At 40.9% G+C, this 62946-nt stretch overlaps 1 protein-coding gene across 1 annotated transcript; it reads right to left on the bottom strand.

Moving 5' to 3' along the window:
* Positions 1 to 12988: 12988 nt before the first annotated feature.
* On the bottom strand, positions 12989 to 32071 carry LOC148505869 (extracellular calcium-sensing receptor-like). Its single transcript, XM_088447594.1, has 6 exons — positions 32034 to 32071; positions 31585 to 31876; positions 21018 to 21851; positions 18789 to 19016; positions 17439 to 17562; positions 12989 to 13890 (listed from the first exon to the last, which is right to left on the bottom strand). The coding sequence occupies exons 1-6, from the start codon at positions 32069 to 32071 to the stop codon at positions 12989 to 12991; spliced, it is 2418 nt and encodes an 805-aa protein (XP_088303720.1).
* Between the last annotated feature and the right edge of the window lie 30875 nt (positions 32072 to 62946).

The following is a 62946-nucleotide window of genomic DNA, read 5'->3' as shown; positions in this document are numbered from 1 at the left end:
CTTTAACAAACCAAACAGTTCAGCGCCAGGGTCTGCCACACGACTGTGGCTGAAATGATTGGTTCGTTTGGGCCCCCCACAAAACAAGCTGGCAATTAATCTGTCCCTGCACAAACTAGCTCTACGGAGGCAAGATGTCATCCTCATCCTCCTCATCCACCGATTCCTCACCCTCTTCAGTGTTGTGTACATCCTAATCCTTGCAGAGTATTAATTCGTCCCCGCTGGAATCCACAACCACAGGTCCCTCTGTACGTTCTGGAGGCTGGTCTCCCTGGAAGAGTTGATAATTCATTTTATGAACATCATCTTCTCCACCTTTTGTGGAAGCAACCTCCTACGCCTTTCGCTGACAAGGTTCCCGGCTGCACTAAACACTCTTTCGGAGTACACACTGGAGGGGGGCAACTCAGGTAAAATAGAGCCAGTTTGTACAGGGACCTCCAAATTGCTTCTTTTTCCTGCCAGTACAGGTCTGACATGCCATGCTGTCACCGATGTAATACTTTAACAGACAGATGCACGCTTGTCGCTGCCGCTTTAAGGATGCAGGTGCGGCTACAGCCCACACATTTCACAAAGACAGAAAAAAGAAGAAGAGTTTTTTTATTGTTTGTGGAGCGCACTTTGAGGGTTACACCACCCTTTAACAGACAGATGCATGCTTGTCGCTGCTGCTTTGAGGATGCAAGAGCGGCTACAGCCCACACATTTCACAAAGACAGAAAAAAAAAGAAGAATTTTTTTATTGTTTGTGGAGCGCACTTTGAGGGTTACACCACACTTTAACAGACAAATGCACGCTTGTCGCTGCTGCTTTGAGGATGCAGGGGGAATCTAGACGGGATTTGGAACCGGGGACACACTACCTCCATCAATTGTCTAAATCCGACTGCACTAATGGCGGATACCGGACGCACGTCTAACACCAACATAGCAGTCAAGGCCTCAGTTATACATTTTGCTTCAGGATGACTGCTGTCGTACTTCATCCTCATCGCTAGGGACTGTTGGAGGGTCAATTGTTTAGTAAAAGTAGTGGTGTTCCTACTTCCTCTCTGGGATGATGAACAACTCCCAGCAGCAGCAACAGCACTAGGAGGAAGTGGTTCTTGATCTTTCCCTATTTTATTTTTATCGGAGAAAGTTTGGTCCTCCATTTATGTTATATTGATATATACGTGCGGCTAAGGCGCACACAAACACAGAAAATATTTTTTTATTTTTGCTGGTGAGTAGTGCACTTTGTGGGTTACACCACCCTTTAAGAAATGAGCCAGCTGGCTCTTTACTTATGGGACACAGGTGCACGCTTGGCGCTGCTCCTTTGTTGATGCACGTGCAGCCACAGTGCACACAATTCACAAACACAGAAAATATTTTTTTATTTTGTTTGGAGTGTACTTTGGGGGTTACAGCACCCTTTAACGGTCAAGCCAGCCGGCCCTTTACTTATGACACAGGCGCACGCTTGGCACTACTTTGTTGATGCACGTGAGGCTACTGCGCACACAATTTACAAACACAGAAATTATTTTTTTATTTGGTTTGGAGTGTCCTTTGGGGGTTACAGCACCCTTTAACGGTCAAGCCAGCCGGCCCTTTACTTATGACACAGGCGCACACTTGGCACTACTTTGTTGATGCACGTGCGGCTACTGCGCACACAATTCACAAACACAGAAAATATTTTTTTATTTGGTTTGGAGTGTACTTTGGGGGTTACAGCACCCTTTAACTTTCAAGCCAGCCGGCACTTTACTTATGACACAGGCGCACGCTTGGCACTACTTTGTTGATGCACGTGCGGCTACTGCGCACACAATTCACAAACACAGAAAAAATATATATTTTTTTAGCACTTGGGGGGAGCACCCCTGACGGACAGAGCACCCCCTGGACAACACTACAGCACCCCTTTAGGACTGGGACACTGCACAGGACTTTGGAGTGGACACAGCCCCTAAGCACAACACAGTCCAGCCAGCCCCTATGGACTTTGAAATAGTGGGCACAGCCCCTATGGACAACAGCAGCCCAGCACAACACAGCCAGCCCCTATGGACTTTGAAGTAGTGGACACAGCACCTATGGACAACAGCAGCACAGCACGGCACAGCACAACACTACTCTGCACTACACTACACTACACTACACAGCCCAACCTGCCCTAACTCCCACCCTCCCTCTTCACTGTCCACAGCCGAGTGAGAAAATGGCACCGACGCGGGTACCTTAAATAGGATCCAAAACCCGCGAGACCCGGAAGGCGGGATGATGACGTTTTGCCTCGATTTCAGATCCGAGTCAGGCGGGAAAAGTCGAGCCTGACTCGGATCGGCCTCGGATAGGGGGGGCTCGGGGGGGTTCGGATTTCAGAAATCCGAACCCGCTCACCCCTAATGTAATACAACTATACTTTCATGAAGTGTGTGTATTGTGTTTATTTAAACATTTCTTTACAGGTGAACTACAGGTACCAGCGGGCCCTTAATGCCCTGCATGCTGGTACTTGTGGTTCTACAAGCACCAGCATGCAGGGGAGGCTTGCTGGGACCACCTGTTGTACTGTAAAGACAATGCTTACACTTATCTTTTTTTATACTACACTTACACTATCAACCCTCCACTCACCACCCTTGGGTGGTGGGGATAGTCCCGGTCTATCAGCCTGGGGTGCCCTGGAGAGGAGAATGCCCTTATTGGGGTGTCCCCAACTCCCCAGAGATCCCAGGCCTGGGCTGACTAGCAGTCAGGAATAATGTTTTGGCTGGGGAACCCAATGATAGGATTTCCCTGGCTGTGATATTACCCCCCATCCCTGCTAGAAAGGGTCTGATGCTGGTTGTTGAAGTTGCAGGGGAACCCTACGCATGTTTTCCTTTGTATTTCCAGAACCAGGACTGGATATAAGCCTAGTGTTGGTTGCGCTACATACATGGGAACCCTGCAACCAGGACTGGCTATGAAAAGTCCAGGGCTGGTTGTGTATTTAGGGGAGGACACCATGTCATTTTTTTTAACAGTAACTCTCTACAAGCTTGTTACAATAAGATACATCCAGGCATCTCACTGATCTATGCATGTATCTGTGTGAAAATGAACTGCTCATGCTGAAAAATGAAAGCATGAAGCAGGTCTATTCATTTGGGGCTTAGAAGTTCATTTTGGAGTGGGATTTGCTGTTCGATTTGGACATGAACATGCAAAATTGAACAGCAAATCCCTTCTTAAACTGAAACAAGATTGAATTTGAGTTGAAAATTGAAAGCAAAATATAATCTTAGTAAATTTGAGAATTGCTAAGGGATTTTGCTGTTTAAATTCTATTCGATCTCAGGAGATTTCAGAGATTCATAAAAGAAATTCACCTTTAATCAAACTTTAGTAAATGTACCCCCTAGTATGCCATGTATTATTGAAATGAAATTATTCTAATGATTTAAAGATTCCTGGGTAAAACTTTGCAAGTTAAGATATTAATTATAATCTGTTAGTAAAGAATAATAAATATAACATTTGATTCAGACATATGAGATTAAAACAAGCAGCAAAGGTACAAACAAAAAAAGGAAAGGAAAGAAAACCTCTCCTAACACCTGTGTATTCAAAGAATGAACATCGAGCTGCGGCTGCATTGTTAAGCATAGCTGTACATGCTCTGGAAGGAATCGGTATCATTTACCGCCGGACGCATGGAATCCTGACACCAGCATCCTGGCAGCAGTGGAAATCCCGATTGTCCCTAAGGTAAGTACAACTAACCTAATTCTACCCCCTAACCCTAAACCTCCCTTAGGGTTGCCTAACCCTAACCTCCCCCCCAGTACCTAACCCTAATCTCCCCTCTCACTGCCTAACCCTAACCACGCCCCAGTGGGTGCCTAACCCTAACCCCCCCTTCCCCTAGCCCAACCCTAACCTCCCGGGGGTGTGCCTAACCCTAAGTCCCATCCGGGAGCCCTAAACCTAACCCCCCCATGGCTATCCGCACTCGGCGCCCGGCGTCCCTTCGATCGGGATGCTGGGCGTCGGTCTCCCGGCATATATGTCTAATGACAGGCATCGGCATATCGACGCCTGTCTTTAGACCCTTGCCGGGATATGACAGTTGGAAAGCCGGCTGTCGGGATTAGGTCCACCAGCTTCCCGACTGCATACCCTCTGGAAGCATGCCATCAGGTATAGCTGGATATGATTACAGAGCAAAATTAAATTAGAGAGCAGAATGCTATAATAAAAAGATCCAGAAACACTGAGGCAACAATTCAAAACATATGTCATAAATACTGTAAACACAAAACAAAAGTGTTGGGGGAGTAAGCGTGTGCCCTCAGCAACAATCCGCACATTGATTGTACAACAGTATTGAGGGAATTTGCAGAGTCTTGTGGTGGATTCTTCAGATAATAAGGTTAAATTCACAGAGGGAGTTGATGGGGAAACTTTGCCTATTGTGATACAGCATAGATCTAAGGATGTGACAGTAACTGAACAGGGAGTGAGTTTTACTGGCTCCAAAGGGACAAATTCATCAGCTGCTGCTGCACATAAATGGACAGAGGAGCAGCAGTCATATACAGTTACTGAGTTACAGAGTTTAGGTTGTCATTTCAGACAGAAATCAGGAGAGCCCCTCCTTGAATGGTTGTTATGTTTATGAGAGGAGGGGGCAGACCGTGTGATTTTGGATAGAAAGGAAGCTCCCCAGATGGGGGCGCTGTGCAGGGTTGTAACTAGGGCAGTGCGACATGTGCCACCACACAGGGCACCGCAGGGCAGGAGGTGCTGTTCGGGCTTGTCAATTTTTTGTTTATAATCATTCTCATTTGTAGCTTCCTCTTCTTTTATCCCTGTCATCTCCTGACTGACCCTATCTCTTCCCTGGCTGACTCCCCCTCCATCTGGCCAAATCCTCAAGCATATACTTGCTGCATATGCAGTACCAATAGCACTCCTTCTATACCTTTAGCTGGTAATCTACACTCCAGGCTCCATTACCTGGGATAGATGCCAGTTAACCCCTACTGTTCTCACTGAAGGTTATAAGCATAACTCCATGATCTGTCATGGATTGGTCTCCAGGGACCTGGAGATGATCATCCCACAACTGCAATTAACAGACTATCACTACATTGATGATATCATGCTGTCAGGACCATCCATAGAGGTAATGTGAGAAGATCTATGATGGCTGGTGCAAAACATGGAGAACAGAGGCTGGGCCATAAACAAAGACAAGATGCAGGGCCCAGCCCAAAGCATCAAGGGAATGATCTGGACTGGCCCTTAAAGAACCATTCCACAGCCGGAGATGGAAGCAATTGCACAAATGAAGATCCAACATCTACGAAAGAAGCACAGAAAGTGCTTGGAACTTTAGGATACTGGAGATCATTTGTATTACACTTGGGTCTTATTCTAAGGCCTATCTACAATGTTACCAGGAAGAAGATGGAGTTTGTCTGGACATCTGAGCAAGAAGATGCTTCCAGGCGCATAATGCTATGGGCCCAGTTCAGGTTAACCAGCCTTTCTAATTGCATGTGACAGTCACAGACCATGGCATGTCATGGGGCCTATGGCAGAAGAGCGCAAACAGCGGTGAGAAGAATAGTCCAATAGGTTTCAGGGCAAAACAATTTGCACCTGTCCACACTAGGTACTCACCATTGGAGAAGAACCTTCTGGCAGGCTACACTGCCCTGCAGCACGTGAAGAGCACAACAAAGCAACAACCAGTTACTGTTTGAAATGATTTGGCGGTGGCAGGTGCGACAAGAAGGAGTAGGGGCCCACACAGCCTTGGCTTAGAAGCAAACCCTACAGAAGTGGCAGTGGTACCTGTCTGAGAGGGGAGGAGTATCCAGTCAAGACCCTTGACAAGTGGCCACTCAAATTGTGGGATTAGTACATTTTGAAAGCACAGAAACTGAATTACCACCCCTTCAGATTGGAGGAGGTTATGTGCAAATTGCTGAGCCCTATAGTCAACTGTCACAAGAGCAGCAGAAATATGCCAGGTTTACAGATGGTTAAACTACTCTGACATCACACGGGCATTGTTGGGCTGCAGCAGCATATCAGCCTATTACAAAAGAACTGTTGCCTGAGAATGGTGAAGGTGGATCAAGTCAATATGCAGAATTGCGAGCTCTCCTGATGGTATTGGAAGAAATCAAAGGTCCTCTCATTATCTACACAGATAGCTTAGCTGTATTCCAAGGCCTAACCAGTTTGATGCCAACCTGGAAACAGAACAACTGGAAAGTTCATGACAAAGTGATCTGGGGAGGCACTGCTCTGTGGAATTAAATCTGGAATCAGTGCAACAGAAGGAATTGGTATGAAATACCGCCGGCAGCGCCTGGCTGACAAAAGCAGAGTTCCCGGCAGCGGAAGCCCGACAGCGCTGGAAATTCCGATCGTCGCTATGGTAAGTATAAACTAACCTAACCCCTTAACCCTAACCCTCCTTAGGGGTGCCTAACCCTAACCTCCCCCCCAAGTGCCTAACCCTAATCCCCCCTCTAAGTGCCTAACCCCCCCTTCCCCGCTGCCTAAACCTAAGTCCCCCGAGGGGGTGCCTAACCCAAGTCCCCCCCGGGGGTGCCTAACCCTAACCCTCCCTCCCCCTAGCCTAACCCTAACCCTCCCGGGGGGGTGCCTAACCCTAAGTCCCCCCCGGGTACCCTAAAGCTAACCCTCCCCCCCCCGCGGCTGTCCGCTCGTGGCGCCCGGCATCCCTTTGATTGGGATACCGGGCGCCTGTCTCCCAGCATCGGGGAAATGACAGGCGTCTAGATATAGACGCTCTGCATTTCACCCTCGCTGGGATATGACAGTTGGGAAGCCAGCTGTCGGTATTAAGGCAGCCGGTTTCCTGATTGTATACCCAACAGAAAGCCTGTGTTGGTGGGCCTTGTCAGTGCTCACACTGGACTAGAAGGCAATGATGTTGCAGATGCTCTGGTTCAAGTCAAAGCTGTGGCTCTCACTCCAGAGGAAAAAACAGACAAGAAAAAGTGAGAGATAATGGAGCAAGGTTTAGGACAGAGATATGTGTTGCTGGAAGGTGATACTAATCCTGTCTATTTTCCAGATTGTACCCCAAGATGACATAAATGGCATTTTCTAATCTATTGGGTCTTCGACCAGACTGAAGCTTGTGGACAGCGATAGCAGTTATATCCAGTGCAGTAGTGGGAATTATGTTCCTGATCTGGTATCTGCATCCTCCTGTATTCCATGAGGAAAGAAGAAGTTATAATGAGCCATGGACAAACTAATTTGTACAACTACATTACAGGGCAGCAGAACAGTTAAAGATTACAGCTTGTTGGATTTGCACACATGCTCCCTTATTTGCTGGATCCAGTAATTGGGTTGGAGTGCCACTGAACAGAACTGAGTTCCTGAGTCTAAAGCATTCAGCTGTCTCAGGGTTCAGCACCACATTTACTGGTCAATCTGTACCTTTAATATAGACAACTTTAAGTGATGCACCTTAATTTTGTATTGAATCATCACCTTTGTTTAGAAATTTGACATTACATGTTGAGAACAACAGGATAACACTCAACCCTTCAGCCCTGATCAGATTGTTCCCATACAGTAGTAAATTTCCCATATGGTGAATAGGAAGTTATATCAGATACAGGACGGAGGGGGCCAATTGGTCAGTACTGCCAGTGAATAGAACTGTAGCGATACCCCAGACATGATGCATATAACACCTGATCCAGAGAAGAGCAGAGATCTTTTGGCCAATGTATACACTGTGGTGTCAAACATTCCATATATTGTTCCAGATGATGTGTATTACCTGAGTGGGAGAAATACCTACAAATGGTTGCCCTATGGGGGATTTGGTAATTGTACATTGGGACATTTGATACCCACCACATTCTTTACAGATGGGAATCAAGTTGATACCAAACAGATTTCACATAATTTGTTAACCAGGAGAGCAGTGCGGCCTTTATGTGATGTGCCTTGGGTGAACAGATGTTGCATTAAGAAAGCATTTTATAATTTATAATTGATTTGGCAACCCTATTGGATAACATCACTGAAATATAAGATGAAACATTTTACTTAATGCTCAAAGAAATGCAAATGTTAAAGCGGGAATTACAGGCCCATCGTTTCATTCTCGATGACCTCACTGCAAAAGAAGGAGATATGTGTATGTACGTCGACCACCATGTTTTGGTTTTGGATCTGTATCTCCTTCAAAGTTTTGGATCTGGATTTGGTTTTGCAGACCACCCTTAAGTGTTTTGGTTTTGCCTTTGGATCTGGATTTTTTAAATAAAAAATAGATAAAAAGTTTTAAAAACAGCTAAACTCATGTCATTTATGCAAACCAAAACCCAAAATTCAGATTTCAAATCTGAATTCCAAACAGCAAAAAAGATCAGAGCCTCGACCCGGATTTACCCGGATCTCCTCAGGAGATTAGAACCGCAACTCTGATTTACCCGGATTCACGAAATTCGGGTGGATTCGGATTTCTGGAGAACCGAACTGCACATCTCTAGTGTATGGTAATGGGCGCTGCCTGCTGCAATTATATAAATCAGACTTATGTTATTAATGAAGCTATAGAAGATCATTTAACTAAAGTCCAAATTTTGAAAGATAATTTTGCTAAACAACAGGACAGCTGGTTAGGGTGGTTCAACCCTGCAAACTGGTTTTCAGGTATAGGGGGTTGGTTTACTGGTTTGCTCAGGGACATAGCTAGGGTAGTGCGGCCGGTGCCATCACACAGGGCACCACAGGTCAGGGGGCGCTGTTTGGGCCTGTCAAATTTCTATTTATTATCATTCTTCCTTGTAGCTTCCTCTTATTTCATCCCCAGCATCTCCTGGCCTCTCCTATCTCTTCCCTGGCCCTTCCCCATGAACCCATGGCCCTTTTTTGGGTGCATTATGTCCCTTTGAAAAATGAGGGGGGCGCCAATGCTCTTTCTGGCACAGGGCACCAAAAAGTCTTGTTATGGCTCTGGGTTTACTGCACATGCTTATCTATGGTCATAATATGCATGTACAGTATTTTGGGTTCAAGGTACAATTTTTTTGTTCAGGGAAATGTTGTAACACACTGAACTCGGCTAAACTGCTGCCAATTAAGAGGAGAGACTCATATGTGAACATGATATACATGTCTTCCACACCAAGGATGGACTGTAATGGGAGAGCAAATTGTTACTGACAGCCATGTTTATTCAATGTCTTTATGTGTGTGTCAGGCATTATGTGGTGTATCAGGCATGAAATGGTACAGGAATGTGGAAACTAGACCCGCCATAAATCCTCAAGGCGTTGTCTATAGCTATGTATGCATGCATTAGGTTTTACAGAGTTCTTTTCAGTAGTTAAGCAATAGAATAGTTTGAGATAGGTTTATACCCATATTAGTAAGTTTTGGCTGGGCATGACAAGCAGGATACTATATAAGTTTAAGATAAAGGAGATTCCAGCAGTCTTTGTCTGGACCTGATCTGCAGTTGGTGACCAGGAATTGTTGTCTTTGAAATCCAGCTCCATTTATGAGGATTGAAAAAGCCGCTGGCGTGCGGTGAAATGCGTTGAGGAAACGGAGCTTTTCATCTTGTGACTACCGCCATCACCAGCTTAACTATCACTACACCCTCACTGTGAAACCCATCTACAGCAGCCGGCTCACCGCGTGACCCGCGCGGCTCTTTGGGAGCAGGAGACCAGGGAGTTGCGGACGGGGAGACTCATGGAGAGAGATGCTCGCTGCCTGTGCCGGGAGGAATCTTCACCTTATCACACACTGTGCGGCGTGTGACGTGCTGGAGTGGTATCACACTACAAGGCTAGTGAGTGCTGTGGATCACTGATCTGATCATATGCCCACTGGTTGGCATTCTCAGTGACTTCCTTATTCAAATAGTCGGAAATTTGGGGTCACCCAGCGCTTACCTTACATGTGCCATTATCTTTATTCAGTGCCATCATTATTGCCCCCAGTGGCCTTACCCTCATTTAAGGATCATCGGTTTACCCATGTAGGAATTGTATTTTAGCCTTATTGGATTTATGTGCATGGAACTGTCACAGCTGGTTTAACCTGATTTAGGCTGGATTACACTAGTGGATTAATGAGCATTATTGTTTCTATTGTGGTTCAATTGTTGTTTCTTCGCTCCCGGGAGTTATACATATTGCTTTTATTGTATCAGTCATGTTTTTTATACATTAAAGAGATTTCATTTTCATCCCTTGCTGTATGTTTCAGCGCCACCCACACTTTCTTTTTTTTCCTATATATTGTTTGAGGTGTGGCAAAACCTCTAGATGGTGTGCAGCAGTACAAATTAGCGGGGCACCGAGGGCCTGATTCAGACCCGGTCGCAAGTGCTGTGCACTCGCAACTGGGTCGATGGTGGCCAACTGGGCATGCACACAACGGAGCCGGCTCCGTCGTATGCATGCACGAGACCTGGATAGCGACGGGCACTCCGTCGCTCCGGGTCTCGCAACAAAGGGGGCGAGCTGTCGATGTTGAGTGACAGCTCGCCCCCTTTGGTGGGCGGGCCGGGGGAGTGGCTGCCAAAACGGAGGCGTTCCCATGTGTGAACACCTCCGTTTGGGTGCGGCCCCACTGACATCACGAGTGATGTCAGTGGGAGAGATTTCGGCTCTGTTAGAGCCGAAATCTCTCTGGGGCTTGCGGCCACGAGACCCTACCACATGGGTCTAGTCACAAGCCCGATGGTCGCGATGGTCTTGACCATCGCGACCATCTTCCTGCTCGCTCGCTATAGACCGGCCCTGATTCAGAGCGAGCGCTCTGTCAGAGCGTCCGGCTCTGAATCAGGGCCAGAGTGCAATCTTCACCTTTACTGGCACTTAGACTATTTATTGTTTCCATTTATGGGGATTGAGGCTCCTTGATCAAGTGTCTAACCATTTATATCCCGAAGCTACATAACCTATTATTTTCATATGTTGTTATTTTGTAATAAATAACATTTTTCTAAGATATTGGTTTGTGTGGCTGATTAACTCTTTGTATCCAAGACCCTTATTTTGTTCCACCGAGAACAGCATGTAAATCCCTACTAAAATTACCAGGAAAGATAACTACAGTAACTATTTGTATTAGTGATCCAAAGCAGTGGAAGCCATCCAAATTTAGTTATATGACTAAGCTCTTGCAGATCACCAAAAACTATATGGACTGGGTTAATTTGATTACAAAAAACTAAATTATGATTAGCAACACATTAATAAGATGTACAGTATGTTACTGGGAAAAAAAACAGAAAACAAATAGAAAACACTAAAGAATTGTCTAGTTTTAATAATACTTGCCAATTGTTACTAAGGTCCTGATTCAGAGTTAAACGCTATGCGGATAATTGCGCAGTTGAACGTTACAATGGGTTACTGATGGCGTTCATAGTGAGTATTTGTACACAAGCGGCGGATTAAAGATGCGGTCGGTGAGCGTGTTTGCGCAAGACAGTGGCTGCTGCACTAGCATATATTCTCGGTACCACTGCATACATAGACGCAGCCACGATGGGTTTAGCTATGTCACCACTACAGATGTGTTGTACACCTAGCGTCTATATGCCATATGGCACAAATGCCCTGCACGGCTGAGACACTCCGAGTGGAGAAATGTACCATAAATTTCTAAAAACTTAGTGTGTCATTCACTAGCGCAGATAAAATCCATCATAGTGTACTATATATAATGGGCTGCATCTTTAACTGCACAGGAATATGTTTTACATGCGTTCAAAACTGCAGATGAAGCACAATAGAACTTGCATGAGATAAAGTACCGAACACTCGCATTGGATCCCTTTCTACACAGGCTCAGACTCAGTCGCTCACAGATGTACAAATGTCGCACATCGAATTGATCAGTGTAATCTACCATTGTAGTTTATTCACTTCCAGTTGTTTTATTTATCTAAACATGATCTACTGTACAATTTAAATGAGAAAGATGCTGAGTGCGGCCATGTCACCTGGGACCTGGCATCGCTGAGAGGGCTGTTTGGCATAACTGAAGCCACAGAGTAGGAGGACACATCTGTGTAATGACACTTCTGGCTGTTGTGTATCAATGGCTTCTGGCATCATTGTATCGTGCTCTTATAGCTCACAGTGTCGGTTGCTAAGCGACTACAGGGAGCATCACATCTTTGTTCTGTTTCATGCACAGTAGGAATTGCTCAAGGTGGTGCTGCTCGATAGTTAGGAACCAAGTTATGGCTGCATTTCCATACCTAATCCTAGGGATTCTCTGGGCTCCATTAGGCTTCCTCTCTTGCATACATGAGCTGTTGATATATTTGTGTAAACCGGAGTGCTAAACCTGCTTGTTAGAATGTATCACCCTGCTGTAACCCAAACCATGTATTGGACCATTATTATCTACTTCAGGCCGCTAACTGCCTTTGACCTCGGTCTCTTTACTGTAATAATCTTTTGACCACTGCCTACTTTTGATCTCAGCTAGTTAACTGGTCATTGTCAGGACCACTGCCTATTTTTCACCTCAATCAGTTTAATGAACTCTGTTTCTGACCACTGCTTATGTTGACTTCCATGTATTAGTAGATTTTTCATTATGTTTGTACTATATCTGTACTTAGACTTTATCCAACAAACTTCCGGAGCTGCCTCACTATCTTTCATCTCCTATAATAAACAGTTTATATGACTACTACAAAATATCTAGGATAATAAGCTCCTACTACTCTGTGCTTGAATTTCTGAGGACATCCAAGTGTCTGTGAGCATAAAGTCCTCTGGAAAAAAGATGATTTGCTGTTGGAGAGGGACTCTTCATGTCTGGTTCTAGTGGTCCCAACATGTACTGTTCTAACATTATATTGTAATAGTAAATAAACTATGATAATTTTACACGATGCATGTTGCTCTGTACAGGGTTACATATTTATTAAGCTTTAGTCTGTTTACAGTTGTTGATCTTAATCTTTTACTTTCATTATGAGAAGTTGACAGTTTTGGTCTGGTCTGAACACTAAAATAAAGCATTTAGGAAGAAACATACAGATCACCAGAGCCCAACTGGATGCCAGGATGGCAAATATCTCCATGGCCACAGTGTATTTTCCCTGAGCACTGAGGGAGGCTGGGATAAAGGAGACCCAGACACTGAGGAAGGCCAACATGCTGAAAGTGATAAACTGGGCCTCATTAAACCTATCTGGAAGATTTCGAGCCAGGAAAGCTACAATGAAACTAATAGTGGCCAGAAGAAACAGATAACCAAGCATGGTCCAGAATGCAATGGGTGATCCCTCATTACACTCCACAATGATGAGCTCAGGGTTAGTTATAGTGTTATATTGTGAGAAAGGAGAAGATAAAGACAACCAAGTGATGCACAAGATGAATTGTAACAGGAAGCAGTTAATAATAATCATGTAGGACACTTGGGGGCGCATCCATTTCCTCAGATTGCTGCCTGGTCTAGTGGCCATAAAAGCAAACACCACCATGATAGTCTTAGCCAATATGCTCGATACACACAAAGTGAAGGCCAGGCCAAATAGTACCTGACGCAGGAGACATTTCTGGTGGTCGGGGTAACCTATAAATACTAAAGAGCACAAGAAGCAGAGACACAGGGACATCAGTAGAAGACAGCTTAGAGAGTAATTACTGGCTCTCACTATAGGAGTTTCTTTGTGCAGGATGAAAAGGCTCAATATCAGAGCAGGAATAATTGAGGATATTACACTGACTGCAGCTAAAGTTCCTCCCAGTGCATCTTCATAAGAAAGAAACTCCATTGATTTTGGGAGACATCTGGATTTCTCAGGATTTGGCCATTGATCCCAAGGACACCGTAAGCAGTTAATTGAATCTGCAATATAGAAAACAAACCTGTGGTTCAGGTCATCAATGTGTTGCGTGATGTTGAAAAGAAATAGTGAGACTAAATGTTTATACAATTAATGTTTTACACATACTGAAAGTCTTATTATTTTATACTGTTTCAAAACACAAATGTACATACTGTAGATGATTTTCATCAAGCAAGTTGACCTAGAGTTTGTTTAATTGAATTAATAAACCCATGGAGGCTAGACATCTCTCTTAGGGGTGTTGCAAAATTTTTATCCTCTCTATCACATTTTCACTCCTTTCACACAATGTTATGTCATACATATATCTAGTTATCAAGACACATTCAAACTATTGTATTTTGAGATGTTCTCGCCTTAATAATCTTCTAAAAACAGTGGTGAAAGTAAGCTTTGAATCAATAAATTAAAATCAACTGATTCTAAATGAATAAAACAGTAGAGCTCACAGTTGCGTTCAGGAGTATTAGGAAGCAGCATATCCAACCAGTTGTTTTAGATAATTTGTAAGTGGAGCTAGAGAATGTGTTAAAAATGTTATGCATAATTATTTCAAATTACTTATCTGGGTATCTCCACACTTGGACTTTGGTGAAAAAACCCTACAGTAGCAACCCCATGTTTGTGAAGGATGGGGGCAGCAGGAATGAGTAGGGAGACTTGCAAATGTTTATGGATGTATATCGGAGAGTGGTTTTACCTATGGCATTGTTGTTTGGTATTGGGTCAGTATTTATTTTCAGCAGAGCTCTTTTTAGTGGGTGATCGATACTGATGGACCCTTTTTGGATGGAGTTGCCAACTGTCTGAGAAATTTCCAAGACACAGATTTCAAAGAAGGCTCAAGGACTAAATACTGATAATGATCAAGGAACAATCACTGATATGTGTCATCAAAATTATAGTTTGTTAAACATTTCCTGAAATGGAAAATTTAGGTCAATATTGAGTCATACTACAAGACATACTACAGCACTACAAAGCAGATTGTTTGTGAACTTATCACTTTCTTATCACTTTTCACTTTGTCTACTAACACTGCTTAGTAAATAGACCCCAAAGTCATCTATTTGTACTCCTGAAACAAGATTAAGAAGTCTCCTAAAACGTCCTGATGAAGTGGGCTGTGGACCACAAAACGCGCCATTTATTTATATCGTTTGTAACTCTTAACACTATTATGAAAAATGGTCTGCTCCAATATCCGAGCAATAAATGAAAATGCAATTATTTCAGTACTGAATTATTTATATCCAGAAAGACTCTTACTATACCTATTTTTCTATTACCTAATAAGTTATGTTCTATATATATATTAATGGCACTAAAAGGCTATTTCAACTGGTGTGCACAACATTATAGATGGAAATGCTGTTACTAATTATCAGACTAGGGGGCCTATTCATCATCGAAGGCCTTATGGCCTCCGATGATGAAGTATTGGACTCGCTGTGAGGGATACTTAAGTATTCAACTAGCAGTGGGTGAAAAGTGACACCGGATCAATTCATCATTGCTCCGGTGAGTAGACAACTGTTCCGAAAAGGAGTTGTTTTTGCAGTTAGTATCACAGCTACAGAAGTAGCTGCATTACTAACCTGCTCCCCGTTGTCCTGGCTATGCATGCATGACCTCGGTGGCAGAAGGATCAGCTTGGATCCCTCTTCGCATCCCCGGAAATCCTTACCATAGGAAGGAGCGGGGTTCCGAGAACAAGCACTAGCGCTTGTTCTCTACAGCAAACTCCGAAAACTTTCAGTTTTCAGAGTTTGCTGAATACCAAGGGAGTCCTATCGGACCTCTCATGAAGAATAGCCGGGTAACTTAAATATGTGGAAACTAGTGTTTCCACATGGTTACCGGGCAATTTATCATTTGATAAATAGGCCCCTAGAAGTGATGGTGCTAGTTATCAGACTGGAACGGATGGTGTCAGTTATCGGACAGGAACGGATGGTGTCAGTTATTGGACTGGCATGGATGGTGCTAGTTATCAGACAGGAACGGATGGTGTCAGTTATTGGACTGGCACGGATGGTGCTAGTTATCAGACTGGAACGGATGGTGCTAGTTATTGAACTGGAAAGGATGGTGCTAGTTATTGGACTGGAACGAATGATGCTAGGTATCTGTCTGGAACCGATGGTAACAGGTATTGTACAACAGGAACACTGGGATATAACCAGAGTGCAGGAGTCAGCAGTGCAGCAACAAGATGGTAAACTGCGCTTAGAGTCTCTGGAGAATAATAATAATCTGCAGGAGCTCACTGGGAAGCACACAGCTAGACTGTGGACAACATTGCACTGGCAAGTGCTGTGTGCTAGTTATCATACTGGAACCAATGGAAATGGTTATCGGACTGGAACCAATGGTGCTAGTTATCAGACTGGAACCAAAGGTAAGAGGTATTGGACTGAAAATAATGGTAACAGGTATCAGACTGGAACCAATGGTAAGAGGTATCGGACTGGAACATATGGTAAAATGTATCAGACTGCAATCGATGGTAACAAGTATTGGACTGGAACTGATGGTAAAAGATAATGGACTGCAAGATCACCAGGATGGAACTGGATTGCAGAATCACCGGTGTATAATATATCCAGAGTGCAGGAGCCAGCAGTGCAGCTAGATGGTAAACTGCACTTAAAGTCTCTGGAGAATAAAAATAATCTTCAGGAGCTCACTGCGAAACACACAGCTAGGCTGTGGAAAACATTGCACTGGTGTGTGCTGTGTGCAGGGAGAGTCCTTATATACCTTTGGCTTGTCAGGGATTGGCTGCAGGCATCATGTGACTGCATACTGATCTCCTGTTGGAGGATGGACAGTCACCTGATTCAGACTGTCATGGCCACACCCACCAACCAGTACTGGAGGAAATGCTGCATGTGGAAGCCAGGGAGACTGCAAAAGATGAGAAGAAGCCACAGCTGGGGAAGTCTGACACAGAACTAGATCATGGAGTGAGGTGACAGGTGAGTAACCTAGTGGCAGCAGAAACTGGGACGTTTTGTGAGAAGTCTCAGGTGAGATCTGGTTGCAAAACAATCACTGAAGCAAAGTCAATAAAAAAAAATAACAATAAAATAAAAAAAACTATGATTTACTAGTATATCTTGCAAGACAAATTCTTATGTTGGGCACATACTAGGTTGACAGGTCGGCTATTTGGCTGACCCACCGACCTACAGATGTGTCCACATACACGTTTCCTAAAATCTAGCCATATAGCCCAAATTGGCATGCAAAGGAATTGATATGAATTATTTTGCAGGAAAAAAAAATGTTGGCATCCATCCAATCGCTACTCATGGTGGAGCATCTTAGACGTGCTAAACATCTCATGGCATATCACACAAAAAAGGAAAGGTGCCAATTGGTAAGTGCATATAAACTTATCAATCATCCGCCCAATGTGTCGGGCCTGGTGTCAGAACTGGGCGGGCATTTAAATGTACTTAAATATACTTAAATATTTTATTACATAGATTAGAGAGTTTCAGTCCCTTTAACTGCTGTGATCAGAAAGCGATGGACTCACCTGTCTGGTTGGATATTTCTCCTGGTAGACACAGGACACAATCATAGCAGCAGACCGGATGTCCTGTACGAGCTGCCTTCCTGGAACCTGGAGGACAACTCTCACTGCAGACTGATTGTGGGACCTGGGCATACAGTGATATTGTACAGTATTTAAATGTATATTTTGTGAATGACCTTTTAAACATATGAAATTGTTTTATAGGGTAAGCTTGTTGGGTATGATGAACATTGGTTACTTAATAATAAATAACAGTAATACTCTAACCATACTAGTTACAATTATGTGCTATCTTAAGCTTGAAATGTTTAATAACTTTTCATAGCTGTATGAATTTAATTAAATTGTTGTGTAGTTTAGGAGCATCTATCACACTATTCGCAACCTAAGGACAGGGCAATAACATATAAGAGAGAGGTGGTCATATATTCTGGACCGAAGAGTTTCAGTTTTGGAATTCTTTAAAAAATTTATAAAACAGCTAAAATCATGTAATGTGGATGTTATATTGTATCTATATTATATTAAAATTAATAACATTCATTTCCAGTCAATGATGACCAAATTCGGCACCTGAAATCAGGAGGGAGGGAATTACATGCAATCAAAAACACGCAAGATCAGTTTTCAGATCCGAGATCCAACTTGCAGGAAGACCCGAGCCAGTTCTACTCGTAAACCCAAAACATGATCTAAGTTCTATTCGGAACCCCAAAGTTTAAGTGTGTTCATTTTTGGAACAATACGATATCTACTGTTGGGTAAAAGTGCTACACATTATTTTAGTGCACTCTCTCATGAGGATTTAGAGTTAGGAATACAATAATCCACAAAACTGGCTGTGATTATTTGTTGATTGACTTCTGTGCTCTGGTCTGTATTAAATGAATGCACAGATATGTTATAATAACATTCAAAAAGGGGGTGGCCACCTTACTTCCTTAATTAGGAGCATTTAATTCCATTAATACTGATTAATCACTGATGTGCTTCTCTGGTGTCCTAACATGTATAAACCCCAATTGTTGCCATATTGGGGAGTACTTTATCTTCACTTCACAAAGTACTGAGTGCTCATAGCTAAGGAGGAGACCTCAGCATCATTCTAATTTGTGTTTACTTTAAATGCAGGGTAAAAAATGATTTAGTCAGTGTTACTGTTTAACAAAATGTTGACCTTAAGGACTGGAACCTATTTGAATTTTTGTTGTTGACTATCAAGGAAGACAGATGCATTAATGTACTGATTAGCTGTTTTATTTAGGTGCTTTCATTACCGTTGACATAGAAGATAAACATATGAAGAAGTATACAGCTGTACAGGAACCGGAGTTACATCTGTAGTCTCACCTGCTGATCCCCCATAGGCCACAGCAACAGACTTGAGTTGATGGTCAGAGCTTCATCAGGAAGTGCTGTAGAATTATAACTGCCAATCTTAATGTGCATTACAGTCCCCTCTGGACTAAGCTGCCAGTTCACAACACTATAGACTGCAGGTGGGTCTCCATTCTTATCAAAGTAAATGTCTTTGCCACCACTTAGTGTGAGCCTGACTTTCCTGATGTAGTGTATGAGCTGTGAGGAGAGGCAGAAGAAGGGTATCATTTGTTGACACAAGCAAGATAATAAATTATATTGATTTAATGTTAATAAAAAGAAGGCAAGTTATAACAAATAAAATAATTACCATTAGTAATGTATTAGAGATGTGCACTGATCCTTGTGTTTTGGTTTTGGTTTTGAATCTGGATCTCCCCTGGTTTTTGATCTGGATGGGTTTTGCCAAAACCTCACCTACGTGTTTTGTTTTTCGGTTTTGGTTTTGGATCTGGATTTTTTTCTTAAAAAATCATAAAAACAGCTAAAATCACATAAAATGGGCCTTTTTTTTGTTCCTACAGTATTATTAACCTCAATAACATTTATTTCCACTTGTTTCCAGTCAATTTTGACAACCTCACAGCTCACAATAATGATTTTTTTCATCTAGCTTAGGGCCAAACGGTTGCATCCAGCTAGCTGGCTCAAAACTGAGTAATAAATATAGTTGAGGACTGTGGAAAGATGAGGATTGAAGAATTGATAATTGGTGCAGCCCCTGCCTGAATAATTAATAATTGGTGCAGCCACTGGCTGAAAAAATTAATTAATAATTGGTGCAGCCCCTGGCTGAAGAATTGATAATTGGTGCAACCCCTGGCTGAAGAATTGATAATTGGTGCAGCCTCTGGGTGAAGAATTGATAATTGGTGGTGTAGCCACTGGCTGAAGAATTGATAGTTGATAGTTATTTATTGATGCAGCCTCCGGGCTGAGTAATAGTGGAATACAGAGCTGTGAAAAGGAAGGAACCAGTCCTGCAACAGCCTTGAGGACTGGAACTCTTGGCAAGTTGCGGCCATTACAGCCTTGAGGGCTGGTGATGAGTGATGACAGGTGGCCTTTGGGCCATGAAGCAGGATGCGGCCTATGGGCTGTGTAGCTATATTGCACCATGTTCTGTCTGGTTCTTTTTTATACCAACCATTGAGGATTTTATTGAAGAAGGAGTGTATTTGGAGAAAGATCTATGTCCTTAAAAGAGATTGAGAACCATATTCAGTGATTAAGGAACTTTTTTCTTTGATGTACATTATTTGCACCATCTGAGTAGAAGTTGTTATATGGTCATGTGATTATTTTGAGGATCTGTGAAGAGTTCTCTATTCCCTTCAGGGGCTGCATTATACATTTTTTGTGCTGTCATTATTATTGTTCATTGCTATATAGCCAGGTGTGGCTGACACGCACACAAAAAATTGTTTATTTATTTTCTGGGCAGCAGCCCCTCAACAGACAGGAGCACAGCACCCCTGTGCAGCTACACCGATGACAGTGACAGCCAGGTGTGGCTGACACACACACAAAAAAATATTTTTTTTTATTTTTGGCCAGCAGCCCCTTGACAGACAGCAGCACAGCACCCCTGCACTGATGACAAGTGTGGCTAAGCTAACACTAATTTTTTTTATTTTTTTCACACTGGGGGTGGGTGAAGAGCACCCCTGAAGGACAGAGCACCCCCTGGACAACACAGCACTACAGCCGGCCAGCCCCTATGGACAGGACAAGTACAACATCCAGGCCCTATGGACAGGACAACAACAGCTAAGGACCCCAAACAGTTAGAATCCATGTTTTTGTTTCAAGTAACACTTATTCACTGATCTCATTGTATTTGTGATATTACTATTATTATTATTATTATTATTATTATTATTATTATTATTATTATTATATACCTAGCAGGGCTAAACATCCACCCCAGCACAATTGCCCCATCTCAATATGTAATAACAAAGCCAAAAGTTGTTTCCTGATTTCTTTATTAAAATAAATTTAAACACCAGAAAAATATCTGTATGAACATTACTGTGTGTAGAGTACAGTGAAATGAATTCAGTTGTTACTCATGTGAAGATGCTACATTTTATACAAAACAAAATCAGCAGACTAACATAAATAATACATATGGACATATGGTATTTATATAAAATAGAATTATAGTTTACTTCAAAATCATAAACAGTATATTACCTGCCATGGTTTGAAATTCCAACTGTCTGCGCAGGTCCCATTAGAAAATGGCCCTTCACCCGCCTTGCAGCTTTTCAGATCATCCAAAGCTTTAGCCAAAACCATCACAGATGAATAAGTAAAATAGGACAATTTTAAGCTGGTGATGTAGTTGGAGCTATTCCTGACATCATCTAACCTCTCTTCCCCTGTGCATTCTTTTACTGGGTTATGGGTTAAGGAACCAGTAAGGTTTGTCCCATAAATAAATTTGCAGCTAAAAACTTTCTCCCAATATAAGTTCTCCCAGGTCTCCTCCATAGACTGAGAAGGACGTATCTTACTGAGGAACTGACTTAGTCCTGGGACCACATAATTATCAAAAACTAAACCAAGAGTGCCAGAAAAAATTTGAAAATAATTTCTAATTGATAATAACGTGGACTTGATCCAACCGGCATTTCCAATAAACATCCTCCCTGTGATGTTCTGTTTCAGCATTTCATTTGCAACAGGCAGTAAATAAAAATCAGCAGAGAATACAACGACCACCTTAGCTGTTGACTCCTTAATAACCTTCACTATATGTGGAGCGTTGCGATCTGGTTGTCCCAGACGAATGTATTCGGTAAAAGCTACGCATGCTCCAGCCCTGATTATCTCTTGCTTAATTGGCTGAATTCCCTGAAGACCATAATCATTGTCTGTAGCCACAAGACCAATCCAGGTCCAACCAAAACTCAAAACAAGCTGAGCCAGTCCTATAGCCTGGAATTTATCACTTGAAATAGTCCTGAAGAAAGATGGAAACATTTCCTGGTTACTCAATAGAGAAGCACTTGAATATGGACTGATCTGAAAGTAAAGAAATTCATAATATGAAATTAATCCTATGACAATATGACAGCAGCATTTAAAGTTGCATATACTGCATATATATATATATATATATATATATATATATATTTATATGGGATATGTTCTGAATCCCGACAGTGGGGTTTCCGGAAGTCAGAATGCTAACGCTGGAATCCTGACACGCATCAGAATCCTGACAGCCTCATCCCAACCACCAGGATCCTGAAGGTAAATTCTGGGGTTATGGGGTGGGTTAGGCTGAGTGGTTAGTGATAGGCACTATGGTGAGTGGTTAGGGTTAGGCTCTAAGGGGGGAGAGTTAGGTTTGGTGTGTGGGGAGAGGAAGGTTAGATTTAGGCATTAGGGGGGAGGTTAGGTTTAGGCATCGGGGAGGGAGGGTTAGGTTTAAGGGTAGGGTTAGGAGTTAGATTAGGGTTGATTACCTAGAGGCATTGGGATTGTAACCTGGTCAGTATATATATTTCTAAGGAAGTTGGTAACAATGAAATGCATTGGCTGGTTCCTGGCTGCTATCACTGAGATGTTACCAGAAATCCCAAACTGGTCGGTAGCTCATTTTTGCTGGTTGTGCATAGTTCCAACCCTCATGATTTGGGTGATTTTATGTGATATGCGCATTTATATTTTATTTGTGTATTAGATTTTAATAACATTATTCTTATATTAATCATGAAATACTATACTATGGTATTTTCTGGTGTTTTTGGTGATGAGATCTAATTTCAAATATACAAAATTAATATGTTTATTTATCATCTAGCCCATCATCTAAGTGACAGTGAAGGAGAACATTTCAAGTTATTGGCATATGCTTACAGGTTGGTAGTTACTTAGTAGATTTGAGGAAGGAGGTTAGCTCACACATTGACTCCAAACCAGAGAAGGTTTTATTGAAGATAACAGGATACAGATGATAGAAGATAAACAGCAGTGAATATGATAAGATATCAATCTCTTGGGCTAAGTACTGTACAGCCAAATAGCACTGTAAAGGTGGGTACACACCTAGCAGATATATCTGCAGATCGAGTAATCTGCAGATAAATCAGTGGATGATGGTCATTCATATACACTGAACGACCATCATCTTCAAGTCCATCTCTCCCCAATGAATGCATGTGTACGTACAATCAGCTGATTACCCGTATGCACTTGCCAAAGGATGGATATGTCTGCAGATAAATCTGTCCATCGACTGCGCAGCAGAGCCGATGCGATATGTCCATGAACTACATCATCCACAGACATATTGCTGGTACACACTGGCCGATGGGCACCAGATATATTGGCCGATCAATTGATAGACCAATATATCTGTCAGCGTGTACCCAGCTTGACGCTCCAATAACACAATGGTAGGCATGGGCACATGCAGACCCCTTTTAACGTACTAAGTAATCAAGTCTTATACATGGTCTCTAGACAGCCTGACCTTTAAGTTTGGTAAATTGCATCCAATCAGACATGTGATGTTATTGAGATTGATGAGTCATGCAAACCCAGTTAAGAGACATTTAACTACCTGTCAACACCCCCTCTCATTTATATATATATATATATATATATATATATATCTTGTTATGAGTTCTAAATACCTAAATCTTAATAAAAGCATCAAGCAATAATCAAAACAAGCAGCACATTTTGTTATTATTATTGTCCCTTTCTTATTGTGCAAGGTACACTTGCCTTCTGCAAAGTTAATATTGTAGTTTATCTTCTCAAGGATACTGATAGTGGTTAAGTAAGTTCCAAGGTCTGATACAATTAAAACTTATTCAATATACAGTATGTGACTACAGATTTGCCTTCAATTTTTAGATTTACTGTAATTGTCCTGACTTTAGATGATGACTTTGGCCCTCACTCAGCAGCCAATGTTCTGCAGATTATCTGATGCTGCTCATTGGACAATGCAGCTCAGATAAGTTATGCAGCAGGTGTGATGCCTCCTGTGCATTACCACATCTGCACAGATGGAATTGCAAAGCTGCTTGCAAGAAAAACCCCAAAATCGTGAAACTTAAATATATCTATATAATAATGTTGAAAACATTAGCATAAAATTATAATATCGTTATATTAGTGATTACATCTAATAATGTGAACTCCAATTTCAGTCAATAAAATATTATAACTTTTGTATTAACATAATAAAAATTAAAAAATTAAAAATAAATTTTGCCATTACATTATTAAATAAAAATCCATATTCACCATATGTGTCCTTATATCACACTGAATTGGGAAGATATGTATAGCTACATAATTGAAACCACCAAAATTAAAACCACATAGATCCAATTCATATGCTAAAATATGATTATTGTATATAGTTACTATATTAATCCAAATACATTGTTACTGTCAAAATGTTTTTATCTTTTTTGTCAAATTAACTCTTATAAGAAGGTCCATAAATGTTCTCTCCAAAGGAGTGAACATCTGATCTTACAGAAATGCAGCATAGCTATTCCCTTCATTCAACCCTTTAGGGAAGATACAATACAAAAAAATAATAATTTTTGTCTCCCACTTAAGGAGTTCCTGATCAAGATCACCACCTCTGATTCCTAAATTGATCTTCCTCATACCATAGGCCTTCAGTCCATGTGGATTTCCCTCATGGCACTTCAGGAAATGCCTGGCCACAGAGGTTAAGGGTTTGAATTTCATTTGATCTAGTCTCGAATTTCTGATGGTACCTGCATGCTCTAATTCTAGTTTTATGGGGTCTGCTGGTTTTACCTACATAACTCTTGCCACATGGGCATTCCAGATGATACACCACTCCAATGGTATTGCAATCTATATAATCTGTTATAAACCAGTTCTTGCCATACTTATCAGAAAATTGTTCTTTCCGTATCATATATTGGCAAGACTTGCAATGGCCACATTTATAGGATCCCTTTTTGTTATACTTCAGAGTTTTGGCAGATGTTAAATGGCTATGTACCAGCTGATCTTTTAAATTACGTTACCTCCTCCAACTCGTTTGGTGAATATGGATTTTTATTTAATAATGTAATGGCAAAAAAAAATGTAAGTTTTTTTTTTATTATGTTAATAAATAGTTATAATATTTTATTGACCAAAATTGGAGTTCACATTATTAGATGTAAACACTAATATAATGATATTATAATTTTATGCTAATGTTTTCAACATTATTATATAGATATATTTAAGTTTCACGATTTTGGGGTTTTTCTTGTGGCTTTTCAGTGGGTGTTTTTTTTAGGTTTTTTTGATTGTATTATGTTTTTATATGGTATTATAACATATTTAGTATACACATTTCTTCTATACATCTATTTTATCTTAATTTTTATTATGTTTTCTTTATTATAGCTAATGTAATTGTATTCACTAGTAAAGGTCAATCACGCATATATTAACACAGGAGTTCACGACTCACATTTATCAGTTTGTTTTTTTCACTTATTATGAAGTATATGGCAAAAAACATTTTTGGGTTTTTGTTGGCACATATTTCTTTGTAATTAATTGAAGTAATATTAATATTATTTATTGGGTTCTCTTTTTTATAATGGGAAGCAATAATTGTATATATTAAATTTTATAAATAACCTTAAGTGATTATATTTGCTATTGTGTTTATCATTCATTATTTCTTCATTTTATTTACATATTCACACTGAACACATGATTGTACACAATTTTAGGAATTAATATGTAGGAATATTACAGTAGATCAATATATTAGTTAATGTCATATTAATAAATTTTCTTTATATTTTATTAAAAGTCATTTATGTTTTGATGTTTTACTTTGTGATTTTTGTATAATGAATTTGTTTATTTAATAACATAATCAGGGATAATATTGAGTTTCTATAATAAGGAGTAGATATGATTTATTGAATTAGATGACATGAATTTAATAATCAACATTCTGTGTCTGTCATAATATAGGTATTACGATTCGAATAAATATGTCAAAATAATGCTTTGGTGAATATCGGGTACTTTGCATGTGTGAAACGAATAATGGATATTATAATCCTATTATTAGGATATTGCTTTGTTCACAGTAATATTTAAGATACATGAATCTGAGTAAGGATCTCTGATTGGCTAATTTTGAAGGGATCACCTATGTCAGAGAATAACCGGGAACAGTTGGAACGGCTGGCAACTAGGAACTGTGATAGAATTGGTCAGTTGCAGCATGTGACCCGGGAACGAAGATTGATTGGTCTTTTTGTAGAATATAAGGCTGTGGAAGGGGACATTCTGGTCAGCCTTGAGAAAGCAAATCTATAGCGAAATGCGCGTTGGCAGCTGTCCCACTGTGGATACCAAATATACAAATAATGCAATGTGATTAAATCCAGTGTTAATATGAATTGTTTGTCTAGAACATGCTGATAAAAGTGATGACTCATTGTAGTAATATACTAATAGTAAAGACAGCACAATTGGGGAGTAGTTGACGGCAGTTACAGTTATACGGACAAACTGCAGCTAATGTTAGTTAGCAGCGGCAAACTTTAATTTGTATCAAATCTGCTACACTGTCAGTTTTACTAGGCAGACTGTGAAACAATACAAATGATATACCAAGTGTGTGAGGAGCTCCGTTGTATTATGTGAACCCCCCTAATAGGCAGAGACTGTTCACTGTAGTAACATATTAAGAATTAAATCACTCAGCAAAATAAGGGGGTGAATGCAGAGATTGATACATTATAAAGCTGCTGCTGACACAATTTAGTAATGGCAATCTAACATCATTACACGATCTGTTACACTGTAATTTTTGGTGACAGCCTGTGAATTAGCAGTATAATGAAATAAGACCAAGTGTGAATTGTTTTGTCTGATTGCACGGACATATTATGTTTATGCTCATTATACCTGGACATAAGTTACTTGGGCTTTTTTTGATAAAGGAATTGGTGTCAATGCACACTGATATAGGATATAACCGCAGATAATCTAGCGGCCGCTAATAATGAGCTTTAAGGATCCTGTAACAGCGTCATTTACAAGTTGCAAATTGTGTATCCACGTACCCTTTACATACTGTTCAATAGAGAATTCCAAATATATGAGGAATCTGTATTCACATCTTTCATCACTAGTAAAGAGTTAAACAATAGGTATTCTAGGCGCTCGACACGCCAGTGATAGGACCGATACTGATTAATACATTGTAGTTGCACTTATAATTACATTAAGACAACGGTGATTATGCACTCCTTATAGGCTTACTACTAATGACATTTGTTCCCATATGATTAGAGAGAGAACCAATATTTGAGGGTGTTACATACTATCATTAGATATTCCCTACTTGTAGTGCATTTATCATTCTGTACATAACACTGCCGCAACAATATTGACATTGGAATATATTGAATACATTTATCCTAACATAAGAAGTATACAGTGGGACTTCCATTTTATTTTTTGTCACACTTTTTTTATTTTTATATTTTTTATGTGTCATCACTTTTGTATGTATGTGTTTTCGTGATTGGTTTTTATATTTCGCTCTACAACTACGGTACTTTTAATACAAATTAATGCAAGTTAATTTTTATTTTTAGGTTGTGCGCCATATAAGACAACCCCTAGTCTCTCTTCTTGTATTATAGCAATTGTTTGGTTGTCGTAAGGCAGAACCCCCTATACTTAATACTAATACACTAGCATGGTAATATTTGGGGTCATTCTTTGCATATATATAGTAATTGTGACTGGTGCAGTAATCGCTTTTTTCTTTTCTTTTCTTTTCTTCTGTGAATGAATATGTTCTACAGCTAAGCCAGTGGTTTCATGGCTCTATCCACCTCTACCATATATGGGTTGTTTCCTGGATCAATTGTCACCTTCCACAGCTTCTCACACTTTAACTGCATTTCTACAGTGAATTTACAAGTACAGTAGTTTTCCGAGGTTTTTATATTTATGGAGCTCATGCTTGCATTTGGAGAATCCTTTTTTACCTTCAATAAAAAGTTATAATCATGTTGAACCAGGACCAGCTCAACACAGCCCTGTGCTGGTTCTTAATATACAGGGGCCCCCTATGCATTTTGGCCCCTGTATTTTTAGAACCAGAACAGGCTTTATAAAGCCTGGGGCTGGTTATGCTTTTGGGGAGGGGGTGCACGTTTTTTTTTTTTTAACACACACAGAAGCCTCACGGATCACACTGATCTGTGATGGCTTCTCTAAAACTCGCACCTTTTAATGCTACTCGCATTAAAAGGTGTCAGTTTACATAGTCCTAAACTCAAATGCAGTAGCTTCGAGCTGAAAAGTTCGCAGGCTATTGAATTTGCGAGTTTCAGTACAAACTCGCACTTTTTAAAAGTGCGAGAAAGTGCGAGTTTGTACTGTTACTAAAACTGACTACCTATGATATTTGACCCATAGTGTTTACTCTAGCTCCGACAGCAGGCAGGGTGCCAGAGCTAGAGAGGGCACTTTGGCGCGCCGAGAGCATGCGCACCCAAAAAGGGGGCGTGGTCATTGAAAATGGGGCGTGTCTATATGATCCATCACCTTTTCATCACTCTTGGGGGTGTTCCCTGCACTTATGGATACGCTGGGCAGCCCCCAAGTGCTGCTGACAGATAGAAGAGATGCTGGACGCATGCGCACATTTCCCCACCCATGGGACACTGCGACCCGAGGGTGAAGACGGCACCCACAGGCTGTTTTAGCAATGCACTGCACGGTGAGGGCAGGGCACTTTTTGCCCCCCAGAAGGAGGGCAGGGTGCTTTTTGCCCTCAAAAAGGAGGGCAGAGCGCAGCACCCTGCTAAAACAGCCTAGCGGGAACGCTAAACACTTAGCAGATTAAAATAGAATATAGCCCGTCTATGAAACATAGTGGCACTGCAGTGGCAGACAGGATGGCAGTTTAATATAAACTAAATTATGCTATAGAATTATTCATTAATCAATTTATTGATTAATTAATTTATTGACTGATGAATTGATTGGTTCATTTATTGATTACAGAATATAACTATAAATAAAATAAAAATAACAAATTGAAAATAGCTTTAAAAAAACAATAATCCAAATGAGATTGATTGATTTATTAAAGATTAAAACTCTAAATAAAAAATATTGATAAATGAAACAAACTAATATAAAATAAAAAACTAAGTGAGATTAATTGATTGATTAACTGATTGATTAGTGTTAGTAATTTAAAAATATAAAATTAAATTGGAGAAATGGAAAACAAACCAAAAAAACAAGCATCCAAAATCCCAATGAGATTCATTCCTCAGGATTTAATGCAGAGTAAAAGCCTAGTCGAATTATATAATTATTTTTTAATTGTGATTTTATGATGTGATGATACTAATCTGTATATGCGGAGAAGCTAAAGGAAACATGGCCTATATGCCTGGATGAGTAGCTGGTGATAGTTTGGCATACAAAATAACATGAATGCACCAGTAAACTACACTAAAAGTACACTGCCTGTCAAACATACAATCTTGGCAAAGCCCAAAATGGTAGGTGTTGCACTATGAAATTGTCCTTGGGCCCTCAGACACACCCTTAAGATGTATATTAAAAAGAACATGCAGAGTTTAATAAACCAAGCACTTCAATGTCAGGGACTGCCACTTTTGTGGCTAAAGTGCTTGAATTGTTTGGGCCTCATAAAAACAAGCCGCCAATGTGGCTAACAGTGTGTTATTATCATCCTCATCCTCATAAGTGTTGTTATTATTATCATTCAAAAAATATTAGTTCATCTCCACTGGAATTTACCATTACAGTCTCTGTACTTTTTTTTAATTGGTGGCTAAGGACTTTCTCCTAGAATTTGTAGTTAATTTTTATGAACTTCAGTTTTTCCATATTTTAGGAAGTAGCCTCCTATGCTGATTGCTCACAAGGTTCCCAGCAGTACACACTGGAGGGTGGGCAGCTTAAGTAAACCAAAGCTAGTTTGAACAAGGAGTTCCAATTTGCCTTTTTTTCTCCCAGTATTCCATAGGACTGTGTGACATGGTAACCTGTACATTGTCATTAAAATAATCCCCCACATTTAAATTGATGCTTACTGTATCAGATTTAGTCACAGTAGAGGTGTCAATAATTTTGAGAAATTTTGTTAAGCCACACCAGATGTTATAATGGTGTTTCATTATAGTTGTCTCATCCTCATTAGCATTAAGTCTCTTGAAATGATCAATTTTTTCTGCCAGTAGAATTTGTAAGGAGAAACTGAAGCAGCAGACCTCATCATGTCATGTGCCACTTAAGCTGACAACTTGCTTGGAAGGAGCTCTTTGCATTTGTGTCAGTTGGAAAGAAAGACATTTGGTAGGATTTAAACTGAGGATCAAGCTAGGTTGCCAAAATGTAGTGATCCAATTGCAAGTTGTTAAAAACCTTTTGGTCCTGGTGAAGGGAATAAAGAACTTGATCTATAAGTCGAAAATACTTAGCAAAATAACTTAATTTAACCTTCTAAAGTTTCTCTAGCTACTGTTCCAGTAGTTTAACTAACAGAAGCACCTGACTTAGGCTGGTAGTGTCTGAACTCACTTCATTAGTTATAATTTCAAATCAAGTGGTTTCAGTATCTTGCACAAAATTGAGACTATTCTCCACTCTGCTGGAGTAACATACATACCTCTTCATCTCCCTAAATCATGGCTAGTAGTTCAGGTTTGTGTGGTTTTTTATCAACTACAGTGTTGACTATTATATGATACATTGTTGCAAAGGATTGTTGCTTATGTGTTTTTTTAAATTTTATTGAATATTGCTTATTTAATATAAAACATTTATATGAATACATTAGCATATTAATCTTTTTCCTGCCACACCCGGTACTAGTCTATTTTTTTAATTTTTTAATTAGTGCAAAACTTAATCATAAATTGTGTGTTTTTATTTTGCTGTTCCTCCAGTTGCTAAAGCATATAAAGTGTGGAATTCCTCCTGGTTACTACCTCTTGCTTTAGTTACCAGAATTGCAATTTGAACTGTTCTCATAGCTGCTGCAATTTTTTACATGTAGTTGATGAATGCCAAAAATGCCTAGAAATTTTATAGGCCACAGACATCATCTCTTGCAGGCACCTCTTATCCTACCTTGTGTTATTATTGCATTGGCAGTGCAACAAATATGCAAGTTTTTAGAAAATATTGAGCAAAAAAGAGTCAAGGTGCTGCTTAATCACATTTTTTTGCTCCAAACAGGACTATTTGGCACAATGACAAAATAGGTTTATGCAGGAACGCCAATAGCCTTGCCAGGTGTGGGAAAAGGGGGCGTTACCTAATTGCGGGAGGCATGGCCATGCCCCTTAACAAGGAAGCCTAGCACACTGTTTGCACTCTGCCAGCAGGAGGATACAGGAGCTTAGGCTGCAGTTTTTGATGGAGTTAGTCTTTAAGAATATTATTAACAAGGAGAAACCTTGTATTCATATACCCCAATGCTGAAAAAGAATACTATACTATGTCCTTCCACCTGTCTATAATGTCATTGACTACCATTCAAAAATGTATCCATCAGGATGACCAGGAATTAATTAATTATGTATTAATAGTGTGAACAGCATTAATTTGATATACTAAAAACCTATCCCACACTAACAATCTCATAAGCATGTTGTGTATATAGTGATTTATTTGAAATAGTAAGGAACATTTTTTGGTTATTAAACATGGGTTCTTTATAACTCCTTACCTGTGGGTATCTGAAGGCCCCCAGAACATGTGCCAGGATAATTGAGTTTGAGGAAACTGTTGGTCCAATAAGGGCAGGGAAAGCTGGTCTATAATTACACTCATTATTGGATGGAAGTGTGATGAACTCAGTTAGGAATTGTAAAGCTCCTTTTAAGTCATGATGTGGTACATTACAGGTGTCATACATCTGGAACCCTAGCGTTACATTTGGGAGAATACTGGGATCCCTGTTGATCTCTTCAATAGTGTGTATCACAATCTGAATTTGATGGTAGAAGTCCAAACTGAACCTTTAGGATAGATAAAATGAAACAGATTATAAAATATGTCCCTGTGTTCCTTAATCTAAATGTAACTTTTTATTTTATATATTGTTAAATTTTGCAAGGCGGATGCCCACTTCCTGGTTCAGGAAAACATATCAGTACAGTATATTTGGGAGCTTACAATTCTGTGGAAATTTTGAAGGACAGCATCTTCTGCATGGCACTATCATTTTTCAAAAAATTCTGTACCACCAAATTGATAGTGTGAGCAAAACAGGACATGTTCGAAATCACCCAGCTGAAAAATATTGGTGGCATAGTCAGATATCACAAATCCCAAGGAGAGTACAAGTGGGGTAAGCCATTTTGCAATGGATTCCAAGAGTTTTTCTAAGATGTTGAAGAGTATGCCTCTTAGTAAAGCCAGCAATACAAATGCCTGCCTCTGAATGAGCTGGCATTTGTTAGATGCTGCTGCTGTTTTGTGCTGCTAAATGCAATACACCCACCCAATGGCATGTCACAGTCATGTAATCTTTAGTTTGCCCTGTTCCGCTTGTCCACATATCTGTAGTTAAGTGGACAGTAGGTACTATGGCATTTTGGAAGCCTCTAAGTAAATTTTTTAACATCCATGTACAGGCGGGAATTAGCTTTTCTAGTGAAGTAGAATCTAGTTGAAATTTGGTAGCGGGGTCACAGGATATTGAATGCAAATCTAATACCAGCATAGCTGATATGGCTTCAGTGATCAGCTGTGCCACTGGGTAACAGTGGTCATACTTGCTTCCTTGATCAAAGGATTATTTACCAGTAAAAAAATGTAAACTGCTGTAGTAGTATATTAGTAGTATTCCTAGTCCCCTTCTAGGATGAAGATCCACCCATAGCAGCAGCAGTAGGCCTAGAGCTCAAAGATTTTTCTAAGGAATCCAGGATAGAGGAGGACTCAGTCTTATCAAAATGGAAGCAGGACTACTTCACATCATAATTGAGGATATTGATAAAGAAGGTGTTTTGTGGTTGAGATTGCAGGTGCTTGGATCTAGCAGAGAGAAGGGAGCTAGCCGATGCTGTACTGCTTGTTATTACTGTTTAAGCAAAAGTTTTTCGTATTTTGCAAAAAACCTTTGATGCATGCACTGCAAATGGCGTGACAGGAAGGAGGTTCCTAGTAGTTAAAAGTCCCTACCGCTACTTACTGTGGCTTTACAAATGCTAAAGATATTAAGACAATTGTTGTCTGGATTTGGGTAAAAGTAATTCCACACATAAGAGGTGGATTTTTTTATCTTATTACTAGGCCTAACAATGGCCTTCTTCTTATCACAGGCGCTTCCACTAGACCTCACTTACACAAACAACATCCTCATCATTAACATCCTCATCATCAACATCCTTGTTAGTACCTTTGTTAGCTAAACAAATATCCTCCTCATTCTGTTGTACTTCTACCATAGCATCCTCAATATCTAGGTCAACAACTTCTTGACTTGTGCTGCTCATGCCCACATTGGCAGTGGGTGCAGAAATGGAGGAAGGAAGCTTCTTTACGAGTACAGAAAGGTCAGGTTCACACATAGCAATCATAGACACACTTAGACAGTACTTAGGGATTTATGACATTTCTTAACAACACACAGATTCTTCTACTGCCTTAGTGTTTTTTTTCACCACTGAAATTCCGGTTTTCATATTTTTGACACCTCTTTGAGGCTGAGACAATCTTGCATCTTCATGTGAGTCAGAAGCAGATGACTGACTGAGCAGTTATAGAATTACCTCTCCAAAATACCTGTACAAGGGGTGCCTTGAAGGCCGTGTTTGGGAAACTCACCTTTATACCATTGGACATCAGCTTTAGTAGATAACATTGATGATGTGATGACTGTTGGTGGCAGCAGATGCAGCGCTAGTACTTAGTTACTGCTCCTACTGTACTATTAACTGATCATCATGTTCAATGTCAATGCTTGATTTTTTATCACAAAAAATATTTCTATTTAAAATAAAAAATATGCCCACCAACTGTGACACATTGTGCAGATAGTATAAGCAGTGGTCTTTGACCTACTGGCCATTACTCACTGTTATATATCACAGACACGGTATCCTGGCCTGAATTTAGAACAACAAAAAATATTTTTGGTTTTACCAAAAAAAAATTAGCCCACCAACGTCAACTGACTGCTCAGATAGTATAAGCATTAACTCTTGATCTACTGACCATTATTGACTGTTATATATTACAGACAGTATCATGGCCTGAATTTATCTGTAGAAAATAAATGTCCAGCATGAACTTCACCCCCTGCTACCACAGCAACCATAGTCGATGAACTCTTCTCTCATACCGGTTTGCTGTCATTATGATTCTTTATGTAATATTCTACTAGCTTGCAGATCAATATCGCCTTAGAATGGTCCGCACAGGCTAGACCTCACTGCTTGCAAAGGTCAATCAGCACCTCTATGTCTTGTAGCTGCCATCGCTCTGCAGTTACTTTGCCAAATAATAAGATTGAAAAGAAAAATAAGAGAGGGCAGGGGTATTGCTTCATTTATGTCTAATATCATCTTATAAGCATTGAGACTCTCTCATATAATCAGTTAGTACTGACACTTGTAAGGCTGGCAGTATTGACGTTGGTCATGCGACTTTCCTTCTCCATGCTCACTCCATGCAAGATTTCCGATACACGTTTAACAAATTAACTAAAAATGTGTTGTTTTGTCCTTAATTAATATGTAATGCATGCTGCAGGGCCAATCACACGATATCTAATGCGACCCACAGGAGCGAGCAATTGGGCATACACACTGCATAATGTGCCCGATTTGTCATTGTGATTTGCCCAGAAACAACAAATCTGGCCAATATTGTGCAAGTGTGTACCCACAGTAAGTGCCAGATATAATGCCTTACAGCTAGATGCTCCAGAGCAGTGGTTCTCAAACCCGTTCCTTAGGACCCCCACACATTTAACGGTTTCCAGGTCACCCATCAAGTGCAAGGTGTGTTCATTACTCACTGACACATTTTTAAAGATCCACAGATGGAGCTAATAATTTCACTTGTAATTCTGTAAGGAGATCTTAAAAACATTCACTTTTTTCGGTCCTGCAGACCGAGTTTGAGAACCTGTGTTCCAGAAAATAGGAATATTTCCTATCCCACTTACTGCCAACAAATTTTGTCAGGGATCTGTGGAAGTATTCATGATGGTTTTAGGACACAGGACTGCATCCTTACTTCCTCTATATTCTTATATACAAAAATGGGTTTGTTTACTTAGTCAGGTTAATTGGTTCTCCTAGCCACAGGATGCCCTCTAATGAACTATACCAGCCTCCTCTCCTGAATCATATTAACATGCTAATGACAAACCTTTAATGGGATAACAAAAGGCCTTCCTATATATCTCCACTATAACCTATTACTACCCACTTAACTGGCTAATATTTTTTCCAGAAACTGCTCAGAAATAGTTGCTTATTTGTCTATGATTGAAATAGATCAACAATGTATATTTATAACTTTCCAAAACAATTTCTCTAAAAATTTATTTCATTTTTGTAAACATATTATTTAAATAACATTAATATAAATTTTTTTTGCATAATGGACTATTGATTATCGGGCCATTGTGACTATAGATGAGCTGTTCAGATTGCTTGGAATAAGAACCCGCCCAAACTTCAGGAATCCAAGTTGACCCGAAGGGTGGCTCGGCTCTTCCTGTCTGATTTGGAATCCACTGGTTTTGATTCTATATAAGATGCTGCTGACGGGACTCAGTGCTATTTCCCTAATTGGCACACTGCTGTATTCTGCACTGTACTCTGCTGTAAGGGTGTCCAGACTAAGTCACAAGGTGTGCTGTTCTTAGTCAGTGTCTGCATAGGGGATGCACACTGCTGTATGCTGTGCTGTACTCTGCTGTATAGGCTGTGCTGTGTCCAGACTCACAAGTTGCTGTGCTGCTTAGTCAATGTGTATAGGGGTTCACACTGCTGTATGCTGTGCTGTACTTTCCTTTATATATACTATACAGATGTGTTGTGTCCAAACTCACAAGTGGCAGTGCTGCTCTTAGTCAATGTGTATAAGGGTGCATGTTGCTATATGCTGTAATGTATTCTGCTGTATATAGGCTGTGCTGTGACCAGACTCACAAGTGTCTATGCTGCTCTTATTCAATGTGTATAGGGGGTGTACACTGCTGTATGCTGTGCTGTACTCTGCTGTACAGTATAAAGACTGTGCTGCGTATATCAGTAATTATAGTCATGGTGACATGCATATATAAGCCCTGTGGCTTTCCACACATTGAACTGAGCTGCAACATCAAAAAATCATCAAAATAAAAAAAATAGATAATTAAATGCTATTGTTTGAACTGTTTGGTGTTCTTTAACCTAGTGCACTTTTTTTTCACATGCATACTGTATATAAGCCTTGTGGCTTCACCCAGATTAAATTGAGCAGCAAAATCTAAAACATGAAATAAATAAATTATATTGTTTGTACTGTTTGGAGCACTTTATCCTAGTGTGTTTTGTTGATGTGCTTATATAAGCCAAGCAGTGATCTGCTGCCACCAGTCACGATGACTATGCTAGACCTTCAATGTCAATGTTCAAGGGCATAAAGCAGGGGTGGCCAAACTCAGTCCTCGAGAGCTACAAACAGTTCATGTTTTCCAGGTCACCCAGCAGGTGCACAGGTGTAGTCATTACTCACTGACACATTTTGAAAGATCCACAGGTGGAGCTAATTATTTCACTTGTGATTCTGTGAGGAGACCTGGAAAATGTGAACTGTTGGTAGATCTTGAGGACCAAGTTTGTCCATCCCTGGCATAGAGGGTATGAGTTAGGATATCTAAAATAAAAAAAACTATTTCTAATAAAGGAATATACATGAAAATAGTCTGCGCTACCACTGAATAATAACCCACCCCAAATATAACTAATAATAATACAAATAATAAATAAAAGTGTATTATTACAAAATTATTGGTATATATAGGAAAATCAAAAACAATTAATTTAAAATAAATGCAATATATTTTATCAAATGGGACAGTATTAGCTGTCCTACCAAAAAAAGAGAATAAAATAGATGTGTCAATTAAAAAAATATATTTAATAACCCACTAAAATAACCCAGTATAACACATAAATAAATAAAGATAAATTTTATATATATTAAATTGGTCATGCAAAATATTGAATATGCTGACTCCTCCCAGAGGTAAAAAGGAGACCTTTGTGGACTCAAATCAGATAAGGTCACAGGGTCAATCCAATAGGTGTATTAGTAGCTTTCACAGTTTGTTTTAGTTAGTGCCGATACCAGGATGTATGCACACTGACTGGCTTTTAACATACCGAGCCTCCTCCTATGTAATGGAGGAGAATAGCATGCTTAAATTTGTGTTGATATAATAAAGTAAATATGTCACTTACTGAGCATACTTCGTAAGTGTATATCACAACTGTCCAAACTGCTCTCAAATACTTATTTGGCAAATGGCAAAAATAAGTTAAACATGATTTCTGTGCCAGAATTAAAAAAATGGCCAGCCAATCAGGCATATACCTCAGCAAAACTCAGATTGCGTGTCTCTGGTACCAAGACCGCATTCGTCAGATGCTTCGGTGTGTACTCATGGAGAACTGGTAGAGCATTGTGGGGGTTGCCCCCCTTTGTTTGTAAAGTCCAGAATCCAGTGTAGTCAGTCGAAATGTATGAAAGCTTAGCCAGATACTAAAGGTAAGCATGCCGTTCAGTGATAGCTGTAGTCAGTGTGTACTATTTAGCAGCACCTCCACAAGCAAGGCCACAACATTTCTATTAGATGTATAAAAAACCTCCTCCAGATCAAAGATGTTTTTCAAGAACTTGATCCTACATTGATCCTCCCTCATAAATTTTCTTCAGAATCAAAACATTAAAATAGATAAATTTACAAACGAATCAATCCTTTATCTTCAGTCCATAAACATATTCCAACTCCCTCGGGCCTCTGACTTGATTAATGAAAACATTCTTGGTTTTTAAACTTCCTAAAGGGTTGTATAGTTTATTCAACTGCTATCCTGTCTACCACTGCAGTGCCATGTAGGAAGCTGAACTGTCACATGTTAGTGCCGCCCTCTGCTGTCGTTTAGATTAGTCAGCCAGCTAGCTCAATGCAACCTTTTGGCATAAACTGGATGAAATCAAAATTGTAAGCTGTGAGTTGGTTAAAATTGACTGTAAATGACTGGAAATATTTGATATTGAGGTTAATACTGCAGAAACAAAAACAGGCCAAAATTACTGTATGTGATTTCATCTGTTTTTATGATTTTTTAGAACAAAAAATACAGATCCAAAACCAAAACCAAAATGCACAAGGGCTGTTTTGGCAAAACCAAATACAGAGCCAAAACTCAAAAGAGATATAGATCTTATATAGTTTCACATGTCCCCATTAAGGCTTTTTAGAAATGATCTGAAATTTCACAAAACCTACTTAATTTCTGCCACTCAAATTCAAAAAAGCAATAAAATTCTGATCATTAAGGCTGATGCTTTAATGGACATGTTCCTTGCGCAATACAGATACTGTACTGTATGGTTTGCCTTCACACTCTGTGGATAACTGCAGATTCAGAACTCTAACAGAGTGAGATTGCTGTCACTCACAAAATATTGGAGCTGTTAATTCATAGAGTTGTGTGCTCATTGGAATACACACAGCCCCTTTATGGACAACACAGCAGCACCCCTTTATGTACTGCAGCTTCCCATTATGTGCTGCATCCCAGCCCAACAACACTGCACCCAGGAACAACGGCAGCACAGACCCCTAGCCCAACAACACTGAACCGTTCAACAACAGCAGCACAGACCCCCAGCCCAACAACACTGCACCCTTGAACAACAGCAGCATAGGCCCCCATCCCATCAACACTGACCCCTTGAACAACATCAGCATAGGCCCCCAGCCCATCATCACTGACCCCTTGAACAACATCAGCACAGACAGAGTACGTCTGCTCTGCACACTCTCTACAGCCTAAGTGAAAATAGCGCCAATCACTGGGACCTTTATAGAATCCAAAACTCATGAGAATCCAACAGCGGGAGGATGACGTTTTGCCTCATTTTCAGATCTGAGTAAGGTGGGAAAACCCAAGCCGGACTTGGATCTGAGCTCGGATTGCAAAGTTCGAGCGTGTCCAGTTCCCTGAGAACCGCACCTGCTCATCTGTAAGGAATCTCCAATTAAACAGAAACATTGCCAGAAAAACAATGAGAACATCAGTAATATAAGACTTACTTACAGTGTACACAGGGTCTGGGGTGGTTTCTCAGTGAAGGTAAGTTTTTGGTAAATACTGTCAAAATGAATACTTGATAATACTCCGATCATAATATCTCCAGGTTGTGTGATCCCCTCCAGCTCTGACATAGGTGGGAGTCTGCATCTCTGATCCACGGAACAGACCATTAACATGAGCAAGAGGGTGACATTTATGAACACATTATATGTATGGTCCATGGAATGTGAATTAACCAGTAATCATCTGTAAATAGGAAATATACATCAGTCTTCATTCATCGCATTCAGCAAATAGATCCCCTGGCGTGATCAGTGTACTGCATGGGTATGAGCAGATCATAGGTGTTTTTAAACGATTTTAGAGGATTAATGTCAAACCAGTGACTTAGGGGTACAGTCTATTTAACTGCAGATTTTTAGAAATTGAGATGTTGCCCATAGCAACCGATCCGATTCTACTTAACATTTAACTAAAGCCTTCTAGAAGATAATAGTTAGAATCTGACAGTCTATGGGCAACATCTCCACTTCTAAAAACTCTCATGATAGTAAATATACCCCTTGTGTATACTCTAGGACTGGTCATCAAATATACTGTACCTGAGCATCTAGTGGTGGGTTAGATAGTAATTAAACAGCAGTAATCTGCCAAATGCAAAGCAAAAAAGTAAAATTATTTCATATCATCTTCTGTCTCATAACCTATAATCTATAAAACATATTTTATTATTATTTATTTATTATTTATTACCAGTTATTTATATAGCGCACACATATTCCGCAGCGCTTTACAGAGAATATTTGGCCATTCACATGTCCCTGCCCCAGTGGAGCTTACAATCTATATTCCCTACCACATGCTCACACACATACACACTATGGTCAATTTTGTGGGGAGCCAATTAACCAGCCAGTATATTTTTGGAGTGTGGGAGGAAACAGGAGTACCCGGAGGAAACCCATGCACGCACAGAGAGAACATACAATCTCCACACAAAGGATTTTGTGGTTCTTTTGTTTGGTTCTATATGTTTTTCTGTAATTCAAATATTAATAAGAACTGGAGATTTGTGTCTCTAGCTAGTTTATGCCGTTCCCTACCTAACCCTGGTGAAATATGCACTATATATACTGAAAAATTATTTTACTCTATGTAGACTGTAAGGGGTAAATTTACTAAGATTCGTGATGGCGCCATGTTGATCAAAGTATCAACATGGATCGGATCGATTAAACACAGGAGTTTTAATTCTATTTAAAACCGGAAATTTACTAAGCAGCCGTGTTTCACATGACCATGTTTTCCGATGGTGTATTTGTAATTGTACTTTTGAACGGTGTTGTACTAGCGAGTTCACAAACATGCCTGTATTTTTAATAGTTTTGTTTTCGGTCCATGTTGTTCTAATGCGGCCGCATTAGAGTGAATATGGCCGCGCATGTAAGTTGGTTTTGATTGAAAGTGTCACAGTGTGAGTGACATGTCAGAGGCATATAAAACCGCCCCAAACTGTCCAAACCTTGTGGTTTTATTGAGAGGAGAAAGGAGAGGTCAATGGTTTGTGGAGTTGGTGAGTTGTTAGGAGTTTTTTGGGCGATTTCTGTGTGTTGTATTGTGTTTGAAAGTAGTCTTGTCTCTTTAGTTGTGGTGTAATTTATGTCTGTCTAATTTTTTTGTATATGTCTGCTTTCAGTTTAGTCTATTGTCTTTCTGTGTGTGTGTGTGTGTGTGTGTGTGTGTGTGTGTGTGTGTGTGTGTGTGTGTGTGTGTGTGTGTGTGTGTGTGTGAGTGTTTGTGTCTGTGGTGTGTGGGTGCTGTGTGTGGTGGTAGTGGAGGTGTCTGTTTGTCTGTCTTTATTATTCAGTGTTATTTGTAAGATGTCAGGGACAGAGGGTAGTGAGGTGGAAGAGGAGGCAGCACAGGAACAGCACTCCTCTGAGGCCAAGAGTGTAGTGTAGAGGCCCCACACCAGAACCAGGATAGGTCGCAATGTCCAATTCTCTTTTGCAAACAATATGGCCCTGGTCACAGAGGTCATGCAGCACCACCGGTGGATGGAAGGCTGCCCGTGTCAGTACTAGGGGCAAAAACACCATATTGGATTAGGTGGTAGCATCCGTGAATGCAGAGGGACCGGGGCGCCGTACTTTTGACATAGGCAAGAAGCGCCTGTCCGACATTAAAAGTAGGGTGAAGGCAAAGATGGGGCATGAGGCCAAGTCAGCAGCTGGGACAGGTGGAGGATCACCCTATATTGCCAACTACATGGAGAACGAGGAGCCACCGAAGGCCTTGATCCCACCTGGTGCGGAGGACGCTTGTGCGGCACACAGATCGGCCTTGGCAGTCCGGTAATTATTCGCATTCAATGTAAAATTCAAATATGTAAAGTACTTGTAACCCCCTTTTTTCCCTCTATATAAAGGGTCGCCAGGTTGCTAAACCCCTAACCGTCCTTACTGAACTCTCCTACAGTATATCTATCAGTTAAATTATATAACTTTATATCTGGTCAGTGCCTCCACCCAAGTATTTATTGTTGGTATGGGCCTACCTGGGAAAACCCAATTGCTACTGTAGTGTGTTGAAACAATAGATGTCTTTGTTATTTTTCCACAATATCAGTAACTCACGTTCTTTTTGCCTTTTTTCTTTCCAGGACCCATTTCGGATACAGCCAAGCTTCGGAAATAACAGGTAAGTAATTATATACAAATCATAGTATTTTTTTTATTTTTCTTTTACACTCTTAAAAGGTAGTTATTTACATTCACTATATAATAACATATGAGGATAGAGTCATCACAAATAATACAGTGTTAACATTAACATTCCCTTACTTCTGTATACTGTGGCACAATACCACCTAGTATTCTGTAATTAAATACATCTAATTGCAAATGTACTCCTATTCCTTTGAGTATAGTGTTTGGTATCACAGTATAATAACTTCTGAACAGTTCTCCAATGTTGACAGTCTTAGCAGGTGAACTGACGGTGGTATGCAAATAGTCCACTAACCAATGTTACTTAAGAGGTCAAAATCCTTTAAGCTGGACTGGATTCCCTGGGTTGAGAACTAGGCTAAAAGTTTGCACATTCCATTGGTGGCTACGACTGGAAGTTTTAAACTTGATTACACTCGCAGGGTTATGACTTTATTGGATGTTTTAGAATTCCTGTACCTCACGTGCCAATACTCCTGAGCGGTATGGCAGTTGGTTGCAGTCAATAGACTAACAGATAGGTATTCTCCTCCATTATAAGAACCACCTCCAGTACATTAAAATAAAATGTTTCTCAAAGATCACTTAAATGAAGGCAATCTTCCCATATGTCGACTGCTCTGTGTTTTTATTCACTTAAACTATAGAACTTATCTCCCTTGCAAATTACATCCGACCTGGAAATCTGAGGAGCGTATAGCATTAATACACAAAGATATATGGGCACGTACTGGCTCGATTCCCAATATAGAGATTATCCTAGATGCCTGTTGTTTGATAGTTCAGTTTACCCTAATACAAGTTATTTTATTGCTTTACTGTAGTATGTACTATGGTAGACCAGGTTTTAGGTCTCCTATGATGCTCCTTCATTTAAAAGTACTTGCAGTATTAGTATGATATTAACTATGCAGAGTTAGCAGCTCCCCTTTCAAATAGCTGATATGTTAATCAGCTTGAGTAATATAATGGGTGGTGGGTGTGATTGCACTGGCAATTTTAACAAGGACACAGCGCTTCAATAAGCTCACCACCTCCTGCAGCCTGCCACTCCTCTGATTGCTGTGGAGCGATCCTGTCACACAGCCCGCCTCCTCCCCAGCTGATCCACTCAGTCTCTGGGGTGTGTCACTGCAGCCCGCCCTCTCCAGCTGACGGAGGGCTCCCGCCGCTCACCAGGCACAGTCACTCTCTTCCCCGGACAGCCGTCCAAGCCTTTACCGGGATTACACTCTGCCGCCTTCACTTCTCCACAGGTACCCTTCTCACCGGGGTTTTCCTGTTTTACGTAGACCACACTGGCACCTCTGGCCCTGTCTCACAGCCACCACTCCCGCTCCATTTACCTCAGCGTGGCGCTGCGGACCTGAATCTGAGGGCTCACGAGGGGGGAACTCCTGTTTGCCCGTTGACGCTGCGCTCTCCCTTTTATATTCTCTCCCTCACTGCCTTGAGCTCCTCTCTACCTCCCGCACGAGCCTCTCTGGAACCTTCTACGTGGCCCCATAACTTTGAGAACACCTCACCAATGCCCCCTACCATAATTGTCTATGTGTCCATGTGATGTCAGGAGTACCTATATAGTAGAATTGCCTCCACTCATGAGTTCACCAATTCATATACACTTTATTTACATATAAATTATTTACTTAACTTTATAGTATATATATATTTATATGTGGGTTTCTAGCTTTGCATAACAAGCACAAATTATTTAACACATGGTGTTACATTCTAATGAGTGTTTTGTTTAGAAATTTATTTTTAAAATGTGACTTTTCTATATATTGTGTAACATTTCATCATTTATCCCTAGAATATGTGCATTGTGCCCTAAACATGCCGCTCTGAAGGTGGGGTTTGGCCGGTGAATATATTTTTTACACAAATGTAAATTAGGAGTGGTTTAGTGATAGGTTAGGTCCAGGGGCATATCTATAATGGGTGCAGGGTGTGCAGTGCACATGGGCCCCTGGTACCAGGTGGGCCCATACCACACCCCCAGCACCCATTAACTCTTTATACTTACTTGCCCGTTGTCTACAGTAGTGCTTCTCTGCAGCGCCGAACCGATGATGCAAAGCAGCTAAAGTCACTGGGAAAATGGTGGCTGACATTTTCCCAGTGACTCGCACATGTGCAGTAGATTCTCTGAGCCAGAATCTACTGCTGCACCACCCGTCACGGCAGCACACTGAGGAGGGCCCACACTGAGTCTGCACACGGGCCTTCTCTTTGCTTAAAAACGCCCCGGCTTAGGTGACTTGCATTGTTGTTAGAAAGTTAGCCTTGGGTTCAAATGGTGGTTCTGGTGCTTTCTTTGATCTAATAAAAGTCCTTTATTTCAAGTATTTTTTTTATCAAAAATATGAAAAAGAAAGAAACAACATATAGTGTAAAACCATAAAAATATCTTATTATTTGTGAGAGATAGATGTGCACTCACCCATCAGGAGTTAGTTATCGGTGTTTTCACCATGGTCCTACGGTGGTTGCAGAATACAATGCTGATCTTTATAATAAGGGCCCTGATTCAGACCCACTCGTGAGCGGCTGTCCACTCGCAAGTGGGTCGATGTTCTGCACTGAGCATGCGCACGACGGAGGGAGCTCCGTCGTGCGCATGCGCCAGACGCGACGAGCGAAGGAAAGTCCTTCGCTCGTTGTGTCTGATCTAAGGGGGCGTGCTGTCGGTGTTGATTGACAGCATGCCCCCTTTGGTGGGCGTGCCTCCCTGACGGGAGCGTTCCCACGGGAACGCCTCCCGTCAGAAGCCGGCCCACTGACATCACTAGTGATGTCAGTGGGAGTGATTTTGGCTCTGATAGAGCCAAAATCACTCCGGAGCTTGCGGTTGAAAACCTCAACCGCAGGCTCCGGCTCGCAGTTTCGATGGTCGCGATGGTCAAGACCATCGCGGCCATCAAACCGCACGCTCGTATATGCTGTGGGTGGTGACCCACAGCTATACGAGCGTCCAGGAGGATGCTCCATTTTTTAGGAGGGCGGCCCTCATTCAGAGCGTGCGCTCTGCTCAGAGCGTGCGGCTCTGAATGAGGGCCAAGGTCGTCACTTCCTTCCACATATCATATATTATAAATGGGGAAATAAATATGACAAGCCTCCATGGATCAATTAACTCAATCCAAGATCATACACATTGTATAGTACAGTATACTCACCTTGAATTGGATATCTTATAAGTCTTGGACATTCATTTTATTATCCCAATGTCCGTCGGTGTATTAAGATGAACCATTTAAATCGGTCCAATTAATATAAATTAATATGAAATTAAAAATGTCTAAGCGGTGTGTGTAATTTCGCCAGACCCACAAAAACATACAGAACTATTTTTGAAGCAAAAATTAAAAATGTAAAAAAAATAAAAAAAATTCAAAATAATTAGAAATCCCAAAAAAAATTATAAAACAAAAATTTAAAAATATAAAAAAAAGAAGAAATTAATGAGTGGAATGTTCCAATGTGAAATACCTAGCAGCATGTTTCTCAGATCCTCTGTTTGCTTCCTCTGGCTGGTAAAGGTACTAAAAGTCCACTGTCTATAAAGAAACCAGTCCATATCCAAAATTACTTTTGGACCGATTTAAACGATTTATCTTAATACACCGACGGACATCGGTTAAGTCCAAGGCTTATAAGATATCCAAATCAATGTGAGTATACTATACAATGTGTATGATCTTGAATTGGGTTAATTGATCTGTACCATGGTGGCTTGTCATATTTATTTCCCCATTTACAATATACTAAATATAAAGGTATGATGAACCTACAGCATCACTCACAATAATTGTATGAATTTTACACTGCAGTATGAATGACCTACAGCATCAGAATACTTTATGATTATTACACTGCGGTATGGCCAGCAACGTCACAGTGCTTATATGGATAACTTTTCTTTTACTTATTATTATTATTTTTTTACTTGTAGATACTTTTTTATTTACAGCCTGTGGATGTACAGCACACCTCTGGATTGGACATACAGCCCCACCCCCATCCTGGACAGAGCACAGCACATTCCTTGATGGGCAACACAGCCACCCCCCTGGATAGAGCATAGCACACCCCTACTTTGTACAACAGCCCCCTGAAAAGAGCACAGTGATAACACAGCCCTGGTTTGGACACACAGCCCACCCTGGATGGAGCACAGCACGCCCCTGTATGGGAAACACAGCCCCCCCCCGGATAGAGCACAGCACACCGCTGTTTTGGACAGAGCACAGTGACAGCAAACCCCTGGATTAGACAATATCCCCTGGCCTGGACACACAGCCCCTAATAGAGTGGATGGAGCACAGCACACAGAGCAGCAGTACACACCCCTGGATTGGACAACAGCCCCTTAACACACAGCCCCCCCTGGAGTGGACATGAAACACAGCACAGCCCGCCAGCCTGGGACTCAGCAAACAAAATGGCACCGATCACTACAGGGAGGGACTTACAGTATATACAATCCAAAACCTGTGAGAATCCGACAGTGGGAGGATGAGGTTTTGCCTCATTTTGGATTCTGATTTAGGCAGGAAAACCCGAGCCCGACTCAGATCCTACTCGGATTTATTATGTGCAGGTGGGTCCTGTTCTCTGATAACCGGACCCATTCATCTCTAGTTAATTCAGTTGTTGTTACCCAAAACAGTCCAGCATAGCCAGACATAGTGAAAAATTGTTGACCAATACATAATAAATTAGCAAAAATTATTTACTGGCATGCTGCCACTTGTTGTTCCACAACAGCAGAAGAGGCACTGATTAAGAAGTTAGGTCTTTACCTTCATACAAAAATATATGGTGAATATGCAAAATGACTGGGTTGTAAAACCTTTTTTTGTGTTGAAAGATTTCTTTTGGCTAGTCCTTTATTGGAACCCATTTTTTATGTGCTAGTGTACATAACCCAAATCAACAATTCTTGGCCTAAAATTATTGATAACATTATACAATGTTACCTAATTGTTTTTAAGATAGATTTTCAAAATCAATACAGTACATAAATTAGGTAAACAGAAAAATATTTAATGCATAGACGTTACTGTTTGCCAAAAGTAAAATATCATAAAAATCGAAATAAAGGACATCTTTGTAAAACACCAATTTTTTATTTGTAATCAAAGAATGATCTTCTGCATTAGATTTTGACAATTAAACAAACAAAAATATTTAATTACAGTACCAAAGAAATCTGCACAGAGGCCTGCTCGCCCCCAAAACATGTGGATGATGGGGAGAGAGCAGGTAAATTGTGCTAAAGTTTTATGTGCAGTATCATACATGGGGCTAAATGTAATAGGGTGAAAGTTTAGAAAATGTGAGTGTTTAGCAGTAAAGTCTCACATTGGTCGAGTTTAATCTTCAAAATGGGAAAATTTCTTGTTGAGATTTTAAATCGTGAGAGTTTTTTGAGAATTAAAAACATGCAAGTTTGCCATTCTGCTTTGTTCTCAGACTCTATTAGATTGGCCGAGTTTCAAAATTGTGACTGTTATCTCACACTTTCTAAACTCTCACCCTATTACAATTGGTCCATAGTGTTGTTTGTCCAAAAATATAATAAACATTTTGGTTACAGGCCCTTCTTCTGCAATCCCAGCACCACAACGTCCAACACCAGTGGCACCATCCAGGCCACAAGAAAGTCACAATTAGCCAATCCAATCCCCGTAGCCTCTTGGTGAGTCTGCAGGCAGAAATACGTACAATTATTTACACTGCAACACACAGGAGAAATGTTGGACCTATTTGAGAGTTTCATATTCTAAATCAGGGGTCTTCAAACTTGGCCCTCCAGATGCTGTGGAACTACACATCCCAGCATGCACTGCCACCTTTTTGATATAACAGCATGCTAAAACTATGTGCAGTGCATGCTGGGATGTGTAGTTCCACAGCATCTGGAGGGCCAAGTTTGAAGACCCCTGTTCTAAATGCACATTTACAGTTTTATCACTTCTCATTGACCGAAGATGCAAAAATATATATGTGTCTTAATTGTGCCTGTACAAACATCCCAAAAGAGCTAGACATTTGGAACATATCAGTTTGTCTGGCATAGTAAATCAGTATTAATGGGTGTAAGTTTTCAATTTTCTGTTCGCCAATGCTGTCAAATGTTTGCTAGAGGTTTTTTTTTTAATGAAATTCTTGTTTTAATATTGTTAGTAATATAATATTTGTGTAAGTTAAATTTGATGAGTCTTAAAATTGTGGTCGTATATTGTAGTCTGTAAGAAGTGCATTTTCTAGTACTAAAAGAAATACAGGTGCTTCATCCACCTGCAAACCTGACAACACCTGACCCATACATACAACTCACAAACATCCAGGACCCAGCACTTGCAAACCATTGTCGTTCAAGTAAATTTTTTGCCATCAAAAATTTCATGTTATGATCCTCTGGAAAAAAAATTGTTTGCAAAATTTGTACGAATTGTCATTAGCGGTTGTGTGCAAAGGGTTATGAACAAAGGGTCTTATTCAGCATCGGACAGAATTGCAATTCTGTATGTGCAGATATGGTAAAGCTCGGGGAGCATCACGCCTCCGAGCTGCGGTGTCCAACGCAGCATCGGATAATCTGCGGAACATCGGCCGGCTAAGGTGACCTATGGGGTCATGCAGCCGGCCGCCGCAGATGAGTGGAAGAAGCCAGGAAATCTCTGTCTGCCAATGGAGATCCTGGCTTCTTCCCTCCCCCCCACAATGGTGGCAACACACCTCAGTTATGGGAAATGGAGGGCATCGCCACCCCCTCCTCGCTCACAAATGGCAGCAGATTGTCAGTCAATGACAGTCTGCTGCCAGTCTATGTGCGGCATTGCAGACCCATTCTGCACATTCTGTACGCAGAATGGGAGAGGCAACTGCGCAGATTCCCGATCATCGGGAATCTGCATTGAGTAGTGCACGCTAGAATGAGGGCCAAAGTTAAAACAATATTATAAAATATGCTGCTGAAAAACATTTAACCCACAGCTCAGACATGAACAAAAAATAATAACCAGCTACAATTGATGACATGTGCAATAACTATGCAAACAGTATTGGATTATAAGAATTTAGGAGCAAAAATGTGGCAAATGTGAAAAGATTACACAAAATGAAGCCTTTTAACATATATTTTAAAACCACCTTAGATCTCCATAGTTAAAGTTTGGGTTTTAAAAACTCTTATATCTGGAAACCCAACAAAGTTGCAAGGTGAAAAAAATAGAGGCACACATTGTAGTGCAATACACAGTAGTAGTGTTATGTAGCATTGTAGTCTTTAACATGTATACATTATTAGGTACTGCTTTCCTTATATTGAGTCAATGTTACATCAAAAGCTAGAAGGATTACAACAATGTGGAATATAAATAAAAATTAAACATTGGAAATATATAACCAAAAAATAATCTTGTAAAGTAGCAAAGTGCATTATGGTTGCCAGCTATTATACTCGTTTACTTTTTTTTACAACATCGAAAATGATTAATGTACATGTTGAAATATATTTGCTCACAATCAATGTACTTACACAATGTTGTATTTTAGTTTCTGAAGAGGACAACCAGGCTCACACACAAGTTCCCGCCATGGTGGATGATCCTATGTTGGAAGAGACCTTCACAGTGTTTGGAAGCCATATCCCATGCCACCACAACACCCCCAATGATGCCTAAGCCCCCTGCCACCACAATTTGGTGACCATTCTGAACCAGGCCCAAGTCACGAGGATCAATTTTGGGCTTCATGGTGCCACTGCCAGACACAGCAGCTTGAGTGTCTTAATAGGCAGATGTAGCAGATTGCTGCTCAAACTAAAAGTACCCAGCGGGGTACCGGAATGTCAGTAACTTGACACATGAGGTTTATCCAGGTGGCTAACACCCTTGAATTGATGTGGGAAGATCACAATACCTTCCATGAATCCTTCCTCAGGTTAATATAAGACAATCAAATATTCCACCAAACCTACATCCATCTGCTGGAGATAAATTCCACACACCAGCAGACCCCAATTGGCCTGCTACAATCCCAAAATGCTGGTTCTAGGGATTTAACCAACACTATTGCCCAACTAGGCTCACAAATAATCTTATACCTCCCTGAGCCACCATCTAGTACATCTGGGGACAACACCCCACAAAGCACACGTGTTGGGAGTCCCAAAAGGTGCTCAATGTAGCACTGCAGATCTGGATGAGGCTCACAACCGACGCCTTTTAGAGGCTCTAGGCGTCGCCTGTAATTAAAGTGATAAAAATTACCAATATTCCAAATATTTTGATGTTAAGCATTATATGATAAAAAAATGTTTATGTTCTGCATTTAAGATAGGCTTTGTATTTTGTTTTTTCCCTACAATCAATGCTCAAATTTTTTCTAAAACTGAGTAAAAAATTACAAATCACTATGACATTCACTTTTCTTAAGGTTTCCATTTAATATTATGACCATTTATTTGAGTACAATTAGTACAATAGTTATGTAGCAAAAACAACATTAGGAATGTTTGTACATTCACACAGATGGGTAAAAATGTATGATTAATTACTTAAAAACAAACAAGAAGGGTTAACTGTAAGCCATATACTTACTGGTGAAGTGCTGGTGTGTGAGGTTCTGCCTAACCTCCCTCCCACTGTGATGTCAAATTGTCACCAGAAACATCAAAATCCTCTGCCTGCTCACTGTCTCTTATATAATCATGTGCCTGAGGTTGTGGCAAGCACAGATTATGTAAAAGACAGCACCTGAGCACAATGTCAGTTATTTTTGATGGAATATTACAACAAAATGCCACCAGAACTGTTCAGACAGCGGAACCTAGTTTTCAGTAGCCCAAAACATCTTTCTATCACTGGTCTAGTGGCCTTATGTGCATCATTATACTTGTGTTCAGCAGGGGATTCTGGAAGCAACAACAGAGTCAGTAGCCAGGAGCATCAGCCATACCCTGAATCCCCTTTAAAACATAGAGTAAAAACATATATTAGTCATTAAGAAACATATATACAGTATGTACTGTAATCGTAAAGTGTTGGTAAAAATATAACTCACCCAGTAGTCAACCCTCCGGCATTTCTCCAGCCTCAAATTTATCATGAAGGGCTAACTGGTTGAGGAAAAGCAAGTCATGACATGTGCCAGGGTAAATCACCACAACAATCATTGCCTTCATGTTTGCATCACAAACCACCTGAACATTAGTGGAATACTGGTGGTGCCTATTAAGATAATCACCTAAGGTGCATGTGCCCTGGCTGGACTCAGTTCAGTGTGTGTGCAGTCAATCACACCCAGTACACTTGGCATGCCTGCAATACAATAAAAGGCTACATTGACTGCATGCCACCATGAGTCCTGGCTAGGGAAGCAGATATAGGCTCCAATCAAAGGCTGGAATGCAGCCAACACCTGCGTCAGGTACCGAGAGAAGGTGGACTGTGAGATTCCAATGACTATACCAGTGACAGACTGAATATTCCATTAGCCAGAAGGTGCAACCCAGCCAGGAAATTATGAAGGTCTGAAACAGAGCATGTGCGCTGACTAAGGGTCTAGATCAAGTTTGACAAGGTCATAAAGATGTAGTAAGTTGTTACTATTGAGCCGGAATATCTGTATGACTTCATCATCGACCAATGCATTCAGGTTCAATGCATTTCTAAAAACAAATGAGGCCCGCAGAACCTGCAAAACCTGCTGACCTCGCTCATTATTATGCTCCTGGGTCTTTTCAGCCTGATGGTAGAGTCTAAGAAATCCCACAACACCCTGCATCAAAGCCATGCTGTTTTATTAAGCAATGAAGTAATCAGAGATAGGTATGCAGCTGGCTTGTCTCCTTTTATAGGCATCATAACTGTGTGCTGAGTTTTATAAAATAGTTACATATGACAAACACGCCGGGCAAGAGGTGGTCTTTTTGAAACTTCTGATTACTCCCTGATTTGGACACCATGATTAATTGTAATTTCCTATGTACTGCTGATGTGTATGAAAAAGTACTTCCATGTTGAGCCGATGGTTATTAATTTCCATTTGCAAACTCGGCCGATATTGATGAATAAACACGGCCGTATTGGGCTACGAAAAATGCTAAACACATCTGATTTTCACTTTTGTAATTTAGCGTGTTGGTGAAAATGGCTATGTACAACCGTTATTGCAATCTCGAACTGACACAAATCTTAGTAAATGTAACCCCTAAATTTCAAAGGCAGGGCTCTCTATTCTCACCCTGTACTATCTTATTTTCCAAGTACACACAATTACTGGTTATTTGTCACTCAGCTGTATAGAAATCTCCCCTTGTACTGTTTGGACATATTGTATTTTGTGTTTTACTGTAATTTCCATGTACGGCACCATGAAAATTTTGTAGCACCATATAAATAATTTTATTAAAGAATAAATAAAAGAACCAGTCAAGGCAAATGGATTATTAGATCATCTTCATAATTGTTAAATTTAATATTCTTAATAAGATTTTTGATTAAGGTGTATGATGGAGGAATAGTGACAGTGATGTGTATAGATGAGGGTGTATGATGGAGATGTAGTGACAGTGATGTGTATAGATGAGGGTGTATGATGGAGGAATAGTGACAGTGAGGTGTATAGATGAGGGTGTATGATGGAGATGTAGTGACAGTGATGTGTATAGATGAGGGTGTATGATGGAGATGTAGTGAAAGTGATGTGTATAGATGAGGGTGTAGGATGGAGATGTAGTGACAGTGATGTGTATAGATGAGGGTGTATGATGGAGGTGTAGTGACAGTGATGTATATAGATGAAGGTGTATGATGGAGGTGTAGTGACAGTGATGTGTATAGATGAGGGTGTATAATGGAGGTGTAGTGACAGTGATGTATATAGATGAAGGTGTATGATGGAGGAATAGTGACAGTGATGTGTATAGATGAGGGTGTATGATGGAGATGTAGTGACAGTGATGTGTATAGATGAGGGTGTATGATGGAGGAATAGTGACAGTGATGTGTATAGATGAGGGTGTATGATGGAGGTATAGTGACAGTGATGTGTATAGATGAGGGGGTATGATGGAGATGTAGTGACAGTGATGTGTATAGATGAGGGTGTATGATGGAGATGTAGTGACAGTGATGTGTATAGATGAGGGTGTATGATGGAGGTGTAGTGACAGTGATGTATATAGATGAAGGTGTATGATGGAGGTGTAGTGACAGTGATGTGTATAGATGAAGGTGTATGATGGAGGAATAGTGACAGTGATGTGTATAGATGAGGGTGTATGATGGAGATGTAGTGACAGTGATGTGTATAGATGAGGGGGTATGATGGAGATGTAGAGACAGTGATGTGTATAGATGAGGGTGTATGATGGAGATGTAGTGACAGTGATGTGTATAGATGAGGGTGTATGATGGAGGTGTAGTGACAGTGATGTATCTAGATGAAGGTGTATGATGGAGGTGTAGTGACAGTGATGTGTATAGATGAGGGTGTATGATGGAGATGTAGTGATAGTGATGTGTATAGAAGAGGGTGTATGATGGAGGTGTAGTGACAGTGATGTGTATAGATGAGGGTGTATGATGGAGGTGTAGTGACAGTGATGTGTATAGATGAGGGTGTATGATAGAGATGTAGTGATAGTGATGTGTATAGATGAGGTGTATGATGGAGGTGTAGTAATAGTGATGTGTATAGATGTGGGTGTATGATGGAGGTGTAGTGACAGTGATGTGTACAGATGAGGGTCTATGATGGAGGTATAGTGACAGTGATGTGTATAGATGAAGGTGTATGATGGAGGTGTAGTGACAGTGATGTGTATAGATGAGGGTGTATGATGGAGATGTAGTGACAGTGATGTGTATAGATGAGGGTGTATGATGGAGGTGTAGTGACAGTGATGGGTATAGAAGAGGTGTATGATGGAGATGTAGTGACAGTGATGTGTATAGATGAGGGTGTATGATGGAGGTGTAGTGACAGTGATGTGCATAGAAGAGGTGTATGATGGAGGTGTAGTGACAGTGATGTGTACAGATGAGGGAGTATGATGGAGGTGTAGTGACAGTGATGTGTGTAGATGAGGTGTATGATGGAGGTGTAGTGACAGTGATATGTATAGATGAGGGTGTATGATGGAGATGTAGTGACAGTGATGTGTACAGATGAGGGTGTATGATGGAGGTGTATTGACAGTGAAGTGTATAGATGAGGATGGATGATGGAGGTGTAGTGACAGTGATGTGTATAGATGAGGGTTTATGATGGAGGTATAGTGACAGTGATGTGTATAGATGAAGGTGCATGATGGAGGTGTAGTGACAGTGATGTGTATATATGAGGGTGTATGATGGAGGTGTAGTGACAGTGATGTGTATAGATGAGGGTGTATGATGGAGATGTAGTGACAGTGATGTGTATAGATGAGGTGTATGATGGAAGTGTAGTGACAGTGATGTGTATAGTTGAGGATGTATGATGTAGGTGTAGTGACAGTGATGTGTATAGATGAGGGTGTATGATGGAGGTGTAGAGACAGTGTTGTGTATAGATGAGGGTGTATGATGGAGGTGTAGTGATAGTGATGTGTATAGATAAGGGTGTATGATGGAGGTGTAGTGACAGTGATTTGTATAGATGAGGGTGTATGATGGAGGTGTAGTGACAGTGATGTGTATAGATGAGGGTGTATGATAGAGATGTAGTGACAGTGATGTGTATAGATGAGGTGTACAATGGAGATATAGTGATAGAGATGTGTATAGATGTGGGTGTATGATGGAGGTGTAGTGACAGAGATGTGTATAGATGAGGGTGTATGATGGAGATGTAGTGACAGTGAAGTGTATAGATGAGGTGTATGATGGAGGTGTAGTGACAGTGATGTGTATAGATGAGGATGTATGATGGAGGAGTAGTGACAGTGATGTGTATAGATGAGGGTGTATGATGGAGGTGTAGAGACAGTGATGTGTATAGATGAGGGTGTATGATGGAGGTGTAGTGACAGTGAAGTGTATAGATGAGGGTGTATGATGGAGGTGTAGTGACAGTGATGTGTTTAGATGAGGTGTATAATGGAGAAATAGTGAAAGTGATGTGTATAGATGAAGGTGTATGATATAGGTGTAGTGACAGTGATGTGTATAGATGAGGGTGTATGATGGACAGTGAAGTGTACAGATGAGGGTGTATGAAGGAGGTGTAGTGACAGTGATGTGTATAGATGAGGGTGTATGATTGAGGTGTAGTGACAGTGATGTGTATAGATGAGGGTGTATAATGGAGGTGTAGTGACAGTGATGTGTATAGATTAGGGTGTATGATGGAGGTGTAGTGATAGTGATGTGTATAGATGAGGGTGTATGATGGAGGTTTAGTGACAGTGATGTATATAGATGATGGTGTATTATGGAGGTGTAGTGACAGCGATGTGTATAGATGATGGTGTATGATGGAGGTGTAGTGACAGTGATGTGTATAGATGAGGGTGTATGATGGAGGTCTAGTGACAGTGATGTGAATAGATGAGGGTGTGTGATGGAGGTGTAGTGACATTGATGTGTATAGATGAGGGTGTATGATGGAGATGTAGTGACAGTGATGTGTATAGATGAAGGTGTATGATGGAGGTGTAGTGACAGTGATGTGTATAGATTAGGGTGTATGATGGATTTGTAGTGACAGTGATGTGTATAGATGAGGGTGTATGATGGAGTTGTAGTGACAGTGATGTGTATAGATGAGGGTGTATGATGGAGAAGTAGTGATAGTGATATCTAAAGATGAGGCTGTATGATGGAGGTGTAGTGACAGTGATGTGTATAGATGAGGGTGTATAATGGAGGTTTAGTGACAGTGATGTGTATAGATGAGAGTGTATGATGGAGGTGTAGTGACAGTGATGTGTATAGATGAGGGTGTATGATGGAGGTGTAGTGACAGTGATATGTATAGATGAGGGTGTATGATGCAGGTGTAGTGAAAGTGATGTGTATAGATGAGGTGTATGATGGAGGTGTAGTGACAGTGATGTGTATAGATGAGGGTGTATGACGGAGGTGTAGTGACAGTGATGTGTATAAATGAGGGTGTATGATGGAGGTATAGTGACAGTGATGTGTATAGATGAGGGTATATGATGGAGGTGTAGTGACAGTGATGTGTATAGATGAGGGTGTATGATGGAGGTATAGTGACAGTGATGTGTATAGATGAGGGTGTATGATGGAGGTGTAGTGACAGTGATGTGTATAGATGAGGGTGTATGATGGAGGTGTAGTGACAGTGATGTATATAGATGAGGGTGTATGATGGAGGTGTAGTGACATTGATGTGTATAGATGAGTGTGTATGATGGATATATAGTGACAGTGATGTGTATAGATGAGGGTGTATGATGGAGGTGTAGTGACAGTGATGTATATAGATGAAGGTGTATGATGGAGGTGTAGTGACAGTGATGTGTATAGATGAGGGTGTATAATGGAGGTGTAGTGACAGTGATGTATATAGATGAAGGTGTATGATGGAGGAATAGTGACAGTGATGTGTATAGATGAGGGTGTATGATGGAGATGTAGTGACAGTGATGTGTATAGATGAGGGTGTATGATGGAGGAATAGTGACAGTGATGTGTATAGATGAGGGTGTATGATGGAGGTATAGTGACAGTGATGTGTATAGATGAGGGGGTATGATGGAGATGTAGTGACAGTGATGTGTATAGATGAGGGTGTATGATGGAGATGTAGTGACAGTGATGTGTATAGATGAGGGTGTATGATGGAGGTGTAGTGACAGTGATGTATATAGATGAAGGTGTATGATGGAGGTGTAGTGACAGTGATGTGTATAGATGAAGGTGTATGATGGAGGAATAGTGACAGTGATGTGTATAGATGAGGGTGTATGATGGAGATGTAGTGACAGTGATGTGTATAGATGAGGGGGTATGATGGAGATGTAGTGACAGTGATGTGTATAGATGAGGGTGTATGATGGAGATGTAGTGACAGTGATGTGTATAGATGAGGGTGTATGATGGAGGTGTAGTGACAGTGATGTATATAGATGAAGGTGTATGATGGAGGTGTAGTGACAGTGATGTGTATAGATGAGGGTGTATGATGGAGATGTAGTGATAGTGATGTGTATAGAAGAGGGTGTATGATGGAGGTGTAGTGACAGTGATGTGTATAGATGAGGGTGTATGATGGAGGTGTAGTGACAGTGATGTGTATAGATGAGGGTGTATGATAGAGATGTAGTGATAGTGATGTGTATAGATGAGGTTTATAATGGAGGTGTAGTAATAGTGATGTGTATAGATGTGGGTGTATGATGGAGGTGTAGTGACAGTGATGTGTACAGATGAGGGTCTATGATGGAGGTATAGTGACAGTGATGTGTATAGATGAGGTGTATGATGGAGGTGTAGTGACAGTGATGTGTATAGATGAAGGTGTATGATGGAGGTGTAGTGACAGTGATGTGTATAGATGAGGGTGTATGATGGAGATGTAGTGACAGTGATGTGTATAGATGAGGGTGTATGATGGAGTTGTAGTGACAGTAATGGGTATAGAAGAGGTGTATGATGGAGATGTAGTGACAGTGATGTGTATAGATGAGGGTGTATGATGGAGGTGTAGTGACAGTGATGTGCATAGAAGAGGTGTATGATGGAGGTGTAGTGACAGTGATGTGTACAGATGAGGGAGTATGATGGAGGTGTAGTGACAGTGATGTGTGTAGATGAGGTGTATGATGGAGGTGTAGTGACAGTGATATGTATAGATGAGGGTGTATGATGGAGATGTAGTGACAGTGATGTGTACAGATGAGGGTGTATGATGGAGGTGTATTGACAGTGAAGTGTATAGATGAGGATGGATGATGGAGGTGTAGTGACAGTGATGTGTATAGATGAGGGTTTATGATGGAGGTATAGTGACAGTGATGTGTATAGATGAAGGTGCATGATGGAGGTGTAGTGACAGTGATGTGTATATATGAGGGTGTATGATGGAGGTGTAGTGACAGTGATGTGTATAGATGAGGGTGTATGATGGAGATGTAGTGACAGTGATGTGTATAGATGAGGTGTATGATGGAAGTGTAGTGACAGTGATGTGTATAGTTGTGGATTTATGATGTAGGTGTAGTGACAGTGATGTGTATAGATGAGGGTGTATGATGGAGGTGTAGAGACAGTGTTGTGTATAGATGAGGGTGTATGATGGAGGTGTAGTGATAGTGATGTGTATAGATAAGGGTGTATGATGGAGGTGTAGTGACAGTGATTTGTATAGATGAGGGTGTATGATGGAGGTGTAGTGACAGTGATGTGTATAGATGAGGGTGTATGATGGAGGTGTAGTGACAGTGATGTGTTTAGATGAGGTGTATAATGGAGAAATAGTGAAAGTGATGTGTATAGATGAAGGTGTATGATATAGGTGTAGTGACAGTGATGTGTATAGATGAGGGTGTATGATGGACAGTGAAGTGTACAGATGAGGGTGTATGATGGAGGTGTAGTGACAGTGATGGGTATAGATGAGGGTGTATGATGTAGGTGTAGTGACAGGGATGTGTATAGATGAGGGTGTATAATGGAGGTGTAGTGACAGTGATGTGTATAGATGAGGGTGTATGATGGAGGTGTAGTGATAGTGATGTGTATAGATGAGGGTGTATGATGGAGGTGTAGTGACAGTGATGTATATAGATGATGGTGTATTATGGAGGTGTAGTGACAGCGATGTGTATAGATGATGGTGTATGATGGAGGTGTAGTGACAGTGATGTGTATAGATGAGGGTGTATGATGGAGGTCTAGTGACAGTGATGTGAATAGATGAGGGTGTATAATGGAGGTGTAGTGACATTGATGTGTATAGATGAGGGTGTATGATGGAGATGTAGTGACAGTGATGTGTATAGATGAAGGTGTATGATGGAGGTGTAGTGACAGTGATGTGTTTAGATGAGGTGTATAATGGAGAAATAGTGAAAGTGATGTGTATAGATGAAGGTGTATGATATAGGTGTAGTGACAGTGATGTGTATAGATGAGGGTGTATGATGGACAGTGAAGTGTACAGATGAGGGTGTATGATGGAGGTGTAGTGACAGTGATGTGTATAGATTAGGGTGTATGATGGATTTGTAGTGACAGTGATGTGTATAGATGAGGGTGTATGATGGAGTTGTAGTGACAGTGATGTGTATAGATGAGGGTGTATAATGGAGAAGTAGTGATAGTGATATCTAAAGATGAGGCTGTATGATGGAGGTGTAGTGACAGTGATGTGTATAGATGAGGGTGTATAATGGAGGTGTAGTGACAGTGATGTGTATAGATGAGAGTGTATGATGGAGGTGTAGTGACAGTGATGTGTATATATGAGGGTGTATGATGGAGGTGTAGTGACAGTGATATGTATAGATGAGGGTGTATGATGCAGGTGTAGTGACAGTGATGTGTATAGATGAGGTGTATGATGGAGGTGTAGTGACAGTGATGTGTATAGATGAGGGTGTATGACGGAGGTGTAGTGACAGTGATGTGTATAGATGAGGGTGTATGATGGAGGTATAGTGACAGTGATGTGTATAGATGAGGGTGTATGATGGAGGTGTAGTGACAGTGATGTGTATAGATGATGGTGTATGATGGAGGTATAGTGACAGTGATGTGTATAGATGAGGGTGTATGATGGAGGTGTAGTGACAGTAATGTGTATAGATGAGGGTGTATGATGGAGGTGTAGTGACAGTGATGTATATAGATGAGGGTGTATGATGGAGGTGTAGTGACATTGATGTGTATAGATGAGTGTGTATGATGGATATATAGTGACAGTGATGTGTATAGATGAGGGTGTATGATATAGGTGTAGTGACAGTGATGTATATAGATGAAGGTGTATGATGGAGGTGTAGTGACAGTGATGTGTATAGATGAGGGTGTATAATGGAGGTGTAGTGACAGTGATGTATATAGATGAAGGTGTATGATGGAGGTGTAGTGACAGTGATGTGTATAGATGAAGGTGTATGATGGAGGAATAGTGACAGTGATGTGTATAGATGAGGGTGTATGATGGAGATGTAGTGACAGTGATGTGTATAGATGAGGGGGTATGATGGAGATGTAGTGACAGTGATGTGTATAGATGAGGGTGTATGATGGAGATGTAGTGACAGTGATGTGTATAGATGAGGGTGTATGATGGAGGTGTAGTGACAGTGATGTATATAGATGAAGGTGTATGATGGAGGTGTAGTGACAGTGATGTGTATAGATGAGGGTGTATGATGGAAATGTAGTGATAGTGATGTGTATAGAAGAGGGTGTATGATGGAGGTGTAGTGACAGTGATGTGTATAGATGAGGGTGTATGATGGAGGAATAGTGACAGTGATGTGTATAGATGAGGGTGTATGATGGAGGTATAGTGACAGTGATGTGTATAGATGAGGGGGTATGATGGAGATGTAGTGACAGTGATGTGTATAGATGAGGGTGTATGATGGAGATGTAGTGACAGTGATGTGTATAGATGAGGGTGTATGATGGAGGTGTAGTGACAGTGATGTATATAGATGAAGGTGTATGATGGAGGTGTAGTGACAGTGATGTGTATAGATGAAGGTGTATGATGGAGGAATAGTGACAGTGATGTGTATAGATGAGGGTGTATGATGGAGATGTAGTGACAGTGATGTGTATAGATGAGGGGGTATGATGGAGATGTAGTGACAGTGATGTGTATAGATGAGGGTGTATGATGGAGATGTAGTGACAGTGATGTGTATAGATGAGGGTGTATGATGGAGGTGTAGTGACAGTGATGTATATAGATGAAGGTGTATGATGGAGGTGTAGTGACAGTGATGTGTATAGATGAGGGTGTATGATGGAGATGTAGTGATAGTGATGTGTATAGAAGAGGGTGTATGATGGAGGTGTAGTGACAGTGATGTGTATAGATGAGGGTGTATGATGGAGGTGTAGTGACAGTGATGTGTATAGATGAGGGTGTATGATAGAGATGTAGTGATAGTGATGTGTATAGATGAGGTGTATGATGGAGGTGTAGTAATAGTGATGTGTATAGATGTGGGTGTATGATGGAGGTGTAGTGACAGTGATGTGTACAGATGAGGGTCTATGATGGAGGTATAGTGACAGTGATGTGTATAGATGAGGTGTATGATGGAGGTGTAGTGACAGTGATGTGTATAGATGAAGGTGTATGATGTAGGGGTGAGCGGGTTCGGATTTCTAAAATCCGAACCCCCCCGAGCCCCCCCGATCCGAGTCCGATCCGAGTCAGGCTCGACTTTTCCCGCCTGACTCGGATCTGAAATCGAGGCAAAACGTCATCATCCCGCCTTCCGAGTCTCGCGGGTTTTGGATCCTATATAAGGTACCCGCGTCGGCGCCATTTTCTCACTCGGCTGTGGACAGTGAAGAGGGAGGGTGGGAGTTAGGGCTGTGTAGTGTAGTGTAGTGTAGTGCTGCTGTTGTCCACTACTTCAAAGTCCATAGGGGCTGGCTGTGTTGTGCTGTGCTGCTGTTGTTAATAGGGGCTGTGTCCACTACTTCAAAGTCCATAGGGGCTGGCTGGACTGTGTTGTGCAGTCAGTTCTCCATAGGGGCTGTGTCCACTCCAAAGTCCTGTGCAGTGTCCCAGTCCTAAAGGAGAGCTGTAGTGTTGTCCAGGGGGTGCTATGTCCATCATGGGCGCTCCCCCCAAGTGCTAAAAAAATAATATATTTTCTGTGTTTGTGAATTGTGTGCGCAGTAGCCGCACGTGCATCAACAAAGTAGTGCCAAGCGTGCGCCTGTGTCATAAGTAAAGGGCCGGCTGGCTTGACCGTTAAAGGGTGCTGTAACCCCCGAAAGTACACTCCAGTCCAAACCAAAAAAAAAATATTTTCTGTGTTTGTGAATTGTGTGCGCAGTAGCCGCACGTGCATCAACAAAGTAGTGCCAAGCGTGCGCCTGTGTCATAAGTAAAGGGCCGGCTGGCTTGACCGTTAAGGGTGCTGTAACCCCCGAAAGTACACTCCAGTCCAAACCAAAAAAAAAATTATTTTCTGTGTTTGTGAATTGTGTGCGCAGTAGCCGCACGTGCATCAACAAAGTAGTGCCAAGCGTGCGCCTGTGTCATAAGTAAAGGGCCGGCTGGCTTGACCGTTAAGGGTGCTGTAACCCCCGAAAGTACACTCCAGTCCAAACCAAAAAAAAAATTATTTTCTGTGTTTGTGAATTGTGTGCGCAGTAGCGGCACGTGCATCAACAAAGTAGTGCCAAGCGTGCGCCTGTGTCATAAGTAAAGGGCCGGCTGGCTTGACCGTTAAGGGTGCTGTAACCCCCGAAAGTACACTCCAGTCCAAACCAAAAAAAAAATTATTTTCTGTGTTTGTGAATTGTGTGCGCAGTAGCCGCACGTGCATCAACAAAGTAGTGCCAAGCGTGCGCCTGTGTCATAAGTAAAGGGCCGGCTGGCTTGACCGTTAAAGGGTGCTGTAACCCCCGAAAGTACACTCCAGTCCAAACCAAAAAAAATTTATTTTCTGTGTTTGTGAATTGTGTGCGCAGTAGCCGCACGTGCATCAACAAAGTAGTGCCAAGCGTGCACCTGTGTCATAAGTAAAGGGCCGGCTGGCTTGACCGTTAAGGGTGCTGTAACCCCCGAAAGTACACTCCAGTCCAAACCAAAAAAAAAATTATTTTCTGTGTTTGTGAATTGTGTGCGCAGTAGCCGCACGTGCATCAACAAAGTAGTGCCAAGCGTGCGCCTGTGTCATAAGTAAAGGGCCGGCTGGCTTGACCGTTAAAGGGTGCTGTAACCCCCGAAAGTACACTCCAGTCCAAACCAAAAAAAAATTATTTTCTGTGTTTGTGAATTGTGTGCGCAGTAGCCGCACGTGCATCAACAAAGTAGTGCCAAGCGTGCGCCTGTGTCATAAGTAAAGGGCCGGCTGGC

This window comes from Taudactylus pleione, unplaced genomic scaffold (assembly GCF_031769625.1).
Source record: "Taudactylus pleione unplaced genomic scaffold, aTauple2 ptg000435l, whole genome shotgun sequence".
Taxonomy (NCBI): domain Eukaryota; kingdom Metazoa; phylum Chordata; class Amphibia; order Anura; family Myobatrachidae; genus Taudactylus; species Taudactylus pleione.
Note: the sequence above shows the minus strand (reverse complement) of the source record. Positions and strands in the feature narration are given on the sequence as shown.

Excerpts from the sequence above, each read along its gene's own strand:
- LOC148505869 (XM_088447594.1), bottom strand. The coding sequence starts at position 32,071 with ATGCAGAAGATGCTGTCCTTCAAAATTTCCACAGAATT. Across the intron at positions 31,877-32,033 it reads TTCAAAATTTCCACAGAATT|GTTCAGTTTGGACTTCTACC; the intron begins GTAAGCTCCCAA and ends TCTATCCTAAAG. Across the intron at positions 13,891-17,438 it reads AGAAATATCCAACCAGACAG|ATTCAATTAACTGCTTACGG; the intron begins GTGAGTCCATCG and ends TCTATATTGCAG.